The sequence below is a fragment of the Sorex araneus genome, chromosome 4 (genome assembly GCF_027595985.1).
Source record: "Sorex araneus isolate mSorAra2 chromosome 4, mSorAra2.pri, whole genome shotgun sequence".
Taxonomy (NCBI): domain Eukaryota; kingdom Metazoa; phylum Chordata; class Mammalia; order Eulipotyphla; family Soricidae; genus Sorex; species Sorex araneus.
The window spans coordinates 76,160,059-76,228,592 of record NC_073305.1 but is presented as its reverse complement, the minus strand read 5'-3'; the positions used below and the strand labels follow the sequence as shown (position 1 = coordinate 76,228,592).

General features: G+C 54.8%; 3 protein-coding genes and 1 non-coding gene across 5 annotated transcripts; 2 read left to right on the top strand and 2 right to left on the bottom strand.

Moving 5' to 3' along the window:
- Positions 1–23,120: 23,120 nt before the first annotated feature.
- CCND3 (cyclin D3) lies at positions 23,121–42,901 on the top strand. 2 transcript variants are annotated; one of them, XM_055137106.1, is made up of 5 exons: positions 23,121–23,228; positions 37,532–37,747; positions 40,221–40,380; positions 41,347–41,483; positions 41,876–42,901. In XM_055137106.1, the coding sequence occupies exons 2-5, from the start codon at positions 37,577–37,579 to the stop codon at positions 42,041–42,043; spliced, it is 636 nt and encodes a 211-aa protein (XP_054993081.1). In that variant the 5' UTR covers positions 23,121–23,228; positions 37,532–37,576; the 3' UTR covers positions 42,044–42,901. The 2 variants fall into 2 exon arrangements, with proteins under 2 accessions (XP_054993081.1, XP_004605854.3); XM_004605797.3 differs by lacking the exon at positions 23,121–23,228 and adding an exon at positions 36,494–36,764.
- Positions 42,902–43,615: 714 nt separating this feature from the next.
- Positions 43,616–53,104, bottom strand: BYSL (bystin like). The gene is made up of 7 exons (XM_004605796.2): positions 52,618–53,104; positions 49,162–49,318; positions 45,864–46,002; positions 45,402–45,535; positions 45,082–45,242; positions 44,904–45,006; positions 43,616–44,528 (listed from the first exon to the last, which is right to left on the bottom strand). The coding sequence occupies exons 1-7, from the start codon at positions 53,030–53,032 to the stop codon at positions 44,183–44,185; spliced, it is 1,455 nt and encodes a 484-aa protein (XP_004605853.2). The 5' UTR covers positions 53,033–53,104; the 3' UTR covers positions 43,616–44,182.
- LOC129404666 (small nucleolar RNA SNORA36 family) lies at positions 51,033–51,166 on the bottom strand. Its single transcript, XR_008630036.1, has one exon. It is a non-coding gene; the product is annotated as a small nucleolar RNA SNORA36 family (small nucleolar RNA).
- A 194-nt stretch (positions 53,105–53,298) lies between the features above and the next one.
- On the top strand, positions 53,299–65,716 carry MED20 (mediator complex subunit 20). The gene is made up of 4 exons (XM_004605795.2): positions 53,299–53,412; positions 56,174–56,328; positions 62,235–62,488; positions 63,741–65,716. The coding sequence occupies exons 1-4, from the start codon at positions 53,399–53,401 to the stop codon at positions 63,954–63,956; spliced, it is 639 nt and encodes a 212-aa protein (XP_004605852.1). The 5' UTR covers positions 53,299–53,398; the 3' UTR covers positions 63,957–65,716.
- The last annotated feature ends 2,818 nt before the right edge of the window (positions 65,717–68,534 follow it).

Sequence of the window (68,534 nt, the reverse complement as noted above, 5' to 3'; positions counted from 1 at the left end):
CCACCGGCATGGCAGGAGGCTTCTCTGGCTCTCTCCTGTCTGTGGCTTGGAGGGGCACTGCATGGGGTCACCGTCCCCAGACTGAACTGCTGGAGGGTCTGGGGGCAACCTCTGTGTCCTGTCTCACCTGCCTGCTCTCAGAAAGGGCCACTTAGGGCACCCCCTGCCTGCCCGGACACTGGCCTCTCTCCCCAAGGACCGTGGCTTCAGCTCAGAGGCAGAAACAGATGTCCCCACTTTAAATTGCTGGGGGCGGGGGTGGGGGGAGGGCAGGGATTAGGCCACACCCATCAGTGCTCAAGGCTCACTCCCAGCTCTATGCTCAGAGATCATTCCTGGTCCCCCAGGGTGCTGGGTTCCTGGTCCTCCAGGAACCAATCAAACTGGACACTTGGGGTCTGCTCCATGCAAGGCCAGCGCCCTAGCCCTGTAGTGCCTCTCCCCGCCACCCCCCACCCCCTACCCCCCCAGACATCCCTATTTTACAGAGAAACTGAGCCAGGCTCCCTTGCTTTTCAGGAGTCCTAAAGGGACATGTCAAATTCAGACATTTCTTTTCCGTGTGTGTGTGTGTGTGTGTGTGTGTGTGTGTGTGTGTGTGTGTGTGTGTGTGTTGGGGATTGAACCCAGGTCTCATGCATGCAAGGCATGCACTTTGTCACCGAGCCACATCCTGGGTCCCAGGAGTGTCTGATTTCAAAGCCTTCAGAGGGGATCAGGAAATGTTGGTTTAGTCCCTTACTTGATTATCCTTTCAAGCATTCCTCGTGTTTTTATTTCCTCTTGAGGAAACACAGAGGGGGAAGATGAGCAGGCAGGCGAGGGCTGGAGAGGCAGCTCAAAGGGCCCGAGCACATGCTTCGAGTGCAGGAGGTCCAGGTTCCACTGGCACCTCCAGAAATGTCATCCCTGCCACCCGCCAGCCTGCTGGAGGGCCCTCGGAGAATAGCTGGGGGTGCCTCCCCCGCACTCTCCAGCCCTGCAAAGAAAACAAACAAAATAGAAGAGCGTTAGAACTCCCGGGTCCTTCTGCCTGAGGACGGGAGAGACCTGGGGAGCCTCCTAGGAGCAGAGAGAGAGGTGGTACCAGGGCCAGGGACAGGAGGTGACACGTGTCCACCAACCCACTCCTTTCAAAGTGTCCTCTGTGACTCAGCAAAGAAACCAGGGCTCCGAAATCAGAGAGGAGAGAAAAAGACCAAACCTCAAAAATGTTTTCTTTTCCTGGAGGAATTTCCTTTTCATGTCATTCATCCCCCTGCCAGGGAGCCCTGGGCTTATGGTCCTTCTGACGGCCGGCCTCGCTCTCGTCTCAGGACGCCCCACCGCCGGGGTCAGCCTCTGCCCTGCTCTCAGATTCAGGGACCAGCCAAGGGGCCCTAACGCTGATGCTGAAGGCCCCGGACATGGCTGGCAGGGCTGGAGTCTTGTTTCAACCCCCAGCAACCCAGGACCCCTGAAACCCACCAGGGGTGGCCCCTGGGCTTCCCCAGGTGTGGTTCCCCCCAACAAGGACAGAGCATCCTAATCCTGGGCCAGAGAGTTCGAACAGAAGGTGAGGTGTTTGCCTCCCGTATGACGACCCCAGTGCAGTCTCTGGCGGTGCCTAGGGCCGCCTGAACTCTCCTGGGGTGCCCGGCTATGGCCAGCACTGCGTCCTCAGACCCTCATGTTGAACCATCTGCTGGTTGGGCCTAGAATGGCCAAGACGGCCCCCCGGCCCTCCTGATACCAGGGAGCCACCCGACTCCCCGCCCACAACAAAACACCCATATCCTGACCCTTGCGGGGTTTGTTTGTTTCGTTGGTTTTTTCGCTTTTTGGGTCCCCAGAACCAAAGATGCTCAAGGGTTACTCCTGGCTCTGTACTCAGAAATCACTCCTGGCGGTGCTCAGGGGACCATATGGGATGCTGGGAATCGAACCCGGGTCGGCCACGTGCAAGGCAAATGCCCTACCCGCTGTGTTATTACTCTAGCCCCCACCCCCCCATATCCTGACCCTGGACTTGGTTATCCGGGTTCAAATTCTGCCTCTCCCCTTAGCCCTGAGACCTTTGGCGGGTCACTGCCCTGCTCTGTGCCTCAGTTTCCTCCCTGTGAAGTTAGTCTAACAATAAATGGAACCCTTTTGAGAAAGGGTTTTCATCGGTCCTGACAAAAGGTCAGTGCTCCAGGAGGTCGATCTGGTTATTAGTTAGGGGGCCGTTATTCATACCTGGGGGCCGGCCTGAACTTCTCCTCTATTCTCCTTTGTTCTCTGCTCCCCCCTACCACCACCCCCCCAAAATTTGCAGGAATTCTCGATTATTCATGCTGGAGGGAGCACAGGGGGAACTGCAAATGAGTGAATACATTAATAAATTAGGGCACTCCTGGCTGCCTCTGAAAAATGAGATGATTGTAATGGAAGAGGCGTGACTTGGAGCTTTGGTTGGGTTTCCGAGTCCACATTCGTTCCTGGAGGGGTCTGTTGGGGCCAGGCATTTCCAAACAGTGCCTGTTGGAGCCTCCTAGGGTGTGGCTCACTCTGGAGTGCTCCCTTCCTGGTTTCCATTCACACACCCCATGCTGGGCCCGTCCCACCTCTAGGGGTTCTGAAATTCAGATGTGGAGTGGAATTAACAAACCTACCAGGTTTGGGAACTTTTTTTTTGTTGGGGGGGACGGGGAACAGGGTGACAGAGTTCATGCCTAAAGTGTGTGAAGCCGGTTTGAACCCCACGTAGATCATGGGTGTATTTTTCTCGTCCTGAATCATCTGACTGTGAGTAAGACCAGTGCAGTTGATGGCGATTCTCTTTTAAACAATTTTTTTTTTCTCTTTTTGGGCCACACCCAGCAATGCTCAGGGGTTACTTCTGGCTTTGCACTCAGGAATTACTCCGGGGACCATCCAGCCCCTCTCTTTTAAACAATTTTTTAAAAAGAAGTTACAGCACTGGGCAGAAGAAGCGATAGCACAGTGGGTAGTGCCTTGCACACGGCCAACCCGGGTTCGATTCCCAGCATCCCATATGGTCCCCTGAACACTGCCAGGAGTAATTCCTGAGTGCATGAGCCAGGAGTAACCCCTGAGCATCGCTGGGTGTGACCCAAAAGCAAAGATGTTACAGCACAAGTTAGGAGAATTCCACGGCATTTAAACATTCCAGTATTTCTTCACCAGCGCATGCAGTAGGATTTGCTGGAAAAAATTGGGAAGAAGAAAATGAATATCACTGGGATGGCGCCTGGGGTGTCATACTGGGGTGTCCCCTCATTTTCACCAGCTCTTAAGGAGATGACAATACCTTATTAGAAAAATCTAACAAATTTACTAAATTAAAAAAAAAAAAAAGACCAGTGCAGTTGAGCGTCAGAGAGACAGAAAAGACATGAAGATGATTGCCTTACATCCGACCTGGGTTCGATCCCCGGCACCCCAGAGGGTCCCCCAAGCCTCACCAGGAGTGATTCCTGAGCCCAGAGTCAGAAGTGAGCACTGAGCACCGCCAGGTGTGGCCCCCACACCGAACCAAAGCAAAAGCCCCCAAGTTCCAGTGGGGCTGGGGTACTTTGCACATTCCCCACCGCGGGAGGTCAGCCTGGAAGAACCTTCCCAGGAGCTGAAATTAAGATGATCCCCTTGGTGGGAAACTATAAAATCGATCCATAATGGGGTTGGAGCAAAGATATGCAAAACGATTTAAAGTGGCACAAAAGCCCCTGCAGCGAGAAAGGCTTGACCTTAACCCTTGACCCTCATTAGCATATCTAAAGGAGGAATGTCTGGGGGCGGGAGGGGCTCGCCTGGCGGCCAGCCCTCGGTGGCCTGAGACGGGCCTGGCGGGTGGCCGCGGCAGGCCCTGGGCTAACTTCCTCCCCGACCTCTGTGATTCTCTACCTGCCCTTTGCATGTGTGTGTCCTCGGCGTGGCAGCCCCCCACGGTCATGGCAGACTCCTGGTGAAGGCCGGGGGAGGGGAGAGTGACAGGCGTGACGTGTCCGCAGCTCCTCAGCCGCACGCACTTCACATCCCAGCTGAGCCACATTTGTTTTTCTCTCTCTTTTTTTTCTTTTTCTTTTTTAAATGTAAGAGTATGACTGTTTATTCCGCCATTGATTAAGCAGATCGAATTGTCTTACCGGCTGTTCTATCTCTCCTGCCCAGTATTTCATTTTCTGACTTGGGGATCTAAGTCAGAGATGCCACTTGACTTTCCCAGGACACTTCAAAGGCAACAGGTGGGGCCACAGAGACAAACAGGGGTTCAAATGCTTCTCTTGCACGTAATGGACCCCACTTGTTCTCCCAATCTGTTTTTCACGCCAGCATGGAGCCAGGAGTAGCCCCCCAAGCACTTCTGAGGTGGCCCCAAGACAAAAGCAAAACAAAATAGCAAAATAAATATAGGACCTTTCTCCCTTTAACTTCCACTTAGTTCTTTCACTTAGATCCCCAAGTCAGAAACCGAAATACTGGGCAGGAGAGATCGGATAGCCGGTAAGACACTTGCTCTGCACGTAGTCAACCGGGTTCAGTCCTCAACATCCTGTATGGTCCTCTGAGTACTGCCAGGAGTGATCCCTGAGCACAGAGCCAGGAGTCATCCCTGAGTATCACCAGATGTGGCCCCGCACACACACTCCTCAGTTTCCCAGTCACCCAAATGCCCCCCAGTTCTCGTGGAGCCTCCATTTGTCCTGTGGTCCTACACTCTTCTCGGAATTCCTCACTGCGGGCCAGAGCAATAGAACAGCGGGTAGGGCATTTGCCTTGCGCATGGCCAACCCAGGTTCAATCCCTGGCACCCATCTGGTCCCCCAAGCGCCACCAGGAGTAATTGCTGAGTGCAGAATCAGGAGTAACCCCTGAGTATTGCTTTGTGTGACCCCTCCCCCCAAAAAAAAGAATTCCTCATGAGGTCACTGAAAGAAAGAACTTTTTACCTCCTTGCTCTAGTATCTGGAAACTTCTTACGACCTCAGATTCTGGCACTGCTAAAATCTTTCTATCTGGGTCAGAAAGATAGCAGAGAGGTTAAGGCACTTATCTTACATGTGGTCAGCCCCAGTTTGGTCCCTGGCACCTCACAGGGTCTCCTGGGCATCGCCAGGAGTGACCCCTGAACACAGAGGCAGGAGTAAGCCCTGAGCTCAGCCAGATGGGGCCCAGACACTCCAGCCCCAAACACCCCAGCTCTTAGCCTTTTCTTTGTGGCCAGGTGTTGGGGGACCGTCCAGTGCTGGGGTTCTGCAGGCAGAGCCTGTGGGCAGTTGAATCATTTCCCGGTGTCCTTGGGCACAAAGCCCTTTTACGGGGGAGGGGGTGCTCCCCTCCTCTCTAGCGCCCGACAGCGCTGAAGCACGGGGCAAACCCGCCACGTCTGCACACAGACGCATAGCCACACGTGTCAGGACAGGGGCCCTCGCCCAGGGCCCGTCTGTCTGTCCATCACGACTGAGCCCCCAACTGCACCTGGGCGTCCGTGGGTGCCCAGAGCTCAGAAGGCACCAGTCAGTCTCAGTGTCGGTGGGATTGGCGCTGACCCAGCACAGTTCCGGGCACTTTGCAGCGGGCAAGGCCGTCTGCGAGTTTCATTCCTACACACAGAACCGCCCCCTGCCCAGTGCTGGGAATGGCAGGGTAAGGAGAACGGGGACTGCTGAGTCGGGGAAGGGGCTTCCTGTTTTCATCTTGGAAGGTCAGGGAAACGGAGTCAGAGCCCCGAGCCTGGTGGCCGAGACTTCTCACTGTAGCAGAAGGCCAGGACACGGCACTGCCACCCCACGGCTCAGCGCGACGCAGGGCCTGGGAAAGCGGCTCAGACATAGAGCCAGGGCTCAGTCCCCGGCTCTGTTTGTATTGTTTGGGGCGAGGCGGCTACACTGAGTGGTTCTCAGAGACACCCCCAGCAGTGCTCAGGGACCACGTGCATGTGCTTAGGCCAGCGAGCTCCCTGCCTCTGACCGTCCCTAGCCCTTCCACTGCTCCCGAGCTCATCGTTCACTCCCCACCCTGGCGGGGTGGGGTAGGGGGCTGGGGTCCTCGCTGCCACATGCAGGTCTGCCCCCCAGAGCAGCCTTGGTCGCTGTCATGCGCTGGTGCCACAGGCGGTCGTGCTGGCAGTGCGGGCAGCAGCAGGGGCTCCCACCCAGGGCCTCACGTGTGTGCGAGAGGGGAGGAAAGAGCCTGGTCCCTGCTGGTTTATTTTGGATTTGGGCCACACCTGGTGGTGCCCAGGGCTTCCTCCTGGCTCTGCACTTGGGAGCACCACTGTGGGTGCTCAAGGACCCACGTAAGGGTCCGGAGCGATAGTGGAGAAGGCGTTTGCTTCGCACGAGGCCGACCCAGGTTCGATCCCTGGCATCCCATATGGTCCCCCAAGCACCGCCAGGAGTGATTCCTGAGCACAGAGCCAGGAGTAACCCCTGAGCATCGTAGGGTGTGATGAAGAAAGACAGAAAGAGAGAGAGAGAGAAAGAGAGAGGGAAAGAGAGAGAGAGAAAGAAAGAAAGAAAGAAAGAAAGAAAGAAAGAAAGAAAGAAAGAAAGGAAGGAAGGAAGGAAGGAAGGAAGGAAGGAAGGAAGGAAGGAAGGAAGGAAGGAAGGAAGAAAGAAAGAAAGAAAGAAAGAAAGAAAGAAAGAAAGAAAGAAAGAAAGAAAGAAAGAAAGAAAGAAAGAAAGGAAGGAAGAAAGAAAGAATCAAGGACCATGTAGGATTGTAGGATGCCGGGGACTGAACGCGTCAGCTGCATGCGAGGCAAGTGCCTTCTCTATCCTCCACGCAGAGATGAAGAGGTAAAAGGACAAATCTAGTCTAAAAGAGAATTCACTGTAAACATTTGATTTACAGTTTTATACACTGTCTTAATATGAATGGGTAAAGTGTGATTTTTATTATGAATTTGTTTGGGGGTCATGTGCAGGGCTACTCAGGAATCATTCCTGGTGATACTCAGGAGACCGTCTGGGAGGCTGGGAATCAAGCCGGGCCAGCCGCAGGCACGACAAGTGCCCTCCCCGCTGGGCTATCTCTCCGGACACCTCATAACCTAATTTCAAATGGTTTTTATCCCCCCAAATAGAAGCACAGTAGCCATCAGCAGTCACTTCCCTCACCACGGCCTGAAACCCCAGGCAACCGCTAATCTATTTTCTGCCAGTAGATTTGCCTATTTTGCACAATTAATATGAATGTAGTCATCGTCCCCTCTGTGGTCTTTGAAGATGACTTCTTATACTTACTGTGATGTTTTAGGCTTCATCCCTGTGGTAGCTCATAGCAGTCGTTCATCCCTTCTCCATTGCTTTTTTGATGTTTGGGAGTCTACCCCCAGCACCCCCCTGGGACTGCCAGCTAGGGATCATTTCTGGTGGCCTTGGGAGGACCATGTAGTACTGGGGAATAAATTGGTGGGTTCCTGCATGCAGAGCCTGTACTCTAGTCCTTGAACCATTCTTTCCTTTTTATGACTGAGTGATGTTCCATTGTATGTGTAGGTAGACCATCAGTTACTGAGTTTTTCATATGTTGACAAACGTTTTGATGATTATGAATAATGCTGTCCTGATATTTGTCCACCATTTTTTGAGCAGGAGAGGGCCACACTCAGCTGTGCTCAGGACTTACTCTTGGCTCTGTGCTCAGTCCTTACTCCTGGCGAGGCTCAGGGGATGCTGTAGGATGCCGGGGATCCAATCCAAGTTGGTCACGTGCAAATATCCTACCCACTGAACTCTGATACTAGTATGTATGCTTTTGTGAGAAAGTCTGTTTTTATTTTCTTGGATATGTACTCAGTACCTGAATGGCTAAGAAAAAGGTCCTTAAATTTGTGTGTGTGTGTGTGTGTGTGTGTGTGTGTATGTGTTGGGCCTTGCACGCAGCCAACCCAGGTTCAATTCCTCCACCCCTTTCAGAGAGCCCGGCAAGCTACCGAGAGTATCCCGCCCGCACAGCAGATGGCATATTTGATATGCCAAAAACAGTAACAAGTCTCACAATGGAGACGTTACTGGTGCCCACTTGAGCAAATCAATGAGCAACGGGATGATAGTAACAGTGACAGTGTGTGTGTGTGTGTGTGTGTGTGTGTGTGTGTGTGTGTGACGCCCAGCTATGCTCAGAGGTTACTCCTGGCTCTTCACTCAGGAATTACTCCTGGTGGTGCTCAGGGACCATATAGGATCCCAGGGGTATCAAACCAGGCTTGACTGCATGCAAGGCAAATTCCCTACTTGCTGTATTATCACTCTGGCCCCCTGTAACACTGTAACAATGTCATCCTGTTGTTCATTGGTTTGCTCAAGTGGGCGCCAGTAATATCTCCATTCGTCCTAGCCCTGAGATTTTAGCAGCCTCTTTTTACTCGTCCTTCCCAATGGTGCTGCATTGGAGGCTCTTTCAGGGTCAGGGGAATAAGATCCATTACTGTTGATTGTTATTACTGTTTTTGGCATATCGAATACGCCATGGGGAGCTTGCCAGGCTCTGCAGTGCAGGCAGGATACTCTTGGTAGCTTGCCGGGTTCTCGGAGAGGGAAACTCAGACAATAAGAGGTCCCCGTTTCTGACATTAGTTCTGAAAAAGTGAAACAAAATCAGTTATTTTCAGGGAATAACAACTGAGAAGTGACGTTACTTTGTTTGGAATTCAGAGTCCCTAAATTTTGAGGGGAAATTTTGCTTTGTTTTAGTTTGGGGCCACACCCGGAGGTGCTCAGGAATCACTTCTGGGGTGACTGGGGGTGGGAGGACAGTATGTGGTACCAAGGATCAAATTAGGGTTGTCCAAGATGAGCATCTTTACCCCTGTACTATTCTCCTGCCCCTGGGGAAAATTTTGATGACGTGTTTACACCAAGCACCTGATGCATTTTTCACTCTCGCCTGCAGCGCTGAGGTCTGTGAATTCTCTAAGTCTTCACCAATACTTGTTCCAGATGGGGAAATTTTTGAGAGAGAAAGATGCCGTATTAGTATTATACCAGGGCAACCAGTGCTAAGTGAAACTGTTCTTTCTCAGATACCCAACACATGAGAAGATTCAATTCCTGATTTCAGGGTACTATCTGGCCATGTGACGAGCAAAAGCCCCAAAGCCACATGTATGAGTCAACTGAAGAGTGAAGTAAAGGTGGGTGCTGGGGTCAGCCTGCCCGGTTCCAGGTCCAGGGCCTCACCCCCTGGTAGTAGCACCCTCACTACTCCAGGATTATTGGGTGTGATCCCAAAGCAAAACAAACAAACAAATAAAAACAAATGGAAAAAAAGGAAGAAAAGGTAAATTAAAAGGGATGAGGCAGAGGAGAGTGGGCTCGAAGGGCCAGAGTGTGTTTGCTTTTCCTGTAGGAGGCCTTGGGAATATCCCTAAACACTGCTGGGTGTGACCCCAAAGTAAAACAAAACCACAAAAAAGCAGAAGGAAAGCAGGGCACATTCTTTTTCTCCCAGGAGATTGTTTGCTCTTTTAAAAAAAAAGTGACCGAGGGCCAGAATGATAGTCCAGTGGGTAGGGCACTTATCTTGCACGTAGTCGACCTGGGTTCAATCTCTAGCATCCTACAGGGTCCCCCAAGCACCGCCAGGAGTAATTCCTGGGCTCAAAATCAGGAGGAACCCCCTGGAGCATTGCCAGGTTTGACCCCTCCAAAAAAAAAAATTAATAAAAGAAAATAACTACGCCGGAGAGATGGCACAACTGGCTACGTGCAGGCTTTGTACATGGAAGTTTGGGCTCCCATCCCTGGCTCCTCATGGTCCCCTGAGCATCACGGAGAGTGAGTGAGTTGGCACTGAGCTGGAAGTAGCCCCTCCGAGCACTACCAGGTGTGGACTGATAATAAATGAATAATGAAAGGAATTTATATGACAGTGAGACCATCTTTTTAAAAAAACAAACAAGTCGAACACGATAAGACAAAGGGTTAGTAATGGGTTAGGCATTTGCCTTGCATGTGAGTGGCCCAGGTTGGATCCCCGGCACCCAGTACAGTCTCCCAGGCCCCATTAGGAGAGCCCCTGAGTGCAGAGCCAGGGGTAAGCAGCTGGGACCCAAGAGCAAGAAAGAAGGGGAGAGAGGGAGAGAGGGAGGGAGGAGAGAGACAGCATTGCAGGCCAGAGTAGAGCAAGTAAAGGTGTAAAGGTGCTTGACCTGCACGAGACTGACCCTGGTTCGATCCCAAAAAACAATTTATTAAAATAAAACCATTTAAAATTGGCAAAAAACCCACAATTTTTTACAAAGGTCGTCTACTTGGTGTTTGTATTATTTGTAGAGTATCTCCTGTTTGATGGAGTCTCAGCAAAGGTCTATGGTCTAAAATGAATGAGAATGAATACTGCAACTTCTGGAGGGAAGGCGACAGGGCAGGGGTGGAGCTCAGCAGGGAACAACCTGTCTTGGGCAAGAGAGACAGGACAGCGAGTTGGGCCATCCCAGGCACCCCACATTCCCCTCGAACCCCTCCAGGAGCGACCCCTGTGCAGAGAGCCAGGAGCAAGCCTTGAGAAGAACTGTAGCTTGTAGCCCAAAGTACAAACACCAGCAAAGAGAGAGGAGAACCTGCCTTGGTTCCACCCCCAGCATCTCAATAAACGAGCAAACAAACAGAACAAGTCACAAGACATGGAATTGTTTTTGTTATGTTCCTTTTGTTTGGGGGTTACACCCAGCTGGATGTACCCCTGGCTCTATGTTCAAGGGTTCACTCCACGTGGGGTACTGGGAATCGAACCCAGGTCAGGTGAATGCAGGTCAAGCACTTACCCGCTCTACCCGCTCTCTGTCCCAATAAGACAGAAGAATTGTGAGTTTGGAGGAGTATGGGTCTTTTCTAAATGTTCTTTCTTTCTTTCCTTTTTTTTTTCTTCAGACTTCTGGGTGTTCAGGCCCCACCCTTGGGTTTTGTGGGCCAGGGCCGTGAAGCTGCAACCTTGTGAGGGCCAGGTGGTGTCAGGGATCAGACCCAGGGCATCCCTTTCTCCCCAGCCCACTAACGACAATCTCATGGACGGAGGCCACACCCACTGGTGCCGGGGCTCCTCCCAGTTCTGGCTGTTGGTTGCTCCCAGTGGAGCTGGGATGGGCCCAACCTTCAGCTGTCTAAGTTCCTGCTCCAGCCCTTGGAGCCAACTCCGTACCCCACCCCCCAATAATAATGTATTTTTATTTTTTTAAATTTTTGGTCTGGGGGCCACCCACAGCGATGCTCAGCGCTTACTCCTGGCTCTGTGCAAGGATCACTCCTGGCGGTGCTCAAGGGACCAAACGGGGTTGCTGGGGATTTTAACCAGGTCAGCCACGTACAAAGCAAGCCTTCCACCCACTGTCCTGTCGCTCTTTAAAATTATTAAAATTCCCTAATAATTTTAAAGGGAAAGGTAAATAATATGCAAGTGGAGGAGTCTTTAGGATTCTGCAAGTGTCTGTGGCTGGCAGAGTTCCCAGCAGAGGAATTCCCTGGGCGGGCCTCCCAGAACCAAAGCATACTTTTGTGTGTGGAGGTGGGTGGGTGGGGTTCGGGGTGGGGAGGTTTGGGACCACACCTGGCAGTGCTTAAGGTGGACTTACAGATCTTTGCTCAACAATGCTCAAGAGACCCTGTGATACCAGGGATCAAATTGGGGTTGGCTGCATGCAAGGCATGTGCCTTCACCCCTCCCCGCAAGCACCCCTAAACATACTTTTGGAGGGAGGGTCCGGTGAAGCTTATACATTTTGATGCAGCATCTTAACCAAATTTGGAACTAAAAAAGATGTAGTAGACGCTCTCAGAAGTTTCCAGACTGTGTGGGGAAACTGGGTTTGCTCCCCCCTCCCCCCAAAAAAAACTACAAAAAAACTCCAACACTGAGAATAGTTTAAAACAACCATTAACTAGCTGTGTGCCCTGGGGCTGATCAGCCTTCTGAATCCTTCTGGCTCTAGGGCTTCCCTGATCCTTCCAGCCCACAACCGGGGAAGCCTCAGGGGGTTGGGGGGGGGTATGTGTCAGGAGCTGGATTTAGAGGAAGGAGCAGGAGGCCAGGGGTGGGTGATAAGACCTTGAGGTGGGCCTGAGTGCTCCTGCTGAGATAAAATTGGAGGGAGGCCTCTGAGGCCTCTTGCCGGAGAACTTTAAAAGCCAGGCTGGTTGCCTTTTAAATGTGACCAGATAAGCGGGTCCTTGGCCTGAAGATGAAAGGAGTGTCTGCGAAAGATTAATCTGATGGCTCTGGGCCCTCGATCTGGATCTTCCTGGAAGCTCAGGGAGACTCAGAGACTCTCGAGGAGGCTTTTGCAATAGTGACGTCCCCAGCCTTCCAAACCAGGCTTTGGACCGCCTCTTGGCGTACCTGGTCAGCCTGAGTTTACTTCTCCCCTCAGAGCAACTGGAACCATCACCTCCGCGTGGTAGCCCTTAGGACCAGCGTCTGGGTGTGGATCTTCGGTTGTGCCTCCATTTCCAAGGCCACTCTCAGGCTCCCACTGAGTTTCGGGCTTGCCGAGGCCCATTCTGAGTCCTGCGTCTGGCCGCCTCAGAAACAGTCCTCCCTGCTGGGCAGAATTGAGTTGGGGAGGAAAAATTTTTTTTTTCTTTTTTGGGTCACACCCAGCGATGCACAGGGTTTACTCCTGGCTCTTCACTCAGGAATTACTCCTGGCGGTGCTCAGGGGACCATATGGGATGCTGGAAATCGAACCCGGGTCGGCTTCATGCAAGGCAAACACCCTACCCGCTGTGCTATTGCTCCAGCCCCTTCGAGAGGAAAATTTTGAGAAGTTTGCTCAGTCATCTGGGAGACTCTTAGTGAGCTTAATAGCAGTGATGCCCAGCCAGGGAACAGAATGGAGACAGGAAACCCAAGAAGGCAAGAAGCCCAAGATGGCACTAGCCCTGCCCCGCATGTGAAAGGCCCTACACTTCCTAAAAAATGTGAACATTAAGCGCCAGAGCCATAGTGCTGTGGGTAGGGCGCTTGCCTTGCACGAGGCGGCCCGGGGTTCGATCCCCAGCATCCCATGTGGCCCTCTGTGCGTGTCCAGGGATATAATTCCTGAGTGCAGGGCCAGGAGTCACCCCTGAGGGTGTGGCCCCCAAACGAACAAACAAAATGTCAGCGATGAAAGCGGGCTGAAAGAGAGTGACAGAGAGAAGAGGTGGCCTTGCAAGGCCCACGGAAGGACTGACCAGGGAGGTTGCAGAGCCTTCCCCAAGACACCAGAAGCTCTGCCCATTGTCATAGCTGCACTTTGCCTGGTTTACACGAAATAAGACATTTCCTCTCGGCCTGTGCTTCCCAGAGAGAGCGTCTGATGGCCCTCAGGCACTAGAGCAGTGGGGGTGTTGGTAATAGTAACCTCTGGTGCAACTGGGGGGGTGTTTTCTGTTTGATCACATCAGGTAGATTTCCTCAGGAGTGCTGAGTGATTTTCTTTTCTTTTTTTTCTGGAAAGGAGTGTTGGTTGGATGAGCTTGGGAACCGCTGTTCTTGGGTTTTCGTAAATGTTCTCTTCAACGAAGGAAGCTCCCATCTCCCCCTCCTTAGCCAAGAGTTTTTCTAACTATAAATAGGTGTTGAATTTTTAGCAGAAGCTTTCTTTGGCAACAGATGATGCAGTCATACGATTTACCCCTTTGATCTTTCGGTATGATGGATTGAGTATATTGTATGATGGATTATATTGTGTTTTATTTGTTCAGAATAATAAAAATGGGGTTTTGGTAGAAGTAAATATATATTATATCCGGCTTTTTAGTATATTGCTAGAGTCAGTCTGCAGATATCCTGTGTAGGATTTTGCATCCGAGTTTATGAGTGTGGGTTTTTTTTCCTCTTACTACTTTTCTTGGGTTTTGGAGTCCCAGTTATACTAAAACTGAATTGAGATGTGAAGTCTCTTTACATATTCTCTTAATGAGCTTGTATAAATTGAAATTACTTTGGCCAGAGCAATAGTACAGCCAAAAAGACACTAAAAAGAGTGAAATTAATTCTCCCTTAAAGGTGTGGTAGAACTCAGTGGGAGTTTTCTCTAATAGTAAAGAATGGAATTTTCACTTGGGGATATAAGTGGCTGTATTACCTTCACACCTCAGGAACCCCACAGGTAGGAGGCTCCGGGATTGGTTAGACCCTCAGGGAAAGTCTTTGGTTCCCATCGTCCAGCTGTCAGCTCGTCAGCTCCTTCCAATCATTGCAGGAGGCTGCAACTGCTGCAGGCATCCTGATGCTGAGTGTGAGAGTGTGGATTCTGGGCTGGGGAGATGCACAAGGCCTGGAGCAGATGCTTTGCTGGCTTACAGGAGTGGGGCCAGAGGCGGTGTCGGGAACCCAGGTCAGCCTTCCCTGCTGTACTCTCTCCCCTTCCCTCCCCTGTTTTGTTTTTGTTTTTGTTTTTGGGCCACACCCAGAGATGCTCAGGTATTCCTCCTGGCTCTGCACTCAGGAATCATTTCTGGCAGGCTTGGTCAGGGACCATGTAGGATGCCAGGGATCAAACCCAGGTCAGCCGCATGCAAGGCAAAACCCCCTGTACTGTCTCTCTGGCCCAAAACCCATTTTAAAAAATAAATGAAAGAGTTTTGGGTCGGAGAATTAGTACAACATGGTCTGGTGCTTGCCTTGCGTGCAGCCAACATGTATTCAATTCCTGGTACCTCTTACTGTCCACCCCACCCCACCCACCTCCCCGCCGAGCCCTGCTAGAGTGACCCTTGAGCTCAGAGCGAGAAGTAAGTCCTGAGAACAGCCAAGAAAACAAAAAATTTTTTTAAAAAAAACAACAGTTTGGGTAAAAAATTCCATAGTTATGCGCAGGTGGTAAAGTAAAGGCTTACCTTACTATAATATGAAATACTTCTGAATACTTTGCCTCTGAAGTTTATTATTATATGGAACAGGGAATGAGTAGGTTGGTTTTTTTAACTTTTTTTTTTAAAGATCTCATTTATTTTATTTGGCTTAGGAGCCACACCCAGTGATGCTCAGGGGTCACTCCTGGCTCTGCACTCAGGAATTACTCCTGGCAGTGCTTGGGGGACCATATGGGATGCTTGTGAAGGTAAGCACCCTCCCCACTGTACTATCACTCTGCTGCCCTCCCTTATTTTATTTTATTTTTGTTGTTTTTTGGGTCATACCTGGCAATGCTTATGGTTTACTCTCAGCTCTGCACTCAGGAATTACCCCTGGTGGTGCTCAGGGGACCCTATGGGATGTTGGGAATGGAACCCGGGCTGGCCACGTGCAAGACAAACACCTTCCCCGCTGTGCTATTGCTCCAGCCCCCCTCCCTTATTTTAAATTAACTCTTAACTATGTGTCTGGCACATGATTAGCATTCACTAAATATTATGTTTTACCCTATTCTTATAGCACTGCACTGTAGCACTGTCATCCTGGTCCTGTTGTTCCTCAATTTGCTCGAGCGGGCACCAGTAACGTCTCCATTGTGAGACTTGTTGCTACTGTTTTTGGCATATCGACTACGCCACGGGGAGCTTGCCAGGCTCTGCCGTGCGGGCAGGACACTCCCCAATCTCATATGGGATAGAAACCTTGTTTTCCTCCTGCACTCGGTATCGAAGCCTCTTAGTGGACTTACCTTCTTGGCCAGTCTGTGGCCAACCGTCCTTCCTAGGCCAGCTGTGTGTTCAGCATGACTTGGCTTAGAGGAACTTAGACTCAACTGCCGAGACATCTGAAGTCCTCCAAAACACACGGCACCTGATGCCGCTGCCGCCAAACCTGGGTTTGAGGTGGGACAAGACTGCAGAGGTCCAGGCACTTGCCTGGCACACCACCAATCCCAGCTCCATACCTGGCACCACACAGGACCCCCGAGCACAGCCAGGCATGGTCCTGAATATCACCCCCCCCAGTATGAAATCTGGGTTCCAGTTGCATGGGAGAAGCTGGAATGGAGTAGCGGACACGAGGAGGAGCCCCCATCCATTCCTATTGATCTCAGGGGTTTTGGGGTTACCCACTTTGCCTTGTCATCTGGTTCTCAGAAACCCCCCTAAGCAGTTAGGGCTCTTCTGTATTAGGGCACGTTCCATATGTGGTGCCAGGGATTGAACCCGGGTCAGCTGCATGCAGGGCAACAGCTTTAGCCCTGTAACTGTCTCCTTGGACTTTGTTAAACACAGTTATTTTATTTTTAAAATTAAAAAATTTTTTTTTGTTTGGGGGCCACACCCAGCAATGCTCAGGAGTTACTCCTGGCTCTACTCTCAAGAATTAGTCCTGGTTGGGGCTGGAGCAATAGCAGAGCAGGGAGGGCGTTTGCCTTGCATGCGGCCGACCCAGGTTCAATTCCCAGCATCCCGTATGGTCTCCCAGCACCGCCAGGAGTAATTCCGGAGTGCAAAGCCAGGAGTAACCCCTGTGCATCGCCGGGTGTGACTCAAAAAGCAAAAAAAAAAAAAAAAAGGAAAGTTGATAGTCTCTGATTTGTTGTAGAAAACACACACACACACACACACACACACACACACATACACACACACACCCCACATGACTTTTTAATTTATTTTTGGATGTGCCAGCATGCAAGGCCAGTGCACTAAGATGCCTCCCCAGACAATTCATACAGCTTCAAAATGAGCCAGGGGATAGGGTGGCATCATCAGGTGCCGTGTGTTTTGGAGGACTTCAGATGCCCTTTCATCTCAGCAGTTGAGTCTAAGTTCCTCTAAGCCAAGTCATGCTGAACACACAGCTGGCCTAGGAAGGACGGTTGGCCACAGACTGCCAAGAAGGCCTCTAAGAGGCTTCGATGCAGAGAGCAGGAGAAAAATAAGATTATTTTCTATTGCATATGAGAATAGAGTGAAACATAATATTCACTGAATGCTTATCACATGCCAGACGCATTAAGAGGGTAAGGCGTTTGCCTAGCCCATGTGGACCCCTGTGAGACCCTGGTATCATGGCTTCAGCACCCCCAGGAGTGATCCCTGCACACAGAGGATAATCAGGGCTGTGGCTTTAAATAAATAAGTCAGATGAGTCTGGGGGCTGGGGACTGGCCTTGCCTCTCAGCCCCCCTGGGACTGACTACAGTTAAAAATAAATGAGGGGCCACGGGAGTGATAGAACAGAGGGTAGGTGTTTGCCTGGCACATGGCCAACCTGGGTTCCATCCCCGGCATCCCGTATGGTTCCCGGAGCCCCACTAGGAATGATTCCTGAGCACAGAGCCAGGAGTAACCTCTCAGTACCACTGGTCCCCTCCTATCCCCTCAAAAAAAACCCTCAAAAACAAAAAAATTAATGAAATGAATGACCTGGATGTAGTCCCTCGACCTATGCTTGCTCTGTCCCCACGGTTCGCGGTAACGAGGACACTTGCTGACCTGCCCTCTCTCCTTCCTCCCTTCCTTCCCGCCGGTTCCTCGATCCCTCTGGCTAGCTGCCTGGAGTCCCTCCCGACCACATGGCCTTCTTGGAAGCCTTGGCTCAGAGTCTGCTCTGGGAAAACCAACAAGAATGGTCCTTTGCCACCTGAGTGTGGTCCGGGCTCACAGCCCGGTTCCCATCCCTCTGCACGGCCCCTCTCAGCACATCCCCGCCCACAGCCCCTGGGCCTGCGGATCCTTCTCTGTTTCTCTCTGTGTCCAGTCACCATGGACCAGCATGGTCTGGGGCCGCTGGCATGGTCTTCGCTGTACCTGGCCGGCCCGCGCAGCGCAGCTCCTGTCCCGGCTCAGGAGAGGTGCTTAGCAAGTGTCCTGGGGCCAGGTCGGGAGCTGGAATTCTCAGGTGTGACTGCAACCGCTGGGACCCCCCTAAATTTTCTCTGGATGCTTCTTCCTGCCCTCGTAGTCCTCTGTGAACACTCTGGCCTTGCTAATTTTGCTTCATTGGCCATCGAGGACCGGCGGTGATAGCACTGTGAGTGCAGCCTACTCTTTTTCTCTTTTTTTCCCCTAATAGTCCTTTTTTTTTTTTTTTTTTTTTGTATACAACCATTTTGGAAGTCAGTACAGAGCCTGTATTTATCTTGGGATAATAAAGTTACGGGGATAATATGGGTGCTAAGGATCGAACCTGTTTAAGACAGCCACTTTATCCAATGTACTGTCTCTCCAGTTCCCCACTTTATATGGTGTTTTGGTTCCCCACATCCAGTGGTGCTCAGGGGTTACTCCTGGCTCTGTGCTCAGGGATCAGGTCTGGTGGGGCTTGGGAGAGCATGTGGGGTGTCAGTGATCAAATGCAGGTTGGCCATGTGCAAGGTGTGTCAGGGATTGAGCCCAGGCTGGCCGTGTGCAAGGCGTGTCAGGGATTGAGCCCAGGCTGGCCGTGTGCAAGACAAGTGCCCTGACTGCTGCATTATCTCTCAGCTCCTCCAGCCTTCCCCCTCTTTTCTTTTTTCTTTTTCTTTTTTTTTTGAGGGGGGTTTCCTTGCTCTGAGCTCAGGGATCACTCCTGGTAGGCTCAGGGCACCATATGGGGGCCAGGGATTGAACTTGGATTGGTTGCAAGCAAGCATCACTTTGTTGTTTTGGGGCCACACCTGGCAATGCTCAGGGCTTACTCCTGCCTCTGAATTCAGGATCATTCCTGGTGGTGTCTGGGGATGACACGGGGTGCCAGGGGTCCAACCAGGGTTGACAGTATGCAAGGCAAGCTCCCGGCCCCAGCCCCACCCCACCCCCAACTTTTTTGTGTTTTGTTTTTGGGCCACACCCAGTAGTGCTCAGGGGTCACTCTTGCTCTGCACTCAGGAATCACTCCTGGCAGTGCTCGGGGGACCATATGAGATGCTGGGAATCGAACCTAGGTCAGCCGCATGCAAGGCAAACACCCTACTCGCTGTGCTATCACTCCAGCCCTCTTTTGGTGTTTTGATGCCAAAGATGGAAACCAGGGTCTCACCCTTGCCACAGACGGGGCTTTGCACCTGCAAAAGATTTCTCTTCTTCTTCTCCTCCTTCTTCTCCTCCTCCTTCTCCTTCTCCTTCTCCTCCTTCTTCTCCTTCTCCTTCTCCTTCTTCTCCTCCTTCTCCTTCTCTTTCTCCTTCTTCTTCTTTCAGTTTTTTGTTTTTGAGCCATACCCGGAAGTTCGGACTGGAATGATAGCACAGCAGGTAGGGCATTTGCCTTGCTTGAGGCCAACCTGGGTTCGATTCCTCCATCCCTCTCAGAGAGCCCAGCAAACTACTGAGAGTATCCTGCCCACACGGCAGAGCCTGGCAAGCTACCCATGGTGTATTTGATATGCCAAAAATAGTAACAACAAGTCTCACAATGGAGACATTACTGGGACCCACTCGAGCAAATCGATGAACAATGGGACAACAGTGCTACAGTGCTACCTGGCAGTTCTCAGCGGTTATTCCTGGCTTGTGCACTCAGGAATTACTTCTGGCTGGCTCGGGGAACCATATGGGATGCCAGGGATTGAGCCCAGCATGGCCGTGTGCAAGGCAAATGCCCTACCTGCTATACTATCCCTCTGGCCCCAAAGACCTTTCCTCTGTCTTAATAACATGCCAATATTTCTCCATGATGCCATGATGCCAAATCCTCAGTGCCACCCCCTTTCAACTGGAACCTTCTTATCTTTAACTCCTGTTAAGCATGTCCCAGGACTTCCTCTGCCTTGATCGAGGTCTGGGCTGGGAAGGGACCCGTCAGCATTTATGATCAAGATTCCCTTTTTCAAGCACTTCTTCGGCACTGCTGGTCATAATCTTTCCATGTTAATCCTTGCAGCTGCCCGGGACGGGGGAATCATTGTCCCTGTTTGCAGAAGAAAAACCCAAGTGAGAGATACTAAGTTACCTACCTGAGATCACTGTCACTGTCACTGTCATCCTGTTGCTCATCGATTTGCTCGAGCGGGCACCAGTAACGTCTCCATTGTGAGACCTGTTATCATGCTTGGCATATCGAATACGCCACGGGTAGCTTGCCAGGCTCTGCTGTGCAGGCGAGTTACTCTCGGTAGCTTGCCGGGCTCTCCAAGAGGGGCGGAGGAATCGAACCCAGGTCGGCTGCGTGCAAGGCGAACGCCCTACCCACTGCGCTATCTCCAGCCCTGAGATCACACAGCAGGCAAACAGCAGAGCCCGGTATCAGCCTCCCCCAAAACTGGCTTTGTTCATCACCAGGCTAAACCTCTGGTACCAGGTCTCATGCTGGCCTTCTCACTTCTCAGCTGAGAGTGCCATGACGGGCCTCCATGGCTGACCGGCGAGCAAGCTCCCTGATTCAGTCCTCTCTATGGTCCCTCTCGCAGCGCCAGGAGTGATCCCTGAGTGCAGAGCCAAGAGTAGGCCCTCAGCAAAAAGTAAAATACCAAAATACTAAAAATAAAATGTGGGGATTGGAGACATAGTACAGCAGGGAAGGTGTTTGCCTTGCACGTGGCCAACCTGGGCTCCATCCCTGACATCCCATATGGTCCCTCAAGCACTACCAGGAGTGATCCCCAAGCACAGAGCTAGGAGGAAGCCTTGAGCATCACAGGGAGGACGTGACACAAAAGCAGGAAGGAAGGAAGGAAGGAAGGAAGGAAGGAAGGAAGGAAGGAAGGAAGGAAGGAAGGAAGGAAGGAAGGAAGGAAGGAAGGAAGGAAGGAAGGAGAGGGAGAGAGAGTGAAGGGAGGGGAGAGGGAGGGAGGGAGGGAGGGAGAGAGGAGGGAGGGAGAAAACATAAAGATTGTTCCATTTCACACCAGGAGAGTGACAGGTTCAGGTCAGCAGCTGAGTTTTCTTTCCATGAACTGTTTCTTTCTGTTCTTTTTTTAAAAAATATTTTTATTGAATTAGGCCATGAACCATTTCTGGCCAAGAGCTTTCAGGCTGCTGCACACCCTTTGGGTCCAGTCCATGGAGACTCCAAAGGATGGTCCCATGGTCACTTGCACCCAGCCAGGAGCGAGGTGACCCTGTGAGCGTTCCCGCCCTGCCTTGTCAGCAGCTCTCTTGGTGCCCCTGAGCTGTCACCCTCATGGGGCTTGCACTGGTGCTTCTCTTAGATTCACTTTTGTTTCATTCACTCTACAGTCATGTTGTGGGTATAGGTGAGGTGCAGGGGTCTTCCAACCCAGGGTCTCATACATGTAAAGCATGTCCTCTCCCATTGAGCTTCACCCCTGCCTGGAAAGGAGGCTTTTGGGGTTTTGTTAGTATTTATGGGGGGATGGGGTTCTGAATCACACCCTGTGTTGCTCAGGGGGCCACCATATGCAGTGTCAGGTAGAAAAGAAAGGTTTCCCATATACCAGTTACCCCCTCTGCTATCTCTGCAACTTATTTTTCTATGTTTACTTTGACGAGTAAAGAGAGACTGCTAAAATCTCGGGGCTGGGATAAATGGAGACGTTACTGGCGCCCGCTTGAGTAAATCGATGAACAATGGAGTGACAGTGACAGTGATTTTGGGGGACCTCCCAAGCTATGCTCAGGGTACCTGAAGGCCACTGCGGTGATACTTAGCTAAATGAACCAGATGATTCCATGCTTGCACCCCATATATGGTACTGTTCTGGCCGTGTGTGGTGCAAGGGATCAGGATCAAACTCAACAGCAATGGGAGGACCATAGATTGAACTCCGGTTCCTGTACATGCAAGGCGTGTGTGCCTCATCCTTGAGTGATCTCCTCAGCCCCTGAAAAAAGCTTGCTTTTTTTTTTTTTAATGGCGGGGAGCAGTGCTTAGGGATCACTCCTGGTGGGATCCAGGAGACCATATGAGATGCCTAAGATTGAACCTGGGCCAACTGCATGCAAAGCAAGCGCCTTACCTGCTGTCCTATCTCTCTGGCCTGCCAAAAAGATTTATTCATTTGTGTATTTATTTATCTTTTGCTTTTTTTTGGGTCACACCTGGCGATGCACAGGGATTACTCCTGACTTTGCACTCAGGAATTTCTCCTGCCGGTGCTCGGGGAACCATATGGGATGCTAGGGATTGGACTCGGGTTGGCCACGTGCAAGGCAAATGCTCTCCCTGCTGTACCAGTGCTCTGGCCCCTCAAGAAGGTTTTATTGAGACCCTCCTATGCAGCAGATACCACCACTCTGGGTTTGTTTGTTTTTTTCTTTTTGGGTCACACCTGGTGTTGCACAGGGGTTACTCCTGGCTCATGCACTCAGGAATTACTTCGCATGGTGCTCGGGGGACCATATGGGATGCTGGGAATTGAACCCGGGTAGGCCGCATGCAAGGCAAACGCCTTACCTGCTGTGCTATTGCTCCAGCCCCAATACCACTCTGTTTTTGCTGGGCCCGTGTGAAGTTGGACACTATGAGCTGAGTTGTAAAAGAGTGAACATGCACATATGTTGGTGATTTGAGTCAGCAGAGCAATATCCCAACGAAAGGGTAGAGGGAGGCTCGGTGGGACGGCAGAGCCAGGAGAGGCTGTGTGAGGAATGTGACTTGAGTTACAACCCAAGCAGAATGAGGGAGTGGGTCGTGCAGCTCTCCGGGGCAGGACATTCCAGGCAGATGGAACAGCAAATACAAAGGAATCAGGTATGCCTGGTATGTCCCAGGGACAACAGGGGCCAGAGCAGGGTGAGGGAGTTGGGGTGGTGGGAAATGGGGGGCAGAGCGGCCACCCGGGACGGTCTGGGGGCACGGGAGGCCTCTGGCCAGTTTGGGGAGGGCTGCTGTGTTGAGACTCAGGGACCACCACCCGTCGGCTGCCTCTGTACCCCAGGTGAGAGCGCGGCAGAGTCTGGGGCGGGGAGTCTGGGGTGGGGAGCGGTGTCTCAGAGGGACAAGAAGCAAGAGCAGATGGGGAAGAGACAAGGTAACACGACCCCGGCCCAATCCCTGCTTCGTCCATGGTCCCTTGAGCACCCCAGAGCCCGGCCCAGGAGTGACCCCTGAGCACAGTCAGAACTAAGCCTGGGCACCACTGGGTGTGGCCACTTCTCCCCCCCAAAAAAAAAAACAAACAAGCACAAGACTGGAATTTGGATCAGGGAAGCAGCAAGGGATTGAGGAAAAGAAGGGTGAGCCGTGGGCCAGGGATGATTCAGTGGGATGAGCACCAACTTTGCATGCAGCCAGCCTGGGCCACTCTGATAAATTATGGGTGTGGCTCAGCCCCCACCCCCCAAAAAAGGGTGGCTTCTGGTGTATGTTTTCCCCCTAACCCTCATTATTTATTTTTCTTTTGGCAGGGCCGGCCTGGTGATGCTCGGGGCTGACTCCTGGCTCTGGGCTCAGATCAGTCCTTGTGGTGCTCCGAGGACCACGTGGGATGCTGAGGATGCTTGACCGTGAGCAAGGCAAGCCCCCGACCCGCCGTCTGTCGCTGTCCCCCCTTCCCCTCGTTATTGTTGGTGTAATGATACATGCCTGGCTGTAGAGCTCATGAGCATCCTGGCTGAAGTGCTCCCTTGGACGGCAGCGAGGGGTGCAGCCCTGACCGGGGCACAGGACAGGCTTTGGGGATTTCCTTTTTGCTTCTGGGGTCAGGCCCAGTGGTGCTCAGGTGCCCACACCTGGCCAGGCCTTGGGCCCAGCTTCCGCATTTGCCAAACCTGCCCTCCAGCCCCAGCCTCCCCGCCCGTTTTCCTTGCGGCACTCCCGTCCATCTGTGTGTGGCGCAACTGGAAGGAGTCCGCGGCGCCAGGGATCAGACTCCGACCAGACCCGAGGCCCATGCACGTAAACCCCGGCCAGCCCGGGGCATTGGAGCGGGTCCGAAGGTGGTCTGGGTGCTCTGCTGAAGCATGAGTGGGGGATGGCACTGCGTCAGGCCAGAGCAGTGATGGGATGGAATTGTCATCCTCTCTTTCTTCTTTCTTGCTTGCTTGCTCTCTTTTCTTTCTTCTTTCTTTCTTTCTTTCTTTCTTTCTTTCTTTCTTTCTTTCTTTCTTTCTTTCTTTCTTTCTTTCTTTCTTTCTTTCTTTCTTTCTTTCTTTCTTCCTTCCTTTCTCCCACTCTCTCTCTTTCTCTCTCTTTCATCCTCTCTCCTTCCTTCCTTCTTTCTCTCTCTTGTTTTTAGGCCACACCTGGCAGTACTCAGGTGTTACTCATGATCCTGCACTCAGGAATCACTCCTGGTAGACTCAGGGAACCATATGGGGGGATGCTGGGATCAAACCCTAGTCAGCCACATGCAAGGCAAGTGTCCTATCCACTGTACTATCTCTCTGGCCCCAATAATTGCCATTTCTGGTCAGAAGAAACCTGCAGAAGAAGCAGGTATGTTGAGGAGAGACCAAGATCTCAGTTTTAGAGAAGCTGAGTTCATGTTTTGGTCTATTTTTATTAGGTTTATTTATTTATCTAGTGCATTTGGGCCACACCCAGTGGTGCTCAGGGCGTACTCATGGCTTTCTCAGTCCTGGTGGGGTTCAGGGATTCATAAACTCTGCTGGGGATCGAACTGCTCTCCTGCTGAGCCTCAGAGTCAGACCATTGGTATTTTTCTTTCTTTTTTTTTTTATAATTTTTTTTTTTTTGCTTTTTTTTGGTGGAGGGGGGTAGTCATACCTGGCGATGCACAGGAGTTACTCTTGGTGGTGCTCAGGAGACCATGTGGGATGCTGGGAATCGTACCTGGGTCGGCCACGTGCAAGGCAAACGCCCTACCCACTGTGCTTTCGCTCCGGCCCCCAGTATTTTCTGTTTTATGGTTTGTTTTTGTGCCACCTCTGGAGGAGCATGCACACCAGCCTCTGAGCTATCCCCCAGCCTACAAAGACTTTGATTTGGGAGAGAGGGGACGTGTCACAGTCAGTATTCAGGGGCTCCAGGGGCCCTTCCTGTTTCTCTCAGCCAAGCTGGTGGTGGATCTGTGAGGGGTCTGAGCGTGTCGTGCTGTCCCAGGCCCGCCGGCAGGAACCCCAGGGCACCTGGAGATGCTTGGGGGACCATGCAGTGCTCAGGGTTGAACAAGGAGGGCCAGGTGCACCCCTAATCCCTTTGCTGGTGCTGTCCTCCCCCCAGTCACCACCATACCTGAGTCTTTTTTTTTTTTTTTCTTTTTGGGTCACACCCAGCGATGCACAGAGTTACTCCGGCTGGACACTCAAGAATTACTCCTGGCAGTGCTGGGGGACCATATGAGATGCTGGGAATCAAACCTGGGTCAGCCGCATGCAAGGCAAACGCTCTACCCGCTGTGCTATCGCTCCAGCCCCTGAGTCTTCTTTTCAAAAGGTCCAAGAGTTAGAGATTAAAAGCTGGACAACAATGCAAACAGGATTTCTGAGAGGATCTTGCTTGACTGAGAGGGAAATGTGCTGTAAAAGGAGGCCCAGCTTCGGGCCAAACTGATAGCACAGCGGGTAGGGCACTTGCCTGACACACGGCCAACCTGGGTTCGATTCCTAGCATCTCATATGGTCTCCTGAGCCTACCAGGAGTGATTGCTGAGTGCAAAGCCAGAAGTATACCCAGGACATCGCTTGGTGTGGCCAAATAAATATATGGCCCTAGGTTTGATCCAACCCATAATACAAATATACATATATATATATATATATATATATATATATATATATAACACTGTGGCACTGTCATCCATTGCTTGAGTGGGTGCCAATAATGTCTCTATTGTGAGACTTGTCGTTACTGTTTTTGGCATATTAAATATGCCACGGGGAGCTTGCCAGGCTCTGCCGTGCGGGCAGGATACTCTCGGTAGCTTGCCAGGTTCTCCAAGAGGAATTGAACCCAGGTCGGCCGTGTGTAAGGCAAATGCCCTACCCTGTGTGCTATTGTTCCAGTATATTTGGAATAACTGGAAAACTCTGGATATGGGTTGTCTTGATATTGGTTTAGTATAAATTTTCTAATTGTGTTCATTTTCATTGGTCATGTATGTGAGGGGTTGTTCCACTCTTAGGAGTCAGGGGCTAAAACACTTAGTCCCGAGGAGTCATGAGGTTTTCAATGGTTCAACAAAACAGCATGCATTTCAGTGGAAGGTATGTGGGCGCATCACATCTTTCTTGCAGCTTTTGTGGGGCTGTGAAATAGTTGGAGGAAAAATAGCATTCCCATAGTGGTTTCCAATTCTTGGAAACTGGAAAATCCCATTCCGGTCTCTCACTCGTTTCCCTCACAAATATTGTCAGTTGTTTCACTGATGAAAGCAAGGAGCTGGCAGGGTCTCCGGGGGCCTCCCCCCGACGGCACTGCATTGTTTATTACTATTATTACTATTATTGGTTTTGGGCTACACCTGGAGATGCTCAGGGGCTCTGGCCTTGCACTCTGGAATCAGTCCTGGTGTTCAGGGGACCATGTGGGATGCGGGGATCAAGCACTGTTTGGCTGGCACCAGGCATGTGCCCCCACCCACTGTGCTATAGCTCCGGCCCCTGCACGATTCTTATGGTCTCTACAGCAAGATGGTTGTGCCTGTGTGTGTCGTGCTAGACGTTTGTGCGTTAAATTCCACAACCATACTAGTCTCCATCCCTTCCTCCTTCCCACGTCCCATCTTCTCTCTCCGTGCTGGGGATCGAGCCTGGCCCAGCTCACACCTGCAAGGCGACCGCTGAGCTTCAGCCTCACAACTCAGCCTCTATTTTTTCTTTTCATTTTTAAAAAGATCCCGGGTGTCCTGCTCACAGAGCTCGCTCCACCCTGGGAGAGCCATCTTCCTGGCGGCACAGTGATTTCTCTTTCCTTTTAGGTTTTTGGGTCTCACCTGACTGTGCTCAGGGCTTAGCCCTCACTCTGTACTCAGGGATCAATCACTCCAGGCGGGGCTCAGGACCAAATGTGCCAGGGATAGAACCTGAGTCAGCAATCTCTACTGTATCTAGTGTGTACTATATATGTGTATGTGTGTATATACACATCTATGTATATACACACATACACATATATATGTGTGTGTATTATATCTATGCTGTACTATATCTGTGCTGTACTGTTTGTGTATCTGTGTTCCCTACAACTAATGTTTTTATGAACTCACCATATGCCAGACATTGTTCTTTACATATTTTGCACAAATGAGCCTGTTTCATCTTCTTAGCTACCGTATAGGGGAGGGACTCTTAGAACCAGTTTAGAAAATGAAATGGAGGCTCAGAGAGGCTGTGCGCATTGCCCAAAGTCACACAATTTAGTGAGGTGCATGGCCAAGTGGTTTTCTCCAGGTCCCACCTTGCTCACCGTCACCTGCCTAGCAGTGAACTTCACCTCACAAGCTGGACCATCCAGACCAGCCGTTCCAGGAGTCTATTCCCTGAAGGAGGCAATACTAGAGACATGAGTAGTCACAGTGCTTCTAGAAACTTCTAGAAACTGCCAGACTACCACTCATAATTTTGATAGGGGGCACATGCAGCAGTGCTGGGTGGGAGACAACTCCTGGTTTCATTCTGGAGGCTGGCGGACCCTGGAGTGCCTGGGGTTGAACCAGGACCCCTGTATGCAAAGCATATGCACCCTCCAAGTGTCTCCCAACCCCAAACTGCCCCCAAAATATTTGCTTCAGCTTTTATTTTTTTTTGGGGGGGGGCACATGTGGCTGTGTTCAGGTCTTAGTCCTGGCTCTGCATTCAGGGATCACTTCTGGTACGTGTTCAGGGGAAAGAGATGGGGAGTTGGGGGTGAGCCTGGGGGCTGAGCCTCGGTTGGTGCTGTGCTCACGGTGCCATTTCGCCGTCCAAACTACCCTCTCCGATTACGCACTCTATTCCAGGTAAAGGTAAGAGACTTTCTTCTGTGGGGTGAGACGTTTATTACCCCTTTCTTGCTCCTAAGAGGTAACAGAACAGAGGGGAGTGCAGGCCTTTGCATGCAGGAGACCTCGGTTTAACCTGGTCCCCCTGAACACCCGTCCCCGCCAGCACTGCCGAGAGGGATTCCTAAGCACTGGGGTTGGCCCCTAGCATCACTAGGTGTAACACAAAAATAAACCAGTGAGTGGTACCAGAGCTCCCAGCAGCCCCCTTTGTCAGAAGTACAAAGCAAGGCTTGGAACGCAGGCGTCCTGACACCCAAACCAGGCCCCAAACCTTGTCCGCCTGTCCCCTTGCCCACTCCTCCCCTCCTCCACCTGTCTCCGGCGGCCCCGAGGTCGCATGGCCTCTCCTTGTCACCCAGCATTCAGAACTGGACATGACAGGGCCTCCCGTGCCCGGCTCACCCACTCAGCTCTCAGAGAGGGACACTGCAGGGATGAAGAGGGAGTGAGGGCAGGCGAGGGGGAGGCGGACACGGTGTGGTGTCCTTCCCCCCCCAGCTTTTCATCTCATCAGTGACATTCCATTCCCAGCCCTGCTCTAATTTGCCATTTCACCGAGTAACTCCTCTTTCTAACTGAATGCTCCTGAGCAGAAACTCCGCCCGTATTGGCCTGGCCATTGCTTTGCCCTCTTTTTTTTTCTTTATGCAACAAGGGAGCCCCTATTCCTTTGAAGTGGAGGCGATTGCTAAAGTTCCCAGGAAGATCAGGAAACTCCTCTGCCCTTGTCCTGCCTGCAGTTTGCCGGCCCGCTTAGGGGACCTCTGGTTGTAAGTCTTCTGACCTGCTGGGTTGGCAGGTCTCTGGGCGGGGAGCCCAGAGACCCCAAATGATTGAGTGCTGGAGTGGAAGTACTGGCCAGGGGTCTGGCAGAGACCCCTCCCAACCCCTGATGGCCAGAAGCTCCCTTCCTCAATGAGTAAATCAGCAACTAATAAATCAATACACAGTCACAAAACCACACAGGGGTCGAAGGAAGAGCTGGTTCGACTCTGAAGCCAGACCTGGGGTCAGTTCTGCCTCTACACCTACTCGCTGTGTGACCTTGGACGATGATTTAGCCACTCTGAGTACTGTTTTCTCTGCAAAGAGGCGCTGGGCGGTGGGAATATCAGTGTGTGTCTGGGGCCAGAGTACAAGGCTGAGGCACTTGCTGCGCACGTGGCTGACTCTGGTTCTGTCCTTATCCTATACGGTCCCCTGAGCACTGCCAGGAGTGATTCCTGAGCACAGAGACAGACATAAGCGCTGAGCACCACTGGGAGGGGCACCCCAAACAAACAAAATAGTATGTATGCATCTTACAAGATTGCTATGAAAATGAAATTATTTCACCGTTAAAAATATTTAGTTTGGTGGGGCTGGAGAGATAGCACAGCGGGTAGGGCGTTTGCCTTGCATGCGGCCGACCCGGGTTCAAATCCCAGCATCCCATATGGTCCCCTGAGCACGGCCAGGGGTAATTCCTGAGTGCAGAGCCAGGAGTAACCCCTGTGCATCGCCCGGTGTGACCCAAAAAGCAAAAAAAAAAAAAAATTTAGTTTGGGGCTGGAGCAATAGCACAGAGGGGAGGGCATTTGCCTTGTACGAAGCCAACCAGGGTTCGATTCCCAGCATCCCACATGGTCCCCTGAGCACTGCCAGGAGTAATTCCTGAGTGCAAAGCCAGGAGTAACCCCTGTGCATCGCCAGGTGTGACCCAAAAAGAAAAGAAAAGAAAGAAAGAAAGAAAGAAAGAAAGAAAGAAAGGAAGGAAGGAAGGAAGGAAGGAAGGAAGGAAGGAAGAAAGAAAGAAAGAAAGAAAGAAAGAAAGAAAGAAAGAAAGAAAGAAAGAAAGAAAGAAAGAAAGAAAGAAGATGATCCCACTCAAAAAAAAAAAAACCCAAACCATTTAGTTTGCGGGGCCAGAGAGCCAGTACAGCAGGTACGGCATTTGCCCTGCTAACTGGACCGTAAGCTAATTCCAGCAACTTCGTTTCCCATCTGAAAGCCACAGTGAGGGAAGATGGTGTGTTGGAAACACCCGCCCTGGGCTGACACACCGTCAGATCTCAGCGCAATGTGGTTTTTGAGGACTGGAGTGATAGTATAGTGGGAAGTGCACTTGCCTTGCATGTGGCCAGCCCGGGTTCGATCCCTGGCATCCCATATGGTCCCCTGTACACCACGGGAGTGATTTCTGAGTGCAGAGCCAGAGTAACCCCTGAGCATCGCTGAGTGTGGCAGAAAAAAAGTGTGATTTTTATTTTAGAAAAGGGGACCAAAGAGGATACGGGGGCAGGCGGGGAGGAAAAAGTAAGGCTGTGCTTTCAGAAGTTTGCAGAGAAGACTCTGCCTTTGGCCCCACCCATATATTGTCAAACTGCAGTCTTATTTTAGAATTTTTTTTTTTGGAGGGGCTACATCTACAATGCTCAGGGATTACTCCTGGCTAGCTCTGTAAACCACATGGATGCCAGGAATCGAACCCAGATTGCCGCATGCAAGACAAGTGCTCTGCTTGCTATACCATCTCTCCAGCCCCTCACACTGGAGTCTCTCCTGCTCTCGACCTCCCTTCCCTCGTGCTCGAGTTTAAGGCCAATTCTCTCATCAAGTGGAGGGCCACGGTGCTTTCAAACTAAATGACATCTTGGTGTCTTTCTTTTTCTTTTTTTTTTTGTGTGCGTGTGTCTTTGCCTACACTTTGCTTTGTATTCAGGGTCACTCCTGGTGGTGCCAGGGACAACAGGCAGCGTCAGGGACTGAATCCCCAGGCCTTCTGTATGCAAAGCAAGTGCTCCAGCCTTGTCAGCTATTTTCCTGGCCCTAGATGAAAGGGAGTTAGAATGTAATGGGCGTTTGAGCCAGACAGTACAGCAGGCAGGGCACTTGCCTTGCATATGGCCAACCTGGGTTCGATCCCCTGTACCACAATATGTTTTCCTGAGCCACACCAGGAGTGATCCCTGAGCTCAGAGCCAGGAGTAAGCCCTGAGCACCGCCAGGTGTGCCCCTCCCCCAAAATAATGGGGTCATGTGTCATTTCCTTCCTTCCTTCCTTCCTTCCTTCCTTCCTTCCTTCCTTCTTTCCTTCCCTCCCTCCCTCCCTCCCTCCCTCCCTCCCTCCCTCCCTCCTTCCCTCCCTCTCCTTCCTCTTTCTTTCTTTCTTTCTTTCTTTCTTTCTTTCTTTCTTTCTTTCTTTCTTTCTTTCTTTCTTTCTTTCTTTCTTTCTTTCTTTCTTTCTTTCTTTCTTTCTTTCTTTTTGCTTTTTGGGTCACACCCAGCGCTGCTCAGGGGTTACTCCTGGCTTTGCACTCAGGAATTACTCCTGGCGGTGCTTGGGGGACCATATGGGATGCCGGGGATCGAACCCGGGTCGGCCGTGTGCAAGGCAAACGCCCTACCTGCTGTGCTATCGCTCCGGCCCCTCTTTCTTTCTTTCTTTCTTTCTTTTTCTCTTTCTTTCTTTCTTTCTTTCTTTCTTTCTTTCTTTCTTTCTTTCTTTCTTTCTTTCTTTCTTTCTTTCTTTCTTTCTTTCTTTCTTTCTTTCTTTCTTTCTTTCTTCCTTTCTTTCTTCTTTTTTTCTTTCTCTTTCTTTCTTCCTTTCTTTCTTTTCTTTCCTTTGCCTTTTGGGGTCATACTCAGTGATGCTCAGGGGTTCCTCCTGGCTCTGCACTCAGGAATTATTCCTGGCAGTGTTTGGGGGGCCATATGGGAACCCAGGTGAGCTGTGTGCAAGGCAAATGCCGTACCTGCTGCACTATTGCTTCGGATCCCGTCTTTCTTTTTTTCCTTTAATTTATTATTATTTTTTTAAGGTTTATGGTCAGATCAGGTGGTGCTGGAACCTACTCCTAGCCTGATGCTTGGAGGTTGCTTCCAGTGGTGCTCCTGGGGCCCCCTGTGGTGCTAGCAATCAAACTGGGGGTGGCCATATGCAGGTCAAGCTTCTTATCTCCTGCACTATCTCTCCAGCTCTGTCATTTAAAGAGGTTTTGATCATGACAGACCTCAGATATGTTCATGGTTGCTCTAGGATATCCGGGAGTGTCAACTGCTGGTCTCTGCTGGTCTTGAGATCAGTAGTCGCTGGACTAAGATAAAGCCATTGCTGCTCAATACAGTATTTTTCAGCTGCTGATGTGAATGGTGTTTTTTTTTCCCCCCATGTAAAAAAGTTGCACACTTGGGGCTAGAGAGAATATTTCAGGGATTAAGGCACTTGCTTTGCATATGGCTGACACCAGTTCAGTCCCTGGCATGACAGAGGATCCCCTGAGCACCACCAGGAGTGATCCCTGAGTATAGAGCAGGAGTAAACCCTGAGCACAGCCAAGGTTTGGCCCAAAAATTGGAAGGAAAAAAAAAGTTGCAAGTCACTGCTATACTACCTCCGTTCAACATGAAGGAGGCTGTCCCATGTAAGTTGTGCAGTCATGCTTCATGACACATATGGCGCAATTTATGGCAAAAAAATTGCCTAAAGATGCATTTCTCAGAATTTCTCCTCTTCATTAAGCTATGCATGACTGTATCCAGTAGAAATTCAACAAGTAAAAAAAAAAAGGAAGTCCTGCCATTTGCAACAACCTGAATAATCCTTGATTTAGTCCCTGAGGGCATTATGCTAAATGGAATTGGTCTTTCAGGGGCCAGAAGGATAGCATAATGGGTAGGGCGTTTGTTTGCTTTGCACGAGGCCAACCCAGGTTTGATCCTCGGCATCCCATATGGTCCCCCAAGCGCCACCAGGAATAATTCCTGAGTGCAGAGCCAAGAGTAACCCCTAAGCATTGCCGGGTGTGATCCAAAAGGAAAAAAAAAAATATTTGTATTTTTGGTTTTTTTTTTTGGGGGGGCACACCTGGCTGTGCTCCTGGCTCTGAGCTCAGAGATAAACTCTTTTGTTTCAGGTATTGGGACACACCCCAAACTCCAGGTGTGCCCAGGGCTTATTCCTGGCTCTGCTCTCAGGGATCACTCATGGCAGGCTCAAGGGACCTAGGAGGTGACCAAATGGGATGCTGGGTATTCTATGGTGTTCTATGGCAAGAACACCACCCGCTGTACTCTGGCCCCAGGGATCACTCTGGATGGGGTTCAGGGAACTGTATGTAGTGCTGGGGATTAAACCTGGGTCAGTTGTGTTTAAGGCATTGCCTTACTTTTTGTGCTATCTCTCTGGCCCCTACACAGAAATTTTTTAATTAAAATATATATAACACAATAAGCTCCTTTAAAAATAAAATCTCTCCAGCTAGCATACAAAACTCAGAGCCAGTGTTTTGTTTTTTAATATCTAAGATTTGTATATTAAATTGGTTCAGGCTCTTGGCAAGGAAATTTGGTAAGAACTGTATCAAAAGCCTTAGAATGTTTCATAACTTAGGTTGAGAAATTCCACTTCTAGAAATTAATTCACTTCTAGAAATAATCATGAGTGTGCAAAAAGACACAGGCCCGAAACTATTTTACAGTATTCTTCCTTTCTTTTTTGGGGGTCCACACCCAGCAGTACTCAGGGGCTACATCCAGCCCTGTGTTCAGGGTCTGTGCTCAGGGTTGGTCCAGGCAGTTCTCGGGGAATCTGTGGAACTGAGGATCCAACCACGCCTTCTGCATACAAAACACATGCTCCAGCCTATTGAACTATCTCTCCCTCTATAGATTGTTATTATTATTATTTTTTGCTTTTTTGGGTCACACTTGGCGATGCACAGGGGTTACTCCTGGCTCTACACTCAGGAATTACTCCTGGTGGTACTCAGGGGACCATATGGAATGCTGGGAATTGAACCCGGGTCGGCCGTGTGCAAGGCAAATGCCCTACCCACTGTTCTATCGCTCCAGTCCCACATTGTTATTTTTAATAGGGAAGAACTAGAAGTAAATTTCCAGGTCTGGTAACTTGCATAAATTGCAGGTCTGATAAATTACATGAGTAAGGCATAGCAAGCCCTTTAAATGATACTCAGGGCCACAGAGATAGTTGAGGGGTTAAGACGCTAGCCTTGCCTCCCGCTGGCCCTGGTTTGAATTCTTGGCACTAAATATTGCATATGTTCCTGTTCTCCCCCACACCCACCCCCCAGCAGGGCCAGAGACTCCAGAGCATAGAACCAGGAATAACTCCTAAGCGGGGTGTGGGGTAAATGAACACAAAGAATGCTTTGGGGTCTGGTGGCAAAGCCCCAGAGCACTTGTCTTGCTTGTGTGAGGCCGTGGGCTGGAGCCCCACCAACGCACAAAGAAACACGTAAGGATATAGGAAAGTATTAGCAATACATCTTTTAGTTTGTTTTTTAAAAAGCAGCCTACAAAAAATGGTGATGATATAATTTTGTTTTTCTTCTGGGCCACACACAGCAATGCTCTGGACTTATTCCTGGCTCTGAATACAGGAATTTCTCCTGGTGGTGCCTTGGGGGACCATATGGGATGCCAGGGATTGAACTGAGTCCCCCACCATGTAAGGCAAGTGCCCCACCAACTGAACTATCTCTCCAGTTCCACGTGATGATCTTATTATTATTTATTTGTTTATTTTTGGGCGACATCCGGTGGTGCTCAGGGATCACTCCTGGCAGGAATTGGGGGTCCATATGCGGTACCAGGGATAGAATTGTGTTCGTTTGTGTGCAAGGCAAGTTCCCTGCTTTCCCTCCGGCCTCATGATCTTAATTTTTTTTTCTTTTTTTTGGGTCACACCTGGCAATGCACAGGGGTCACTCCTGGCTCATGCACTCAGGAATGGTGCTCAGGGAACCATATGGGATGCTGGGAATCGAACGCGGGTCGGCCGCGTGCAAGGCAAACACCCTACCCGCTGTGCTATCGCTCCAGCCCCATGATCTTAATTTTTAAAAATGTCTGTTTATTCATAGAGCAATTTTATTATTTATTTATTTATTTATTTATTTATTTATTGCTTTTTGGGTCACACCCAGCGATGCTCAGGGGTTACTCCTGGCTCTGCACTCAGTAATTACTCCTGGCAGTGCTTGGGGGACCATATGGGATGCCGGGGATCGAACCCGGGTCAGCCACGTGCAAGGCAAATGCCCTACCCGATGTGCTATCGCTCCGGCCCCACATAGAGCAATTTTAGAAAAATAAACACTGACATTAAGAGGTTATCTTTTTAATTATTTATTTATTTATTTGCTTTTTGGGTCACACCCAGCGATGCTCAGGGGTTACTCCTGGCTCTGCACTCAGCAATTACTCCTGGTGGTGTTGGGGGATCTTTTGGGATGCTGGGAATCAAACCGGAGTCTGCGGAGTCTGCAGTGTGCAAGGCCCTACCTGCTGTGCTATTGCTCCACCCCGCTATCTTTTTTTAAGATGCAAATGTGTATTACATTTTCTAGGTTTTCTATAATGCAAATGGATATTTTGGTGATACTAAAACTACATTTAAGTTTCTTATATAAAAAGAACAATTCAGGGGCCGGCATGATAGTACAGTGTGTAGGGTGTTTGTCTTGCATGCTGCTCTTGTCGGGTGTGACCTCCAAAAGCAAAGAACAATTCAGGGCTGGAGCAATAGTAGAGCTGGTAAGGCATTTACCTTGCACACAGCTGACCTGGGTTCACTCCCCCATCTCCGCTCCTGCACCCCATATGAAAAACAACAAAGACAAAGAGCTAAAAAAAAAAAAATCATGGAAATGATGGTTCCACAGAACTTGCTGTTATTGCTCCAGTAACTCACTTTGCTCCTGTGGGGACCTTGGCAGATATGTGGCTCCCTAGGGTCTATTTGGAATATAACCGGAGGCCTCAAATCTGCATCTTGCCTGTATGGAACCCTTGTGTGCAATGTCAGCGTGTTGTAGTTTTTGGGGAAAACTGCAAAGTAAGAAACAGCAGCTGGACGACTTCAGAGTCTGAGCAAGAAACTCCCACTGCCCTCTGTTTCCCCTGCCCTGGACAGACGAAGGCGATTTCAGAGGCCGGCCCAAGGCCCACAGCCAACGCAGTGACCAGGTGAGGCCTCGCATGCCTGGCCTTTGGGCTGGTTGCCTTTCTGATTGCGACCAGCCCTTCTCATGAAATCACCAACAAGGAAATCGCCAGTCCTCTCACCGGGGCTGGAGTTGAAAGGCAAGTTTTTGATTCCGCATTTCCAAGCAGCCCGGGCAGATCTTGCTGGCCTGGATGAAAGGGGGCTGGGGGGTGTGCAGGGAGATAAGGGCCTAAGTAAAAAGGGTGTCAGCCTCGGAAATTGTCCATTTGTCCATCCCAGCTCCGCCGCCGGCTGATTGTCGTGGTCGCACCTAACTTCTAGGGGCCGGGTTGGGCTTGGGGGCCCACACCCGGCGATGCTCAGGGCTCAGTCCCGGCTCTGCGCGCGGGGCACCCTCCTGGCGGTGTTCGGGGGACGGAACCCGGGTGCGCCGCGTGCACGGGTCCGATATTCCGCCCCCCTCCCAGCGGCCCACCCAGCGCCGTCTTGGGGCTGTTGCTCTGCGCGAGAGCACGCAGCGCGCGAGGTGGGTGGACGAATGAATGAGGAGCGTTGGCAAAAGAGTTCTTCCCCCCCAGCCCCCCGCCGCTCAGAAGCAAGAGCAGCCGAACGGGTGGGCGGGCGGGCGGGCGGGGAGCAGGCCCGGCCCCGAGCAGGCGCCTCCGGCAGGGGTCCGGGGGCCCCGCGCCCGGAAGCCCGCGCGGCCGCCAGCCCTTTCCGTCTGGGCGCCAGGCCCCGCCCCGGGACGCGGCGACGTCCAGCATTCCACGGTTGCTACATCGTCGCGAGGGGCGGGGCGCCTGTCAGGGAAGCGGCGCGCGCCGGCGCGGGCGGGTCGGGGCTCCGCGCGCAGTGCCAGCGCCAGCGCCAGACCCGCGCCCCGCGCCCCGCGCTCGCCGCTCCGCCCGCCGCCGCCGCCGCCGCCGCCGCCGCCCGCCCCGCGCGCTCGCCCGAAGCATGGAGCTGCTGTGCTGCGAGGGCACCCGGCACGCGCCCCGGGCCGGGCCGGACCCGCGGCTGCTGGGGGACCAGCGCGTCCTGCAGAGCTTGCTCCGCCTGGAGGAGCGCTATGTGCCCAGCGCCTCCTACTTCCAGTGCGTGCAGAAGGAGATCAAGCCGCACATGCGGAAGATGCTGGCGTACTGGATGCTCGAGGTACCGCCGGACGGCGCCCCCCCTCCCCCGCCGCCCCTGCGCCCTCGGCTCCGGACATCCCGGGGCCGCCCTGGCGGGACATCCTGGTCCCGGCCACCACCGGCGAGATGCTTCGGCGGCCCCGGCCCTCCCCCACCCGCGCCGGGCCTGCCCCTGCGCTCGGGCACCCTCGCCGGCTGCCTCCGTGGCGTCTCTTGTCCCTGCCGCGGGGCCCCGCGCCCCTCCCCGCGCCGTCTCCGCGGGAGAGCGCGCCTGGGAAGTCCGGGGCCCGCCGCCCCCGCCCCGGAACGGGTTCCGGTGTCTGTCGCGGGGTTCTGGCCGGGGAGGCGCCGGCGGCGGCGGCTCGCGCGCGCGGTTCCGTGCGGGAAGCGGCAGCGGCGGGGGCCTCCCTGCCCTTCGGGTGTGTGCGCGGGGGTGGGGGGTGGTCCTGGGGATACGGTCCCCACTCCTGACGCTCCCGCACCGCGCCCCGCCCGCGGTGGGGGAGGGGAGCTTGCGTTTGGAATCCTAGAGGAAGGGAGCCTCTGGCGGCCCCCCACCCCCAGCCTCCCGGGGGGGAGGAGGCGGCCGCGCGGAGGAAGTGGGGGGCGTCACCTTGGGGAGGCGCATCCTCCTCCGTTTTGGCTCCTGTCCCTGTGTGCACACTTCACCCGCTCCCGTTTTTACTTTCCGTTCCTCCTCCCCCGATCGCCGACGCGCGCCCCCACCCCCACACGTTCCCAGCCCCACCTGAGTGCGGCCGCGTCTGCCCCCTCCCCGCCCCCCAGGTGTGCGAGGAGCAGCGCTGCGAGGAGGAAGTCTTCCCCCTGGCCATGAACTACCTGGATCGCTACCTGTCGTGCGTGCCCACCCGCAAGGCGCAGCTGCAGCTGCTGGGTTCCGTGTGCATGCTGCTGGCCTCCAAGCTGCGCGAGACCAAGCCCCTGACCATCGAGAAACTGTGCATCTACACCGACCACGCCGTGTCTCCGCACCAGATGCGGGTGCGTGCAGCCCCCACCCCGCCCCCCGCGCGGCGCCGCACCCCCTCCCCGGTGGACAAAAGACGGGGCGGGGCGGGGTGCCGTGGGGCCCCCGGGGGATGCGCTCCTCGTGGTCTTCCCCCCAGATCGCGACCCGGCGAGCCGCCCGTCTACACTCCGCACTTTGCCTCCGGGTTTACCCAGCCACCGCGAGTTATTTATTGGCAGCGGCAGGACCTGAATGCGCGCACCCCCACCGGAGCCGGGGAGTGGAATGTGCTCGGTGTGGGGGAGGGGGCCCGCCGCGGCGGCGTCCGTTTGGCCCGGCCGTGGACTTTGGGATGGGGACGCGGCGCGGAGTGGCCGCGGGTCAGGCCCGGGTGCGGGTGTCCGGCGCCGCGCCCAGCCCACCTTCTCGGCTCCCGGGACCCTAATCCTGCAGCGGCGCTTCCCGAGGGGCCCGAGCAGCTGCTCGCGGCCCGGCGGAATCCGCGCTCCCCGCCGCTCCCCCCTCGGCAGCGGCGGCCGGAGGAGGGGCCCGGAGCTGCAGCTGCTTCCGATGCGATAATGCTGCCCCCTCCCCCGGCCCGCCCCCTCGGACCAAGGTCTTTCATAACCCCGCGGGGAGCTGCTGACTCTCCTGCGGTTTGGGAAGTGGCTCCCGCAGCCTCGGTCCGGGCGCGGGGCGCCGCTCTCCCTGCGCAGCCCCCCGCGAGCAAGTGGGGCGTGGCTGGGGCCCGGGGGGCTGGGGTGGAGCCTGGGCCGGGCGCGGGGGCCACCTTCCCGCAGCCCGCTCCCCGCGGCCAGGCCCGCCGCTGACCCGAGGGGAGTCCCGGGGCCCCATCTCCCGGGGAGGAGGGCAGCACGCGGGCGACTGTGATTGGCCCCCGACTGCAGCCTGTGGAGGAGCAGAATTCCTCTTCCTGCCAAGTAGCTCTCAGGGATGGGAGTAGGAGGGAGGCCGGCGCTGGGAACCCGGGAGGCCCCACGGCGCCTTCCAGGAGGCCGGTCGTTCCTGGCAAGCCTGCGGGGCCAGCCCAGCAGCCGGAGGCTTGGAAGGGCTCGGGGCTGGGAGGCAGGCGGCCGGGGCCACTCCCGTGGTGTGGCCGGAGTTGGGAGGATGTCTTTTTTCAGAGCCTGCCCGGAGGACTCCACTCCCCACCCCCTAGCCTTCTGCCCGAGCCAGGGGTGGGGCCTCAGGCCTTTCTAGAAGGTCAGTTCACTGCAAGGAACCCCAGAGAAACAGCGGCTAAATCCTGGCACGCCAGAGAGGCTGAGGCCCAGAGCAGGGGGACGGGTCCGGCCCTAGCCTGGCGCAGGGTGGACGAGGCCCGCCTGTGCCTCGTGGCCTTATAAACCAGCGTGCGGAGCGGGCAGGCTTCGGCTGACAGCTCCTAGGGGGGTGTTTTCCTTGCATAGTGAGGGCCGAGGGGGTCCCTGGATATGGGAAAGAGAGGGTGACCATCTACCCCCCAACTGGACACCATTTATTCAGGGCGCCCCAGGCCAATGCCTGCCCGGAACCCAGGAGTATGCTCCCTTCCGACTTGGGATTCGGACCCTAGGACAGCCCCCCTCCCCACAGTGTCTGTCTTCTGGCCACATGGCTCGGCATTTGCTCTGGGGCCTTGGAAGCTGGGACTGATGTGGAGGAGAACAGACCCCTTGGCTGGGACCAGGAAAGGGACAGCTGAGGCCCGGGGGGCGGGGGGGTTCTCTGTGGGGTTGCCAAGTCTGCATCAGAAAGGGGTCAAACCCACTAGTTCCTTCCTGAGATAAAATAGTGAAGAAACTCCTCAATTTGCAACTCCGAAATGGGGCCAGTCCGGGAACCCGGGGACAGTGGAGTGGGGTGCAGCTGCCACCTTCCTTCCAGGACCTAATCGTGTTGTGGGAAATGGTCTGGGGCACGTGGAGGTGGGGAGAGCCTTTGGTTTCTCAGGGATGCCGGGATCCCCAGTCCCGGCCTTCACCGGTAAGACTCAGCTGGACTCCGGCGTGCTGGGTTCCTGCTAAGGGGGTGGAAGTACAGTGCCAGACCTCAGGTCCCACCCCCGAGGTCCCACCAAGGGGATGTGGGTTGGGTTGAGCAACCCTCCCCGAGGAAGCTGGGTGGGGAGGCAGTGCCCAGGCTCACCCCAGCCCTCGAGGGGCGAAGCTGACTGGATGCAGAGTTTAGGGAAGAGAAGAGTGCTTGCCTCCCCATGCCGAGTCCAAGCCGTGGCGGAGTTGCCCCAGAGGGGTCCTGGGTCGCTGGCTGCATCCTGGGAGAGGTCAGGCCTAGCCTGGGTTGACTCGCCTTGTGCACAGAACCCAGCAGGTAGGGGTCAGCCCAGTGCTGGTTCCCAAGGTGGTCCCGCTAGCGCGCGGTGAGCAGGAGATGTGCAAAGTCAAGCATCGTACCCCCCCACCCCTGCCACTGGGCAGTGCCACCTGAAACCCGGTGTCCCGAGACCCCTGCCTCACTCCCCCCCCCTTCTTCACGCCCCCACAGGACTGGGAGGTGCTGGTTCTGGGGAAACTCAAGTGGGACCTGGCTGCAGTGATTGCCCAGGACTTCTTGGCTCTGATTCTGCACCGCCTCTCGCTGCCCCGAGACCGCCAGGCCCTGGTCAGGAAGCATGCCCAGACCTTCCTGGCCCTCTGCGCTACAGGTAAGAGCTCGATTCCAGTATTGTGTTTGGCCGGACTGGGAAAATCAGACTGGGGAATGGTGAGGAGATTCTTGGGTGGGGGATGGCCATAGCCGGCGATGCTCAGGGCTTACTCCTTGGGAATCAGTCCTGATGGTGCTCGGGGGGACTATAAAGGGTTCTGGGAATCGAACCTGGGTTGGCCGCGTGCCAGGCAAATGCCCGCCCTCCCTGCTGTACTGTGGCGCCGGCCCAAGTCGGTGTATGTTCTTTAGCCCCAGAGGTTGGGCCTTGCATGTGGCCGAGCCTGGTTCCATCCTCAGTGCTTCATGGCCCTCCTCGGCACCACTGGGTGTGGCCCTCAAGTGTAGAGCTGGGAGCAGTAGCCCCCCCAGTTCTGGGTGTGGCCCAAATGCACTCCCCACCTCAAATGGATTTGAGAACGTCGGGTCCTCTTGGAGTCCCTGCCCGAGTCCCGAGGAGCAGGAGCAGATGTCTGGGCATGTGGAGGAGGATGACGTTAGACTTGGACTGACCAGTGCGGGAAGAGGGCCATACCCAGGGCTATTTGGGTTCCTTGCCCGGGGCACGAAGGCCATTCCCCTGCCACTTAGGGCGTGGCACCCCTAGCTCCAGCCCCGGGGATAGCTGCTCTTCTACACCAAAAAGGGACTCGGCGGGTGGCCAGTCTCTGGCCAGGGTCACTTCTTGTTCTGTTTTGGGGCCACACCAGTGTTACTCAGGGGTCACTCCTGGCGGGCTCGTGGGAGATTCTGGGGATCGAATCCTGATCGGCCACCGTCTGGACCTCCAGGGACCTGAGCTCTGGGGATCAGCTGTCCCCCGTGGCCATCTCGAGGAAAGGGGCCTTTTCCCTGCCCTGCGCCCTGTAATCTCACTCACCCCTGCACGTGCTGCCACTCTGAAGGGGTACCCGATGCCCTGGAATTCCTCCCTGCCTTACGGCTCCTCCTTTCTCTTCCTAAGATTACACCTTTGCCATGTACCCACCTTCCATGATCGCCACGGGCAGCATCGGCGCTGCGGTGCAGGGCCTGGGGGCCTGCTCCACCTCGGGCGATGAGCTCACGGAGCTGCTGGCGGGCATCACTGGCACGGAAGTGGTGAGTGGGGAGCCTGGGGCTTGCACGGAGGCGCGTTTCCCTGAACCTCCAGCAGAGGGCGGCGTCCACCCCGGCCCGGGCCCAGCTCCGGGATTCACACTCCGCGGTGGTGCTGTGTGGCCCTGTGGCCCCTCTTGTTCAGGGAGCAGGGCAGGGCCAGCTGGGCAGGAGGGCACTGGGCCCAGGGCCCTGCTTGCTGAGCGGTGTGCCAGAGCAGGGGTGGGGGCTGGTGCCGAGCAGGGCGCACTCACACCCGCTCGCCACATCCTCTTGCCAGTTTCTGAGAATCGCAGGCCGATTCCTGGGGCTGGGCTGTGGCCGAGCCGGGGAGGGAAGCGGCCCTCGCCCTCGGGCGTCCAGCAGGCCCCCTCACGCCCCCCCCCACCCCCCAGGACTGCCTGCGGGCCTGTCAGGAGCAGATAGAAGCAGCCCTCAGGGAGAGCCTCCGGGACGCGGCCCAGACGTCCGGCAGCCCAGCGCCCAAAGCACCCCGGGGCTCCAGCAGCCAGGGGCCCTCCCAGACCAGCACTCCCACAGACGTCACCGCCATCCACCTGTAGCCACTGCCGTCCGTGCCCCACCGCGCAGGAACGGACCACACCAGCAGCCCGACGGGGTTCCTTCCTGCCCCCCATCGCCCAGCCCGAGGGGGTGGGGGCCACCTTCTCCCTGCAGTGCACTAAGGGGCCCGGCTGGCTCCTCCCCCTCCACCCCTGCCTCTGACCAGCCCAGCCCCTTCCCCCACTTTAGTTGGCCATGGGGTTGGGCTGGTCAGACCGTTTCAGACTTTTTGCAAAATATGCACCAGCATAACTTTCTGGGGTTCCCTTGTTGTTACGGGGGTTGGGGGTGGGGGGGTGATGTCTCATGTTCTCGACTGCCAAATTGCCCTCTGTGCCTTCTGGACGCCTCACCCCCTCTTGCCATCACATTTGGATTGGGGTCTCCCTGCACAAGCTCCTGCCGTTCTGAGGTGTGGGGAGCAGTGTCTCGACGGCGGCCTCCCCCACCCCGCACCTGGGGAGCCCTGAAACAATCCAGGCAGAGGGGCCCACACCACCAGTTCCTCGCGCTTTGCTTTCAGGCAGCTGCCTGTGAGGGGGGGCGCTGAAGACGAGGTAGCTTTAATTTATTGCTTGGGTGCGAGGCAGCAGCGGGCACAGCGGGCACCTGAGCACTGGCTGCCTCCCCCTTGGCCACTGGCCAGGGGACCTTTGTGGCCCAGGAGCTGCTACACCTGGGGTGGGGCCGCCTCTCCCCTCTGCCCCATCCTTTGGGGGAGGAGGTGACGGAGCCCCTGTCTGGAGAGGGGCGAGCCCTGATCATACAGGTCTTCCCTACGGTCACAAGGTCCAGGCTGGTGGCCCGGGACCATCAAGCTACCTTAATAAAGATTCTGGAATAAAGGGCTTAGCTTTCCTTGGGAGTGGTGGTGTGGGGAAGGCTCTGTTGCAGGTGGCTTCCCCTGGTGAGGGGGGTGTTGAAGGGGTAGCTGGGAGAGGGGTACAGGGAGAGCCCTGGGTGCTGGCTCCCTCCTGCCCCTACTGGTGACCCCCAGCCCTCTAGAAGCCACCAAGCCTCTTCCACAAGTATTTTAGCATGTGGGCCTTAAGGCTCATCTGTGACCTCATTACTTCTGTTTCGTGACGTGACACACATCCCTAAAGTTGCTGCATGATGCCAAATGGAAACCCGCTGGTTATAGGAAACAGTTTTGAGGGGTTGGAGTGATAGTACAGCAGATAGGGCGTTTGCCTTGCATGCGGCCGACCCAGGTGCAGATCCCCTTAGCACTGCCTGGAGTAACCCTGTGCATCGCCAGGTGTGGCCCAAAAAGCAAAAAAAAAAAGCCCCAACAAAAAACACCACACCAGCTTTGAAGTGCAGTTTGGTGGTGGGGGCCACATCCCACCCCCCTGCCACCAGTGCTCAGGGGCACTCCTGGTGGTGCTGAGGTGCTAGGTAAGGATAGCCTGGATGTTCTGCACTGACAGTGTAAAGTGGGACTCCTGGAGCTAGAGAGCAGGGGGTATGTGAAGAGGGCAGTTCAGTGGCCAGCACCTGGTGGATGCCCAAGCACTCCCCCAGCGATGTGCTGGCATCCCTTTTGCACAGTAAGTGGTCGAACAAGCTACAATAAATAGGGCCCTTTATTTTACAGAAGACCTGTAGTCGCCGAGGTCCAGTGAGTGGGAGGGCGCAACTCCCAGTCCAGAGGTGAAGCCAGTGGGGCGGCCAGGTCAAGGGGCTGGACTCTGCGACTCAGTGCAGAGCAGGCCCTTAAAAATTGGCCTTGGCTCAAGCACACTCACCCCCTAACTATTTTTTGGGAGAGCCACCCCATAGTGCTCAGACCTTGATGTCCCCTACCCACAGCACTGCCACTGAGGCAAGCCCTTCCCGCCTGACCCGCTCTGCATCACTCACAGACCCCCCTCCCCTCCAGGCCTCCCACCCACAGGACACCCCGCTGTGCCATGGCATTAACAGGGTGGGGAGGGCCTGGGGACACCTCGGGAGAGTGGTGCGCCCCGCCCTGTGGAAGGGGCAGCAGGGCCAGAGCGACACACAGAGACACAGGAGTGCAATGAATACCCACCCTGCTGCTTCTGGCCCCCGAGGGAGTGGCGCAGGGGCAGAGGCGCCCCACAGCCCCGGGAGCAGAGGCCCGTGTCCTCCGGAGTGAGCGGGCCGGCCCCCTAGTCCATGGCGGCGGGGCCGTCCTCCACGTCTCGGGGGACGGCGCTCTGGAGCTCGCGCCGGATCTCGGAGGACACCTGCGCGTGCGGCTGCAGGCGCAGCAGCTCCAGCAGGGCCTCCTTCTGCTCCGCGGCCAGGTCGGCCTTGTAGCGCTGCACCAGCGTCAGCAGGCACTGGTGCCACAGCACGGGCAGCTCACGCTTCTCGGCCCGGAAGCCCAGGAAGTGGAAGACCAGGGCGTCAAGCACGCGGTAGGGCAGCGCGTACTTCTTGTCCAGCAGCAGCCGCAGGAAGATGCTGTTGGCGCCGCTGTACTCCATCTCGGCGATCTTCAGCATGGCCGCACTGCGGGCAGGGGGGCGGCTGCAGGCGGGCGTCCACCCGCCCCTGCCCCTGGCATCTCCACACTCAACTTAGAATGGTCACGGAGGGGCCACGGCCAGCGGTGCCCAGGGTTGGGGCCTAGTTTCCCAAGAGCAAAGCGGGTGCTCGGCCTGCAGTGCTCTCAGCCCTGCCCTAGGCCACCCTCCAGGAGCCTGTTCTTGGGGGTGTGACAGTTTTAGTGGGGTTCTCGGGCACGCCCAGCAGTGCTCCAGGGCTGCTCGGAGACTGCACTGGGGTCAGCTGTGCGCCCTGGCCCAGGAATGACACCTAGACGGAGCGGCCCGTGTCTGGGCGACGCCGGCTCCTCCCCCTGCCCCCTCTCCCGGTGGGCCGTACCTGGAGTGCAGCACGGGGATGGAGCACTTGGTGATGATGCTGCCCACGATGATGGCTTCCCGCAGGGTGCAGGTGCCCGACTCACAAAGCGGGATCAGGATGCCTGTGTGGGGACGGACAGGCATTGGCCGTCAGCCTGGGGGCACCCCGGCCAGCCCTCCCCGGCCCGGGCCGTCACCTTTGAACCAGGCCCCGGGCTTGAACAGGGCCTTCTTGAGGGCCATGTAGAGGTGGAAGTTGAGGCGTTTGTACTCGGCGATGTCGTCTCGGACCCGGGGGAGCAGGACGAGGTTGTAGAAGCGCTGAGCCATGCGCTCCTTCAGGTTAGAGGCAAAAATCCTAGTTTGCGGATGCGGGGAGGGAGAAGGCGGGTGATGCGGGGAGTCTGGAGACAGCCCCCGAGACCGGGCTGTGGCCGTGCCTACACGTGAGAGCAGAGAAGGGGCGCCGGACCCGACCCTCCCGCCCTCACTCGGCTGTTCAGGTCCTGCCCCCCACCTGGTGGCCTGGTACATGGCTGCGGCCGTCCAGGCCTCGGGCTCCGTGACATAGAGGATCTGCTCCCAGTTGGAGAGCGCCGGGATGATCTTGAAGGCTTTGGGCAGCTTCCCACTGCGGTACTTGGACAGCACCTGGGCAAGGCCATGTCCCCCCAGTTCACAGTTTGCCAGCAGCCAGGCCCCCGAGCCGTGCCCTGGCCCCATGGGGGGTGGTCTCGCAACCCCCCTTCCCAGAAGGAAAACCAAGGGACAGGAATCCGTGACTCGGAATGAACCAGCCACTGGGGCTTTTGGGGGTGCCAGAGGGTGTCAGGGCAGTTACTCCAAACTCAGTGCTGTGGGGGGTAGGGGGAGAGTCACCATGGGGTGCAGAGAAGTGAGCCTGCGGGCGCACAGAGCACACACCAGCCCTCTTGTGACTCTGACCCCCGTGGGCCCATAGGTGCCTCTCGGCTCTTACCTCCCGAACCCCTCTGTAGACCTCCAGGATGCGGGGGTCCAGCTGAGGCAGAGGGAAGCCCGACACCTCAGACATGACCGTCTCGACTTCCGTCTGCTTCTCGGTCAGCTTCTCCATGATGATGTCGGCCAGGGTACGCCTGCGCAGAGCCGTGCAGGGGGGTGCTGGGGCCTCAGTCTTCCTCTGGGCCACCCATCCCAGAACCAGCCCGTCGGCCATCCGTTCCAAGCAGCACACGGTCCCCCGAGGGCTCCACAGGGCCTGAGCTGCCCTGGGCCCTGGCACTGAGCAGCCGCTGGTGGGTCCCCGGGCACTGCCGGGGGGGACTCTCCGGATCCAGGTAAAGCAGGATCAGCTCAGGACACAGGCACGGAGAGCTGTCCAGCATGCATGTAGCCAACAGGTGACCTGAGTCTACTACCCAACTTTGTGCCAGGGAGTCCTGTGGCGGCGCCCGGCCCAGCATGACAGGGTTTGGGGTTGGAGCAATAGCACGGTGGGTAGGGATTTGCCTTGCACGCGGCCAACCCGGGTTCGATTCTCAGCATTCCATATGGTCCCCCGAACACCACCAGGAGTAATTCCTGAGTGCAGAGCCAGGAGTAATCCCTGAGCATCATTGGGTGTGACCCAAAAAGCAAACAACAACAACAACAACAACACAGCGTGACAGGGCTCCTTCCAGCACCTCGGCACACGGGCAGGAGCCCCTCCAGCCCATGCCAGGTTGAGCTCTGCTCAAGTCCCTCATGAAGCAACAGGACACATGGTTCTGGCAGGACATGCACAAGGACATGGACACGGACACACACACACACACACACGGACGAGTGGGTGCACACGCACTTGAGCATGCGCACACACACAGTTCTACCCCGAGCACCATGCAGGGTCCCCTCGGTACCACCGTGAGTGGGTCCTGAGCACTAGCAGGTGAGTACTGCCCCCCCCCCCGGGCCAAACACACACATGAAACAGATCTTGGTTTTTGGGCCATACCTGCATGTGCTTAGGGCTGTCCTGGCTTTGTGCTCAGGGTCACTCCCGGTGGGCTCAGGGGACCATATGCAGTGCCAGGGATCGAGCCTGGATCAACCACAGGCTAGACCAGCGTTCTCCCCACCAAACTGTCACTCTGGCCCCTATGCCTGGACTCAAACGCTGGTCTTACTGCTCCCTGCACGATCTGAACCTGTTTCCTCATTGTAAGACCACATGCATGGAAACAGAGCTGTGGAGATGCCTCAGGGCGCTGGGCTGACCCTCAGTATGCATGGCCTGTGAGCACCATCAGCTGTGGGCTAAATACACACACACAAACAAACAAACAAACAAAAACCCAACAGCAGCCAAGGGAGAACAGTCCCTGCCTTGGAAGGCTGAAGGGAGGTGACGAACTTTCCCTGGAAGCCTGAGGCCAGAGCAAGTACAAGATGTGTCACCTGTTTCCAACACACCAGTCCTCAGCCGAGGATTCCCCAGGGACAACATCCTGGTTTGGGTTCTTGGAGTGTCTGGGCAACTCTCAACCACAGGCCAAGACTCCATGTAGCCGGGCCCCTTCCAGGGACAGACTGAGACACAGCTGCTCCCCTCTGCGGCGGGCAGGGACGCACGGCGTGCAGGGCCTGAACCAAGGCTGGCCGCTTGTACGACAAGGATCTCGATCCGCGCACGAGCCTCGCTCTGCCTCCCTCCCCACTGGCTTCTTCCAATTAAACCTTACGGAAATAATTCTCTAACACACGCGGCTGTCTTCAGTCTCCCCGGGCAGAGCACGGCCCGCACTGCCTGTGGTGCGGAATTAGCACTGAGCTGGGTCTACAATGCCACCTGCAGACACAGCTACGCATAGGAAGTCACCAACGAGGAGCTTTTAGGAAACCACATGCGGCTTGAAGGGAAACGACAGGCCATGAACCAAGGTCCTCGAAGAGCACCACTGACGAGGTCAACCTTTCTCATCACTGCCACTCTAACACCGACCAAAACCCTTTCAAGGCCCCTGCTGCATTTTTTAAAAAGTCCCCCTGGGGGCCGGAGTGATAATACTGCTGTAGGGTGTTTTTTACCTTGCATGCGGCTGACCCAGGTTCAATCCCTGGCATCCCATATGGTCCCTGAGCACCGCCTGGAGTGATTCCTGAGTGCAGAGCCAGGAGTAAACCCTGAGCACTGCCGAGGGTGGCCCCAAACTCAACCCAACCCACAAAGAGGCAGCCCTGTCTTTGGAGAGCCTTCTCAAGGCCAGGCAGGGGCGTGGGGGTTGCAGATGCGTGTGATACCCATGCGGGGGGCTTTCACCCCAACACGAGATGCTGGCACTGACTCCAGAGGTCCCCCTCACTTAAGTCACACAGCTTCTAACTGATCTTTCAGGTCTTCATTATCCCTAGAAATAAACCAGCTGCTCTAACCGGAGACCAATCAGCATTCCCTCTCCGCCCACCCACCCCCTGAAAATCATCTCCAAACCAATGCTGGGGTGGGAGTGATGACACTGGTGATGCTTAGAGGTGGTTCCCATGTCCACTGTTCGCAGGGAAACCACAGCAGAGCTCTGGAGCGCTGCTAAGCATTTTGTTTTGGGGCCACACCTGGAGGTGCTCAGGATTGACTCCTGGCTCTGCACTCAGGGATCACTGCTGGCAGGCTTGGGGAACCGTATGGGGTGCTGGGGATTGTACTTCAGTCGGCCATCTGCAAGGGAAGCGCCCTATTGGCTGTACCATCTCTCTGGCCCCGAGACTCCACAATGGACAGCTCATCCTCCACCAAGCACTATCCGGTCGGGGGCACAAGGGCAGGGCACCTGTCGTACGTGTGTGAGGTCCGGGGCAGGGGATGAGCTGGGGGTGGAAGAATAAGCCTGCACCCATATTTTAATAGTGTTAAGGTTTTTTTTTTTTTTTGCTTTCTGGGTCACACCCAGCAACGCACAGGGGTTACTCCTGGCTCTGCACTCAGGAATCACTCCTGGCAGTGCTCAGGGGACCATATGGGATGCTGGGAATCAAACCCAGGTCGAATGCATGCAAGGCAAACGCCCTGCCCGCTGTGCTATCACTTCAGCCCCTACTGTTAAGTATGGAAACGCTTGGATCAAATGAAAATTAGGGTGGGAAACTGACAGCCCAGAGTACTGAGCTGACCACTCAGAAACAGTGACCAAAGGCCTGTTTGTCCCCAGACACTATGGAAAGGCCCCTCCAGGCAGACCCAGGCCCCGAGAGAAGGGCCGAGCGCTGCCCGCACAGGACACCCACTGGCCCGCCGCAGCTGCCCCAGCCCCGCCTACCGGGCAGGAGGGTCCTTCTTCATGAACATCTCAATGGCACGCTCATCCTCAGGGTCCACGACCACTTCTGCCTGAGGGTTTGGCCCTGCCATCGTGGCCGCCTTCTCCAGGGTGGGCCACTCCTCGTCGTCTGATCCATCCTGAGGCAGCCCGGGGCCTGGCAGAGGGGAGAGGACACGGGTGAGCAGGGCACCGGCAAGCGGGGGCCCGTGACACGGTGCCCGCTAGAGAAACACAAACGATGGGACAGCGATGTCAGGGACCCCAGCTAACACCCAAGCTGGAGTGACGATAGAGAACCATCCCAAGCACCGTACCCAGCCCTCAGAAGCCCCACAGTTCCAGCCCACAGTCGGTCCATCATCAGACTGGCCCGATTCCGGAGACGGCATGTCCGCAGGCAGGAGGGAAGTCACTTGCCGGGACTGGGTGGAGCCTGTGCCTTCTTCAGCCTACTCTACACTTATGTTCCAGCCCAAAGGAACTCAGCATCCGAAGATGCTGTGTGCACGGCAGGGGAGGGGGCCTCGAAGGGGCCAATCACGTGCCCGTCACACTGACGGAGCCCTGGGTTGGAGCCCTGGCACTGCAGGGCCCCCAAGCACACTGGATGATGTCCCAAAGCAAACCAATCCAAACTGACGGTGAGTGCAGAGGAAGGCGGGCATCTGGACAGGCACCAGGGAGAAGTGGGGGAGCAGGAAAAGATTTTTGGGACAAGGGTGGTGCTTCGTCAGCAGTGGAAAGCTGAGGAAAGAGGAGATAAACCGTGCAGGGGGGTAGCAGTGAAGTTTAGAATTCACCACCCAGGCCAGAGCAGGAGGGCATGTACCCTGCAAGCGGCAGACCTGGGTTCGATCCCTGACGCCCCACATGTGCCCCCCACTCCCCACCAGGAATGATCCTTGAACACAGAATCAGCAGCACGCCCAGAGCACAGCTAGGTGTGGCCCCCCCACACACCAAAACCAAAGCAGCAACCAAAAACATCAAAAGCAGAATTTGACCTCCAGGAAGTAGAGTGCCCGCCTTATACGCAGCTACCCCTGGCATACGACTTGTGGGTCCTCAAGTACTGCAAGGCGTGACTCCTGAGCACTACCCCCTGCCCCCCACAAATATCAAAACCCAGGGACCAGCCCATCTGAGTAGGGAATATTGGAAGGTGCGAAGCCGGTAGGGCGTGGGGGAGAGGTGTGCAAATCTGAGGGGGTAAATGCTGCTGACAGCTTAAGAACAGAGGCAACGGTGACAAAAGCTAAATGGGGCTCCACGGGGAGATTCGGGCACCACAGCCGAGCAACTCCCACACGTATGCTCGGCCAAGCTTTACCTTTCAGCCAAGCACCCCCTCTTTTCCCGTGTCCCATATCCCAATCAATGCCCCCCCACCCCCTCTCCGGCAGTCAGAGCCTGGGAGGCAGCTCAGCCTCATCCTGGTGCTCCCTCCTGGCCTCAGAGAGGCCAGGTGCCATGTGTCACAGCAGGGAGTGCCAGCCAAACACCGCTGCTGTGTCCCCCCTCCCCAAAATTCAGAACCCTAAGCCTCCGCCAGCAACGGCTTTTGGCTGGATTAACGGAACATTCCCAGAGAGGTGGGTATGTGAGCAACCTGCTCCAGAAACACACAAGTGTGACTTCCACATCTGCTGAGTCTCCTATGGCCTCTAGGGAGGCTTTGAATCCCAGGCACAGCAAGAGCAGTGAAGGGAAGGAAGGGGAAGAGAGGGAATAAAGCAGAAGCACCAAAAAGATATAAACACGGGTGGGGGCTGTATGGAATGCTAGTATAGTGGATAGGGTGCTTGCCTGCCTGCGGCCAACCTAGGTTCGACCCCTGGCATCTCATATGGTCCCCCACCTTTTTTTTTTTTTGTAGGCGAGGAGGAAAATGAATAGAACCATACCTTCTACCCAATCATCCCTCTCAGACCTGGTTTTAATGTCCCAAAGTTGAATTACCAGAACAGGGAAGCAGCCCTGAACTAGGCTCAACACTTTGGTTTCAGATGGCCGCTCTGACATGGTCCCCTAAGCCCCACCAGGAATGATCCCTGAGCACAGAGCAAGGAGTAAACCCTGGAGCACTGGGACCCCAAAACAAGAAAACAGGGGTCAGGGAATCAGCTCAACAGGCTGCATGCACAAAGGCTGGGTTGGATCCTTCTCGCCATGTGATCCCTGAGCACCACGGGAGTGACCCCTGAGCAAAGGCAGAAGCCCCTGAGCACAGTCAGGCACGGCTTCTAAATTTAAAAAAATCTCAGGGCAGGAGAGACAGCTCACCATGCTGGGCATATGCTACACAAGCAGGCGGACGGGGTCCCAAGCACCTCCAGGGCGACCCCCAAAGTGGGAGTACTCCCTGTGCACTGTTGGGCACCCCCCTCCCAAATCTCCAGGCATAACCTTTAAAAAAAGTCTTTTGTAGCCCTGGCTCTTAACTTCTAGCCAGGACCATCACCACGGAGGAGCGATGACTCAGTTGTCTGCTTATCAGCCAACACTGACCATAGACTATTAAGACACACTGTTTGGGGAGCTTAAAACAGATCCACAAGAGAAGCAAGACATTTTACCACTATGGAGCCTTTTTCTTTTTTCTTTTTGGGTCACACCTGGCATGCACAGGGGTTACTCCTGGCTCTGCACTCAGGAATTACTCTTGATGATGCTAGGGGACCAATATAGTGCTGTGCTATCACTCCATCCCCTATGGAGCTTGATTTTAATGGATTATTACATCTACAGTGTACAAATAAGATATACAACCTGCTAGGCATATTAAATGTAAATGAAATAGGTGCTGATTTGTGTGGTGGTGGTGGTGGTGGTGGTGTGTGTGTGTGTTGAGCTCACGCCCAGCAGGGCCTGGGGAAGCAAGTGGTCCTGGGGAATCAACCTGGTTTGCTGCATGTCCCCGAAGATTAATGCTATCGGAGAAACTATAAAGAGGTATTTTTGGCTAAGGGCCACACTCGGCGTACTTATGGGGGTACTCCTGGCTAGAGGGCTGTTCTGCAATCGATGTCTGGGGGCCATACCATGTCACCAACCGAACCCCGGGCTTCACCGATGCAAAGCAGTGCTCTACCACCGAGTCACAATTTGGCCGGTGAAACGTCTGTTTTAACTGTCTGCTGGCTCTCTCCTGGGCTAGATGGTGAGATCCCGAACACAGGCGAGTATTTATTTCACTCGTTTCTGTTGTCATGCCCCAAGACTGACCGCACACGAGGATAAAGGCGAGGAGAACGTGGAGGCTTAGTGGGAAGAACTGGCGTTGCTCTAACTTTACGGGGGCGTCAGACGCGAGCGGCTAAAGCAGGAAAGCAAGAGGAGAGTTCTGGCCGCTCCGGGCGGGCCGTGTCAGAGCGGCGCCTTCCTGAAGCTCAGGCCCCACGCCGGGCCCCCCCCAGCCACCTGGCGGCTGCTCCTCCGCCGCCCCCCACTCACCCAGCCGCGTGGTGCGCTCGCGGGGCGCCGCGGCCCGGGCCCCGGCCCCGTGCTCGGCCTCGAGCTCCTCCTGCTGCCGCCGGGCCTGCTGCAGGATCCTGCGGCTCAGCCGGGGGCCCACGTACTCCTCCTCGTCCTCGCCGGCGCCACGACCCCGCCTCTTCTCCCGGCTCCCCGCGCGCACCGCGTCCCCGGCCAGGATCTGCTCGGCCAGCGGCGCGTGCTTCTCCGGGCCGCCGGTCCCGCGGGCCGCTTTTATTTTGGGCATTTCTCCTGACAATCTTAGCAGTCCGGCGCACACGTGGGGGCACGGCGCTCGGAGCCCTGGACTGCGCGTGCGCAGAGCTCGCCGGGCGCCCCGGGGACCACACAGCGAACACAGCGCCCCCGTGCGCTCGGAGGCCAGAAGTGCCATCCGCGGCGCCACACCCCTAAGCTAGCCATGGGGCCGGAGGTGGCCTCCCGAAAACACTCACTGAACCCTACTTCCTCAGTGGGGGACAGCCCTCCGCATGGATTTATAGACCTATGTCCAAGGCGTTCAGTCAAGGAGGAATTTCCGGAGCTATAAGCCGGAGGCGGGGAAGGGGAGGGGGCGGATGGATGACGTCACTACAGGCGCCCAGCCACGCCTCCATCCCTCGAGGGCGCGGCGCCTGGGCGCTGGGCTTTGACGTCACTTCCGGAGCCTCTCTCCCCACACACGCCTGTGAGGGGATTCCCTGGGTGGAGTGGCCGGAGGTCCCTGCGCTCTGATCGCGACGTTTCTCCGCCCCGCGCCATGGGAGTGACTTGGTAGGAAGGCGTGGGGGCTTGCGCAGGACTTGGGGTCACGCAGGGCTTTCGGGGACTCGCGAGGATGGGGCCGGGGGCTGACGGTGGCCTCGGCCTGCGCGGGTGCGGGGCACCCGGGAGGGTTGGGGCCGGACCCCAAGACCCCGCCGGTGATGCGTAACGCCTTCCCTTTTCTCGGCCCGTGCTTCTGCCCGGAGGGCAAGGGACTGCAGGGGTGGGACGGACCAGGACCCTCCGGAGACAGCGGCGGCGAGTGGCGGGTCCGGGAGACCGGGTCTTTGAGGTGTTATTTTTGTGTTTTTGTTTTTCTTTGGGACCACATTTTGTGGTGCGCTGCGGCGGCTTATTCTCTTCTTGCAACCCCTTGGCAGTGCTGGGGGGAGTTTGTGATGCCGGAGATGGGGCTTGGACCTCCCGTGTGCAAAACGTGCACTTCCCGGGCCCAAGAAATTACTTTTAATTTTTTTTGGAGGGCGGTGCTCTTGGCTCTGCACTCTTGGCGGTACTCAGGGGACCATATGGGATGCTAGAGGTTGACCCCAGATGTTCCCATGCAAGGCCGGCGCTTTAGCCACTGCACTAGCGCTCCTGCCTGAAACTGCTTCTTTTCTTTAAAAATATTTTAACAGGATCGGAGACATAGTATACTGGGTAAAGCTCTTGGCCTTGCACGAGGCCCACCCGGATTGGATCCCTGTGCTGCACTGGGTCCCCTGAGCACAGTCTGTGTGCCCCCACCGCTGCCACCTACCCAAGTATTTTATTTTTTAATTTTTTTGGTTTTGGGGTCACACACGGTGGTGCACAGTGGTTACTCCTGGCTTTGCACTCAGGAATTATTCCTGGCCGTGCTTAGGGGACCATATAGGATGCTGGGAATTGAGCCCAGGTCGGCCGCGTGCACGGCAAATGCCCTACCCGCTGTGCTATCACTCCAGCCCCTACCCAAGTATTTTAACAGGCAACAGTATTCCTCTGGAAGGAGTCTCCTAGGATATTTAAGAGCATCCTGGGCCCAGGTTCTTTGATTTCAGTGGGGGCTACATCACATGGTGCTGTGTGAGCTGGTGTAGTTACTCAGCACCCCTCACTTCATTTTCCTTGTTTGTAGTCAGGTTACAAACCTGGTCTTCAGTAGGAAGCTTGCACTTGCAGGGGGTGGCGGGAGGGAAAACTAACAATGTGGAGAGAAGCGGCTGCTCAGGAAGTCGAGGAGTCCCCGTTAGATGGTCCAGTGTAAACTGCAGCGCCTAAGTTTTGTAAATAAAGTGCCCATCTTAGAGAAGGCTGGTGGGTGTGAGGGAAACCTGGGGATGCTCCAAAAAAAAAAAAAAACCCAAGATAGAAGGATGCGTGCCATAGTAAGGCATAGGGCACTTGCTTTGCACATGGCTGACTTGCATTTGATCCTCGGCACCCCTGAGCCCAGCAGGAGTGATTCCTGAGTCTAGAGCCAGGTCACCTCTGAGCACTACCAGGTGTGGCCCCCAAACAAAAAAAGAACAACCCCTCTTCCTGACTGTGGAGAGCATTCAGGGCGGTAGTTCTTGGGCACAGTCGGTGGGGACTCAGGGCGGTAGTTCCTGGGCACAGTCGGTGGGGACTCAGGGCGGTAGTTCCTGGGCACAGTCGGTGGAGACTCAGGGCGGTAGTTCCTGGGCACAGTCGGTGGAGACTCAGGGGTAGTTCTTGGGCACAGTCGGTAGGGACTCAGGGCGGTAGTTCCTGGGCACAGTCGGTGGGGACTCGGGTAATTCCTACGCACAGTCGGTGGAGGTTCAGGGCGGTAGTTCCTGGGCACAGTCGGTGGGGACTCAGGGCGGTAGTTCCTGGGCACAGTCTGTGGGGACTCAGGGCGGTTGTTCCTGGGCACAGTTGGTGGGGACTCAGGGCGGTAGTTCCTGGGCACAGTCTGTGGGGACTCAGGGCGGTTGTTCCTGGGCACAGTTGGTGGGGACTCAGGGCGGTAGTTCTGGTGCACAGTCGTTTCTTGCTATTTGCGACCTCCTGCCCAGCACCATGGCCAGCATGTGAGCTAGTCCTGACCAACTCTAAAGTGAAAGCCAGGTTTTTTTTTTCCCATTGTAGATGAAAATCTAAATAACTGTTTCATTTCCCCCCCCCTTTAATTTTGGTTAATTTTATTGTTGTTGTTAGTTTTATTTAGGTTTATTTGGGGCCATACCCTGCAGTGCTTACTCCTGGCTCTGTGCTCTGGGATCATTCCTGGCAGGCCCCAGGGGACCACATACAGTACTGGGACCATATGTGCTCCTGGTCAGCTGCGGGCAAGACTGGTGCCTTACCTGCTGTACCGTCTCTCCAGCCCTCAGCTTGGTTAAATTGACATCAATTCTGTTGTCTTTCACTGCCAAAGAGAAACTTGGTTCTTGCTTTCTCTTCAGTTCCTAGGGCTGAAGCACGTGTTTTGCTTGTGGGATACCTGGGTTTGACCTCTGGCACTGCCAGGAGCTCCCCGAGCACTTGTATGTGGAAATTCCGGGTTTGTTTCACAGCGCTGCAGTGGGGGAAGATGCTCTTAACTGTCGGCACACGTTGATGCTCTGCAAACACTGGGGTGACAGAGCGGAAGTTTGCTGCGCCGAGCAGTCCCTTGGCTGACTGGACCTCTCAGGGCCTCCGAGTCCCTCTGCTCCCTGAGAAAGGAGGCGCTGGGGTGGGCGGCCTCGGGCCCTGCGTCAGGGAGGGTCAGCCCTGGAGTACTGGCTGAGTCACTGATGGGCTGGTCCTGTCCTCCCAGCGTGTCCCAGATGCCGGTGGCCGAGGGCAAGAATGTCCAGCAGACCGTGGAGCTCCTCACCCGGAAGCTGGAGCTGCTTGGGGCCGAGAAGCAAGGGACGTTCTGCGTTGACTGTGAGACCTACCACACAGCAGCCTCCACTCTCGGCAGCCAAGGTGAGTGGGTGGGTTTGCGTCAGCCCCTGCTGGCCCGTGGGCGTCCAACTAGCTCAGTCTCTGCACTTGGCTAGAAATGCTATTCTTTTTGGCTTGCTGTTAGCTTTTGAGCCACATGTTTTGGTGCTCAGGGACTCCTCCTGCCTCTGTGCTTGGGAGTTGCTCCTGGGAGCACTCAGGGGACCCTGGGGTGCCTGGTAACCTCCAGCCTACAAAGCTGCTTTCAGCCCTTTAAGTCATCTCTCTCTTTTTAAAAATTATTTTTAATTTTATTTTTGCCTTTGGGTCACACCCGGCGATGCTTGGGGTTACTCCTGGCTCTGCACTCAGGAATCACTCCTGGTGGTGCTCGGGGGACCATATGGGATGCTGGGAATTGAACCCGGGTCGGCCGCGTGCAGAGCAAACACCCTACCCGCTGTGCTGTCACTCCAGCCTGCAGATCATTTTCTTTTTGTGGCAGTGGACGCCTTGCAGCACAGCCTCCTTGTCCTTCAGAGTTTTGGCTTTGGCTTCAACTTTGGTAGGGGCAGGGGCTTCCTTCTCAGCTCTCGGCACCATCTTCATGAAAAGGCCCTTTAAGTCATCTCTTATCTGAGCTTGCATTTTTATTATTGTTTACTTTGGGGCCACACCTGGCGATGTTCAGGGCTAACTCCTGATTCCGTGCTCAGGGATCACTCTGGTGGGCTTGGGGGCCTCATTGGGGTGCCTGAAAGGCAAGTGCTCTACCCGCTGCAGCCCAAAGGGAGTCACAGTCTACTCGCCTGGAGCTCAGAAGGCGCATTGGAGTTTCAGTTCTGTTCCTGATGGACTCCTTCACATGCAGATAGCACGTGACGCTTGAGAGTTTCTGACTCAGGAGACGTAAACGAGGCTGAGAGTTTGCGTGTCTCGTGACGGTTATGTATCCCTTAGCGCTGACGGTTATGTATCCCTTAGCGCTGGGGTCCCTTCCAGCGAAGTGATTTCTTCAACGTGTGGATGGCACAGAGTGTATTGGAGGGGCCGAGGTGGGCTCACCAAGTGGCACATGAGGCCTGCCTGGATAGTCCATTGGCACTGCTGCTGGCAGGTCCTGTGCTTGTGGGTAGAGATGTCATTAAACAGTTCACAGCCATCATTTCTGGGCACAGCTGCTGGTGGGTGGACCCTCCGCGGCTGCCGAAGTACCCTCTTGAGGCATGCACCGGAACCCTCCCCAGTGGCAGTAGTGATGTGGTATGGGAACAGGCTGGGCAGAAGATTGACTTAAACCGCTGGAGGTGCCTAAGGATGGGGTGCGGGGCGGGGTGGCCCACCCCTGGCAGCAGCACCCAGGCCGCCTGCAGGTCCCCAAGTACTCCAGCCGGTCGAGCTGTTGCTCCAGGCCTGGAAGGGCCTTTAGAAACAAGGAGGTCAGCCTGCACAGTGCTGTAATTCTCTGATGGCTCTGATGCTGAGGCTAAGCCTGAGGGGATTTGTCACTTGTCACTTGCTCATCAGTTTGCTTGGGCAGCCGCCAGTAATGTCTCCATTCCCCCCTGTTGCATGCTTGTGTAGCCCAATGGCACTTGCTCAAGGAACATGAAGAGCCTCAAACTGAAGGAATTTAGGAAGAAATAAAAAAGCAATGAGGGGGGCTGGAGCAATAGCACAGCGGGTAGGGCGTTTGCCTTGCACGCAGCCAACCCGGGTTCAATTCCCAGCATCCCATATGGTCCCCTGAGCACCGCCAGGAGTAATTCCTGAGTGCAGAGCCAGGAGTAACCCCTGTGCATCGCCAGGTGTGACCCAAAAAGCAAAAAAAAAAAAAAAGCATTGAGGGGCTGGAGCGATAGCACAGCCAGTAGGGTGCTTGCCTTGCACGCTGCTGACCCAGGTTCGATTCCCAGCATCCCATATGGTCCCCCCGCACAACGCCAGGAGTAATTCCTGAGTGCATGAGCCAGGAGTGACCCCTGTGCATCGTCAGGTGTGACCCAAAGAGCAAAAAAAAAAAAAAAAAATTCGGAGAACCTGATGGGTCTGCAGAGAAAAGATTCTTGGGCACTCGGCTCTGCTCCGAGACGTCTCATGGACAGTTTTGGAGTGAATGCATAGCTTCCCGTTTTTCTGGCTCCAAAAGCTGATACAGTGGCGAGAAAGCAGGGAAGTATGGCAGCGGCGGAGGCTTCGAGGTGGTGAGGTGGAGGTGGGAGCCGGACAGTGAGTGGTGCCCTGATTTGTCCCGTGGTGAGGTGGGGAGCTGGGGGATACCCTGTGGCCGCAGTAAAGTAGGCCCGAGGAGCGCAGCAGAGGTGAGGTGGGGGGTGGGGGGACAATGACAAGGACCCAACTGGGTCATATGGGCAGTGGCAGAGAGACCGGGGAGCCCCTCAGCTTGTGGGTATCGTCCTGCTGGGCCCTGGCCCCCATCACGGGTGATTCCGGCGCGGGCAGAGGTGTATTCTCACTGAGGACCGCCCGTGGGACAGCCGGGGCACCGGCCACGTGTCATCTGGCTGCATGTCGGGCTGGTCCTGCTGGTCAGGCTGAGATCAGCAGGGGACCAAGGTGAACCATCCCAGGCACTGCCAGGTGAGCTCGTCTGCCGGCCCTGCTCCAGAGACTCAGAGAGAAATCTCAAAAGAGATCGACAGTCACCAAAAGTATGAGCGCGCTTTTTTGGGGCATGTCAGAGGGGGCGGGTCAGCCCAGGGCCCTCCCAAACAGCCCTGGCAGCAGCTTCCTCCCTCACTGTAGCATCACGCCGTGCCTCTGGCTGACTTCAGCATTCCAGAACTGGGTTCACCGAGAAGTTAGCAGGTCTCTGTGGCTGAAGTCACCAGGCCTTCTCAGAGCTGGGCCCGGACACCTCTTCACTTCCCCGTGCTCCCGGGAGCCCCGGGAGCAGTCATGTCCGTGACCCTCCTCCGGCACCACCGTGTAGGCTCAGTACTGGCCTGCTCCAGAGACTTGCACAAATCTCGCAAGGTATCAACCAGCGCCAAAAGTTTCCAGACACCTGCTTTTGGCTGGGATGTCCCAGGCATCCCGGAGGGGACCGGTCAGCCTAGTGTCTCCCCAGAGCCCGGCAGCTGCTCGCTTCCACACTCCAAAATCGCTGCCATGCCTCCAGCCGGACTTCTTCATTTTGGGACCCAGTTCACCAAGGAATCAACCTACAAAAAATATAGGCAGTTAGCTCAAGAAGTAAGTGAAACCTCCGGACAAAACTGAGTGCCGAAAGTCGGTAAAGGGACAAACGTGAGAACCTTTCAGTACCCGTATTGCGGCTGTAATGCCCACAACGAAAGGGAGGGAGGGAGGGAGAAGAGAGACTGCCATGGAGGTGGGTGGGGGTGCAGTGGGGGGGTGGCAGGAGGGAACCTGGGGACTTTGGTGCTGGGAAATGTACATTGGTGAAGGGATGGGTGTTGGCACACTATATGACTGAAATCCAATCATGAACAATTTTCTGTGTTTCTCATGGTGATTCAGTTTAAAAAATTAAAAAAAGGGAAAAAGAAGCAAGGCTGGTCTGGGCCAGAGCACAGCACATAGTCTAGGGCTTTTGCCTTGCACGCCAGCAATTCGGGTTTGATCGCCAACCCCATATGATCCCCCAAGACCTCCAGGAGTGATCTCTGAGTGCAGACTCAGGAGTACAGCCAGTCGTGTCCTGTCACCCCGCTCCGCTCCCCCAACCAGAAAAGGCTGGGAAAGCGCATTCTCTTAACCCCCCAACCCCCACCCCCATCCCCGCCTCTGTCTGTCTTCCCCTTCACACCTCTACATTTCTTTCTTTTTTTTTTTTTCTCTTTGGGTCGCACCCAGCGATGCTCAGGGGTCACTCCTGGCTCTGCACTCAGGAATTACTCCTGGCGGTGCTCAGAGGACCATATGGGATGCTGGGAATTGAACCCAGGTTGGCCGCGTGCAAGGCAAACACCCTACCCGCTGTGCTATCACTCCAGCCCCCACACCTTTACATTTCTTACAGTAAGTGTACTCTGGCTTCATTACAGGGCTGGGGAGCTGGTACAGTGGGTACAGCACTTGCCCTGCTCGCAGCCAGCGCAGGCTCAGTCCCCGGTACCAGATATGGTTGGTCCCCTGCCGGGGAATCCCTGAGCTCAGAGCCAGGAGTAAGCCCTGAGCACTGCCAGGTATGGCCCCCAAATAAAACAAAGTTTAAAAACCCACAAAACAAACGAAAAACAGCCAAAACTTTTCTGCTTTATCGGAGAGGTAGCTCAGTGCCTAGAGTGAGTGAGCGTATGGAGTTCAGGAGGCTGGGTTCTGTCTCTTCTCCCCTGGCATGCCACGATGTCCTGCATCCCACCAGGAGTGATCCCCGAGCACTGCCTGAGGAGTAGTCTCTAAGCACCTGACCCCCTCAGAAACAAAAACCTAACCTAGTCGCCTTTCAAAATTTACTTTTGGTTTTAGAGCCACATCCAGGGGTGCTCAGGAGTTGCTCTTGGTTTAGTGCTAGGGGGTCACTTGTTGTGGTGCTCAGGGTCCGATGTGGGCCGGGAGTCAGCCCCGGGTCGCCTCTGTGCAACTGTGTGGTCCTGCTCACTGCGCTCTCCAGCCCCCTGTTTTGTCTGTTAAGTTTTCACCCCTGTCTTAGGTGAAATTGTTAGTTCTTTGAATCCAGGGGCTAAGGTTTCCACTTGTAAGTTTCTCTGTCCTTTGGGTCTGCCCAGGGGAACCGTTACTGGACCTGGTGGTGGTGCTGGCTGATGCCCAGGTGCTCGTGCCCAGTGCTAACGTCCTGGGGAGTGATGCAGTGACGGGAGTGAACTTGGGCCTGTGCTGCCGGCACGCGCTGCATGTCCTGCATCATCCCAGTTGCCTCTGCCTCTTAGGCTCTAGCCAGGCAGGGGGAAAGGGTTTTGTTGTTACCATTTGTTTGTTTGTTTGTTTTGCTTTTTGTGTCACACCCAGCGATGCTCAGGGGTTACTCCTGGCTCTGTGCTTAGGAATTACTCCTGCCCTGCTCTGGGCATGAGTAATTCATGGGATGCCGAGGATTGAACTTGTGTCAGTGCTTGCGAGGCAAACACCCTACCCAATGTACTGTCACTCTGGCTGTTGTTATCGTTTTGTTTTGTTTTGTTTTGGGGGCTGTACCTGGCGATGCTCAGGTTCCTCCCGATTCTGCACTCAAGAATTACTGCTGTCAGTGTGCAGAAACCATATGGGATGCCAGGGCTTGAACCCGTGCAAGGCAAGCACCCTACCTGCTGTCCTATTGCTTCAGCCCCTGGGTTGGAGGAAGTTTAAGTACTTAATATATAGAATTTCGGTACTTTATCCATTAGCTCTTGTGTGTGAGAGGGATCTTGCTCCCTATTTTGATTTTTGTCTACTTATCAAAATACACATAGCTTATTTTCATTCTTACAGAAAAGGTGTAGTAATGAGTGAGAAAAGTCCATAAGGTAAGCTGAGGCTTGTAACTAGATCCTCTGACCCCAGGTCTTGCAGTAATTTGTACTGCGTGAAGTCTCCCCCCAACCCCCTCAAATTCGCTTGTTGTGGGACGACACCCAGTGTCCTGAGGGCTTCTATAAAGAGCCTCTGTGGTCAGGGCGTGCTCCCAGCAGTGCTGGAGATGGTGCATTGCCAGGAACCAGAGCTGGGCTCCCGTGCGCAAGGCATGTGTCTGCTCTGGAGCCCCTTTCTGGCCCTCACTCCCAAATCTCTCTCTGCTGGGATTCAGCCCCATAGCAGGCGTGCTTAGAGATGACCACCTGATCGCTCAGCCCCAGCCCTTAAGTTTCTTAGAGTTTAAAATCTTCATAAACTGAAGGTGCCAGAGCCATAGTAGCGTGGGTAGGACTCTGGCCCACTGTGACCTCCTGTGGTGTCGGGCCTGTGCTGCCCCGCCGAGTGACTTGGGGCGGGGCCTTTGAGCGCCTTTCTGTCCCTCGCAGGCCAGACGGGGAAGCTGATGTACGTGATGCACAACTCCGAGTACCCCCTGAGCTGCTTCGCCCTCTTTGAGAACGGGCCTTGCCTAGTGGCTGACACCAACTTTGACGTGCTCATGGTGAAGCTCAAGGGCTTTTTCCAGAGTGCCAAGGCCAGCAAGATTGAGACCCGGGGCACCCGCTACCAGTACTGTGACTTTCTCGTGAAGGTGGGCACCGTCACCATGGGACCCAGTGCCCGAGGCATCTCCGTGGAGGTAAGGCCCGGGCCATCTGGCGGCGGGGTGTGCAGGAGGGATTGGCTGTTCCCCTTCCATGCTCCGGCACCCTGCAGGGACTCCAGCCCAGGACGGGGGATGGAATGCCAGGCTCACAGCAGGCAGGGGGAAGCTCTCCGGCTGGTCTGAGAGGGCTCGGCTGGTCTGAGAGGGCTCGGGAGAGCGCAGAGCCTCGCCTGCAGGAGGCGGGGCTTGGTCCCCAGCACTCCTGTGTGAACCATGGGGAATGCCTCTTTCCCGCCCCCCTCCTCCCCTCTCACGCCCCACCCCCTCAAAGAAAGGCCATTAACACTCAGGCTCTATTTGGTGATTGAGAGGCTCCTGTGCTCGGAGTGCTGAGGGAGGATTGACAGTGTAGAGAGACTGGCAGGATACCAGGAGAAGCTTCCAGGTGGGGATAAGCAGAAGTTCCTGCTCGGCAACTCAGCGCCTTCACATGACAAGATTCCCTGCATCTTTCAGCATCTCTTAGGCTCATGACCCATCTTGTGCTTGCCAGACCCTGGGTGTCCTGTTCCTGGCAGAGCACACGCTCCCACTACTTCTCTCTAGTTGATGTCCCCTCAGGGGTTCCCAGTGATCAAAGTGTTTCTCTCTGAGCCCCTGCTCCATGGTTGGGAGGACTTACTCTGTTGGTTGGTGCCCCTGGCTGTATAGAATATTCGGTTTGGAAGAGATTCAGGAGCTTGTGTGTGCCCCCCACCTGCTGCTGACCTCTCTCTTACTCTTTCACTCTTCACTTTCTCTCAGAAAAGTGAAGGGGGCCCATGGGTTTTGTGGACAGGGTTGTAGTTGAATCTTAAGATGGAATTGTTGGGGTTGCCTAACGGGCTGGGGCGGGGGTGTCAAATTGAAATACCAGGGCTAGACGTTTGCTGTGGAGTAAAGCTGTGCCAGGAGACGCACGAGCAGCTCTGGTCTCACTCTCTCCGGCGCCCCCTTTGTTTTTCTTGTTTGTTGGGGGGGCGCACACCCAGTGGTGCTCAGGGCTGACTCTGGGCTCTGCATTCAGGAATTACTCCTGGTGCTGCAGGGCAGCACATGGGGTGCCGGGGATTGAACTCCGGTTGGCTGTGTGCACGGCTAGCGCCCTCCCCGTGGGCTCTCGTCTGGCCCCCAGGGCTCACTTCTGGCCGTGCGCCAGGGCTGCATCTAGGGTCCCCATGTCGAGGCCCCTGCCTTCCCCACGGTGCCGGCTCTCCAGCCCTTCTGTGTTCTGTTTGATTCCCAGGTGGACTATGGCCCCTGCGTGGTGGCCGGGGACTGCTGGAACCTGCTGCTCGAGTTCCTGCAGAGCTTCCTAGGCAGCCACACCCCCGGGGCCCCTGCGGTGTTCGGGAGCAGACACGACGCCGTCTACAGCCCGGCGGACACCATGGGCCAGTACATGGAGCTTTTCAACAAGATCCGAAAGCAGCAGCAGGTGCCGGTGGCCGGCCTTCGCTAGGACTCCACACCGAAACCCAGGACTGGTACGGAGTCCGGCCTGGCCTTGACTTCTGTTTGAACTCTGGACACCCCTTTTCTGACTTTCACCTGTAGGCCCCGACACCGGCACGCATCTGCCCTGTAGAACCACAGTTATGAAGAATGGAGAGAGGCGGGGCCCTTCTGCCTTAGGGGCCCAGGTAGGGTGGGAGGGCCTGGCCGGGAGCTGGCGGGACAGCAGAGTGCAGCGCCTGCGGGGGCTGTGGACAGGCACCCGGATTAGGGGCCCTCCTGGACTGCACCGTGGCCAGCCTCGCTCTTGGAGACCAGGGCTGAGGCTGACTTGCTGGCTCTTTCCCAACCTGCCAGCTGAGGTGAGTGGGAAGCGGGTTTTTCTGGGGTATTGTCAGAATCCTTGGAGGCTCCCTCTGACGTCCCCCTTGGGCTGTGAATTTTGTTAAGCCCCAAGCAGAGCTTCTGTCACCAAGGGGGCTCCAAGGAGAGGTTAGTTTCTCTCTCTTCAGCAGAACAGAAACCCAGAGGGTTCATGAAAGATTTGACTCTGTAAGGCGATCAGCCAGCTCTCGGGGAATTCCTTGTGGGAATGCAGGGTCTCGGCACACTCACTGTCTCCCGCTCCTGTTTGCTTTCTGTTTTAAAGGTTATGGGGCCTGAGCCGTAGCACAGTGGGAAGAGTGCTTCCCTTGCACACAGCCAACCAGGTTCTATCCCCCACATCCCATAGGGTCCCCCCAGCACCACCAGGAATAATTCTGGTGCAGAGCCGGGAGTAACGCCTAAGCACTGGGTGTGGTCCAGAAATCAGTCAATCAGTCAATAAGGGCTATGAGTGGGGATTGTCCAAATCTTTATGGTCGTACACTTTGCTGAAAGGGATGCGAAAATAGCCTCTTACTTGAGGCCTGGAGAGAGAGTGCAGCAGCTAGGGTGCTTGCCTTGCACGCAGCCGATTTGAGTTCAATCCCATGCAGCCCATCTGGCCCCCTCTGGAGTGACCTCTAAGCACCACCGGGTGAGACCAAAGAACCAATCTTTTAAAAAAGCCTCTCAAGTGAGGTGTGTGGAGCTGTGACTAGAAGATAAAGGAGAAATGGAAGCTGGGCCCAGTGAGTGACTTAGTGGCCAGTTGCTACTTGGACCTCAAGGGACCAGTGCCCAGAAGTGCTCTTAGCTCTCACTCTGCAGCCAGGGGCGTGCGAGGAGCTGCTCGGCTATGGTTTCGTGTGGGGCATTGCCACTCCCAGTGCCCCCTTTCTGCTCCGCTGGACTCCAGGAAGCTGGTCTGTACTCCTGGCCTCCCTCTCAGTGCCCAGGCACTTCCGGTTCTCATCGCCCGGAGCCTGGTGGGAACGGTTAGCCGAGAGGCTGTCCTGTACTTCGTGGCACCTGCGCTCTTCCTCACCCACTGGAGTCTCCTGCTGCTACTTGCCCACGTTGCCTGCTTGGTCCACCTCTGCAGAATGTCCCAGGAGCGCACACTGTGCCCGCCAACAATTGGCCGGCCACTCCGCCCTGTGTCTTTGGGAGCCAGTGCCTGCGGCAGGCACTTCAGGGAAACTTCTGGGAGCTCCGCCACAGGTCAGGGCCATGCGCCCATCTCGCTTGGGCCAGCAGGAAGCTCTCACTTCAGCTTCGGAACCACAGGACCCATCTTCTGCCTTTTTGGTTCTCATTTCCCTCAAGGTTGTCAATTATTTTGCTTATTTTGAGGACTATTTTGGAGATTGTTTGTATTCAATAAAATGAATGGATCTCGTGTTTCTGGCCTAGTGATTTATTTTTGGTCTTGTCTAGACTTCTTTGCATTAATACATGTGAGATGAGGTAGAATGTAGATAGGATTTTGAACCAAATGTGTTCCTGAACCTACGTAGACATTAAGTGTGGAAAAGGGGACATGATGTGTCATAAGGAGGGATTCTGCTCCCTCAAAACTAAGCAAGAATAAAAACTGCCTAATCAGACTTTGCATCTTAGATATCATCTTGGCACGTGCATTCTCAGATGTTTCCCTTTCAAGCACCCATATTTTAATTTTATTTGTTTTGGGAGGCTACTTGGCCTTGCTCAGGGCTTAACTCCTGGCTCTGCATGCAGGGATCATTCTTGGTGGGTTCAGGGACCATCATGTGTGGAGGATTGAGCCCGGCTTCCCCACGTGCAAGGCAGGCCTGGTACTGTTTTCCAGGCCAGGACCCCACATCTTAACAGCCTTCAGTCCAGTAGGAACGAGATCAATCTTTCAAATCACCACTTTGGGTTCCTTTGTCCGTATCTGTCTTTTGTGTTAGCCAAGGGAAATTGATGACTAAAAAGGCAGGTAACCCCTTCTCTCCTTTCTCATCGTTTTACCTCTCCTCCTAAGCCCTCTTTCCCACTCCTTTCCGTGGTACCAGGAACAAGTCCAGGCCTCATGCTTGAAGGCAGGCTATTAACCTCGCCACTCCCCTGACCCTTGTAATACATTTCTTAAGTGACTGTCAAATGAGGCTTCACTAGCAAAGTCTGCACAGCTGGGCTGAGAGCGGGGGGGGGGGGGGGGGGGTGCCATCGTCATCCAACCCTCATGGACAGCTGTACATGGGACTTACAAGCATTGTTTAGTAGGATGGTGCGTGGGTAAGACTTGAAAGTTCAGGCTAAATGAAGTTGAGAAGCATTTGCGTAAGGAAGAAGGGACATGGTTATCCTCATTATTTTTGAATGGAAAAAATCCTTTCACTGCCTAGGAAATGGAGAGCCCCATTTTGCAGTTTTGTTTCGAGGTTCTTTTACACTAGACCACCTTCCTACTTCTCCATCTGCTTCCAGATGCCTTGGCCCTCTCCTCGTGTTGCAACTCACCCCCCAAGAGGACAGGAACCGGGAAACTTCTGGGTCCCGCCAGCAAGTTTTCCGAAGTTGGCAAAGCCTGAGCTCTGCAGGCGGCTGGTTGGTCTGATTTTCTCACCAGAAGGTGGAAAGGCCATTACTTCCAGAGAACGGACTGGGACCAGACCTCTCGCTCCCTGCCGCTTGCAGCTGTCAGATGCTTGGCTTGGGTGTGGGTCGTGCCTGGTTATTTTTTCAAGGTGGAATCTGGGAAATTTTTCCCTCACTACTCCGGCCTGGTGGCCTAGGGCCATCAGCACCACACCCAGTGGTCCTTCGGGGAACCCCGAAGTGCCCGGGTTCTAACTCCTAGAACATAAGGCCTATTCTCCAGCCTTTTCTGCCCGCTGCCTGACCCGCTCAGACATACACCTCAAGTAGTATTTGAGACTTGCCCAACATGTTTTAGGGGAAAGTAAAGCTAGCACTTTATTCCGTCAGAGGAGGGAGCAGGATACAGATAGGATGCAGTGCCAGGGACCACCCCAAGGCCGCCCAGACGCAAGGCTGTTGCTGAGCCACACCCCAGCATCCCCAACTTTGTGTGCACACCAGTGGTTGTCTTGTGCAGCAGCTGAACCCCTGAAGCCCTGGACTTCTGCACGAGAAGCATGTACTTCAGTGCTCAGCCATCTCCCTGACCGAGACATTTTTATTTGTTTTTAATCATTATTTCTGTTTTGGTTTTGGGCCGCATCTAATGGTATTCAGGGCTTATTCCTGGTGCTCTGCTCAGAGATCTCTCCTGAAGGTGCTTGACGGACTTTCTGTGATGCCAGGGGTCGAACTCAGGTCAGCTGTGTGCAAGGCAGGTGTTCTACCCATTTTACTGTCACTCCCTATTTTGAATATATTGTACTTTAAGCAACATGGTACTAGCCCTTTTTGTTTGTCTCATTTTTTGGGGTCACACGCAACTGCACAGGGTTTACTCCTGGCTCTGTGCTCAGGGGTCACTCCTGGCAGGCTCAGGGACCTTATGCGGTGTCAGGAATCAAACCGAGGTCCACTGCACGGAAGGCAAGTGCTCTACTCACTGTGCTATCTCTCCCGCCCCAGCCAAGTTTGTTGAACCCGCAAGATGGTTGTGTTAGGCCGTGTGATGGGATATGAGACGCCCTGAATTTGACCCCAGGCACCACATTCGCTCTACTTCCCCCCTAGAATTACCGAAGACCGCAGGTTGTGGAGGCAGAGGCTTCCACTGGGATTGGTGTTTCTGCTCTGTTCACCTGCTTTCTGCCTCTTCTAGTGGCTTTTGCCCAGGCCGCCTCAAGCACTTCTCCCAAGTTCTTCTTCTTCTTCTTTTTCTTTTTTGAGTCACACCCAGCTATGCTCAGGGATTACTCCTGGCTCTACGCTCAGGAACTACTCCTGGCGGTGCTCAGGGGACCATATGGGATGCTGGGAATCAAACCAGGGTTGGCTGCATGCAAGGCAAACGCCCTACCCGCTGTGCTATCGCTCCAGCCCCTCTCCCAAGTGCTTTTCACATTATGCCTTTGTTTCATGCTATTTCCTGCTTCCTTGCTTCAGCTCTTGAGTACTAGGTCTCAGGTCTCATTTCCCACTGCCTGCGTGGAGTCATTGTCGCTCTGGGGGAAGACGAGCCCTCTTGCATTCCCCAGCTCCCCCAGCCCGTATGTCCAGGGTTCATTCCCGGGGCTCCAGGATGAGTGAGGTTTGAAGTGACATTTTTCAAGAT

Coding starts and splice junctions, on each gene's coding strand:
- CCND3 (XM_004605797.3), top strand. CDS start 36,567: ATGGAGCTGCTGTGCTGCGAGGGCACCCGGCACGCGCCCCGGGCCGGG. Junction 37,748..40,220: donor TGTCTCCGCACCAGATGCGG/GTGCGTGCAGCC, acceptor ACGCCCCCACAG/GACTGGGAGGTGCTGGTTCT. Junction 41,484..41,875: donor GCATCACTGGCACGGAAGTG/GTGAGTGGGGAG, acceptor CCCACCCCCCAG/GACTGCCTGCGGGCCTGTCA.
- BYSL (XM_004605796.2), bottom strand. CDS start 53,032: ATGGCACTTCTGGCCTCCGAGCGCACGGGGGCGCTGTGTTCGCTGTGT. Junction 45,536..45,863: donor TCTACAGAGGGGTTCGGGAG/GTAAGAGCCGAG, acceptor GGCCTTGCCCAG/GTGCTGTCCAAGTACCGCAG. Junction 45,007..45,081: donor GCCCGGGGCCTGGTTCAAAG/GTGACGGCCCGG, acceptor GTCCCCACACAG/GCATCCTGATCCCGCTTTGT.
- MED20 (XM_004605795.2), top strand. Junction 56,329..62,234: donor CTCCACTCTCGGCAGCCAAG/GTGAGTGGGTGG, acceptor TGTCCCTCGCAG/GCCAGACGGGGAAGCTGATG. Junction 62,489..63,740: donor CCCGAGGCATCTCCGTGGAG/GTAAGGCCCGGG, acceptor TTTGATTCCCAG/GTGGACTATGGCCCCTGCGT.